The following is a 60,948-nucleotide window of genomic DNA, read 5'->3' as shown; positions in this document are numbered from 1 at the left end:
GGCAGAGGGAGGAGCCTGAATAAAGAGGAGTCCCTTCCTCGGGAACACTTCCAGGTCAGTAATTCCAGGTGACCCTCAGCATCCCGGTATCTTTGGACTTTCAAGGTTAATGGTCCTCAGCCAATTCCTCCAGTACAAGTGGTTTGGTGCCCGGTTGTAGGTGGCCATCTCCCTGCTAGGTGACAGTCCAGTTGTTACCTATTTGCCTCCCTCTGGAGACAGCAAGATCATCACATTGGAGGCAGTTATGTGGCCATTTCTACTACTGATCCTTTTGAAATCCTACCGCCTGGAGGCAAGGACTCCTATGGTGATGGTGGCATGCGTTTGTGACAGGCAGCTGAGAGGGAAGTGTGCCCAGGGCTCCAATCAGGCACCAAGGGTACCCTCAAGAGTCAACTAGCCACCTGACTTCATGCTCCATCCTGTTTATGCAACTGTTCACTCAGGCATCAAGCATTTATTATGCGCCTCATGAATACGAAAATGCAGGAAGAGCTTAACACTTGTTTCATACCTTGTATCACCCCACTCCTGCAGTGACCGCCTCCCTATGCATGACACTAAACGTCTCACTGTCCCACGCCCCAGAGTGCCCACACTGTCCCAGAGACGTCCTCCAGGTTGTGATGCCGTCACATATCACGCTCAAGAGCTATCAGAAAGACCCCAGGGTCCCGAGTCAGGGAGATGGGGTTTGAACCCTCCCTGGTTCATCCTCTTTTCCAACTGTTAAGTCACTTAACATCCATGAGCCATAGTTTCATCTGCCAAGTGTGGGGAAATGCTGGGATCCATCACATAGGGTGGGCGTGAGAATAAAATACCGTTAGACACGTGGGGCTGGAGAAACGGCTCAGCAGTTGAGAGCACTGGCTGCTCATCTAGAGGACTTCTTAGCACCCACATCTGTAACTCCAGTTCCAGAGGATCCAGTGCCACCTTCTGGCTTCTGTGGACACTACATACATGCGTTGCGCATACATATGCAGGCAAAATACTCATATACATAAACAATAAATAAAATCTCCAGAATAATTTTAATACCATTAGATGTGTAAGATGTTTACTATGGTTAATACCAGGCTGGGTATTAAAACCTGTCAGTAAAAGTGTAGCTAGATACGGTCGCTGAGCCTGTAGTTCCAGGGTTTGAGAGGCTGAGGCAGGAGGGTCACACGTTCCAGGCCAGCCTGGGCTATAAAGTGAAACCTTATCTCAAGGAAAACAAAAACCTGTTGAGCTGAACTGATGCACTCTCCCCTGGGAAACAAGAGGTCTGGGTCCTGGTTAAAGAAATGTGTGTATGGATAATCCACTGCCCTTCTCCAGTGTTCTATTTGCTTGATTAAAATTGCAAGGGTCAGAATACTATAATGCCAAGCTTTGTGTCTTGTCATCTTCACATGGAATCAGGGACCTGGCACCCAGAGACAATCTCCATCCACCCTCAAGGCAGACATCACTAGCTGATCAGAGCATTCCAAATTCCATGCTGGCCTCGGAATCTTCCCACAAGACTCCTTGGAGGCATCACCAATCAAATCCGAATTGACAGTTGAGATTAAACTGACTTTTCATTCCTGGCCAGTGCCCTGACTGGACAGGACACAGCGTAAGGAGGACAGGAGAGGACACAGTCAAGGTGAAGTGTCTGTCTGTGGTGGATCTGAGGGTGGGGATACAAGGAATATGGGGCCAGGATCCAGCGGGGGGGGGAACACCGGGCCACAAAGTCACAACTGTCACACTGTTTGTGCCACACCAACCCCACCTTACAGGGGAAGCTTAGTCCAGCTCTGCGGAGAACTGAGGTGGGGGGGGGGGAGGAAGGGAGTTGGCTGCACGCCAGGCAGACTCTTCTTTACTTTTTGAAGAGTTTTAATCACAGTATCAATTTTTCCAGGGGCTGGGATTCCTCCACCTCAAGGGAGAGGAATTTGAGACACAGCTCATTGCCATAAGGATTTATAACCCACCACAGTTACTCCTGTGTCACCGGTCATGCCCCAGTGCCCTCTGTAGAGCAAGGGTAGCAGTCATGCCCGCCCCGGATGCCATACTACTTATGAAACCTCCACTGCTCTCCCCAGTATCAGAAAACAGACAAGGAACGCTGTGTACACACTCACTCCTGTCAAATTCTTTCCTGAAGTCTGCTCTCCTGAGGCCCTGGGTAATGGAGGGAGAATGACTGTGCTATCTCTGCCTGGAGCCTCCTGTCCTTAGATCTCATCTGAACCTCTCGCTATGCTAAGGGTCCCAGGCTAGTAAATGAGGTTATTTGTATCGGGAGAAATGAAAGCATTTACCAAGGTTGGGACTACTAAGTTACACCCTGCCTCTGTTGCTGCTGGAGCTGACCACACTGGGCTGTAACTACTCATGATCACCTGAGGTCCCAGCCATTCTGTGGGCACAGTCATACTGAGAGTCATCATTAACCATGAAGTTGGGCAGCCAGGACAGGAGGCGCTCATTCCAGAAGCCAAAGGGGCTTATTTCCACCCGACGCCTCCCATCCCTTGTCAGGCCTGATTGCAGCTGACACTTGCTGCAGGCTGGACTTTGACAGAAATGCTGCTGTTACGTAAGAGGTTACATAAGTCAGCATGTGAGGCATGCCTTGTATTAACAGCTTCTAGCCAGCTGCTGTTCCCCAAGTGGCCTTTACATGTTTCTCAAGTCAGGAGTGGCGGGCTACATTCATCCTCAGAGCTGGGATGGTCAGAGTAAGCCAGTCCACTGGACAGATAGAGTCCCCGGGGGAAATTAGGTCCGGCCCCTGGTTGACAGCTGTCAGGCCACAGACTGGGTGGGTGCACTGCCAGCAGAGATCTTTCATCCCCTGCCACGGACAGTGGCTCTTTGTCAGACGGTAATTTGGGTATCTGGGAGACAACGTTTAACACCCATTCCCTTCCACTCGTGGGTCAAGTAGGATTTTGCATCGCTGAGATCAGGGCTTACAGGTCACAGAATTGGCAGTGGGGGTTCCCTAGCATGCAGGTTGGGGTCCTGCTCTCTGGCTGGCTTAGTCCCTCAGCTCAGCTCATTTTCCCTTGGTAAGGCTTGGCAGAGACTCCTACCTGGGCGCAATCGGGAGTCTGTCTCCTGTTTTAAGTGCTGTCATGCTGGGAAAGCAAGACAATCATTTGCTGTCCACTTACAGCAGCTGTTAAGTGTCTTTTGCAAAGGACACCTGTGCTTCCACAATTCTAGAACAAACCTGCAGCCAAACCCACACTGCCCTTACCTGGCTAGAGTTGGGCAGCAAACTAAGGAAACAAGAAGAAGTTTCCAGTCAACGGGGCGAAAGCTATTCAGCGGAATGGATAGTTACCTCCGGAAACAAGAACCCACCCTCTGCCAAGCCTTGGTGACAACACACATTAAGAGTTTGTTTGGGCCATGCTGGGGTTTCACCACTGAGCAGTCCTTCCCTACTCCAAGCTAGAAAGACATTTTAAGATTGGATTCCTGCAGAGCCCACTAACCTGGGAAGCAAGGAGACAACACTACACTAAGGGACACAAGCATGCTGCTGTCTTGCTGTCTTACAAGAAGCTGATCCAATGACAGCAATGGGAGCAGCCTTGTTCCAGGGAATGGGGCCCACAGGTCCCAGGCCAGGCACTGACTGCCAGGGCAGAAAAGGGCTGAATATGTGAGCCAACGTCTCAGCATGGTGGGAGATGAAGGGTTAGTCCCAGACACGTGGGGTCTGAGGGGAGCTATCTGGAGCCTAACCCGGTGGCCACAGGCCCTCAGACAGGACCTCAGAGAGTATCTCCAGCAGAGTGTACCAAGAGTTTGGAGTGGAAAGGATGGTGCCTGCTGACACCTGTCAGGGCAGGCTGGGATGCTGCTGCAGAATTAAAATAGCAATGGCCCTCAAGTCATACAGAGGATATGCACTACAGGTGTCACATCCACACATAGCCCCTGTCTGTCATACCCTGGCTCTGCTCAGAGAACATGTGCTAGTCCTGGGTGTCAGAACTGCATCTCATTAGCCCTGGGCCATCTCCAGAGGAGGGCTCCTTAGGCTACTATAGACAGGTGTCCCATCCTCATAGTAGTAGTCTGTTGGCACCACTCCTGAGGGAGGGCATGTAGCTGTTTCTGTCTGTCATTTAGACTATGGTATGAAGGTGTGGGCCAGGGACAGGAGGAAGAAGGTGGCAGAAAGACAGGGAAAGGGGAGGAGGGGAAGGAGGGTGTGTGGAGTACACTGAACTAGTTGGCATGGAGACCCTGCCCATGAGCACTTCCCAGGCAGCCTCGTTCACCATGTGGCTATGGGCTTCACCTTCTCTCTGAGCAGTTGGTGGGCAGGGCCAAGGCAGCCTGGGTTCCCTTGCTTGCTCCAACTGAGCGGCCCTGCTTGCAGCCCTGCCGGCGTTGGCACGGTGACAGTAGCCAAGTGTGCAAACTTGTGCCATTGTCCCTGGGCCAGGGGGAGCCATGGAGACTAGCTAATATGACACAGGAAAATGTTTGCTGATGGCAATTCTATGGGCTTTGTCCACCTCTTTCTCCATCATGACGACTCGATTTAAGTCCCTAACTGTTTGACTACAAATGCAAGGGGACCGTGCAACGCCACCCTTTTGTCCGGCCGCACTGAATGGGCAATTCAGGCTTTGTGCAGCTCAATTGAGGAAGCAGACATAAAGACAAGATTCCTGAGAGCCCCGGCTCCCTTCCCATGGATATCCTAGCACCGCTCAGCTAGCCCGTCCGGGCTACCTTTCCCCACATCCCTGCACCTCTCGACCCATCCCAGGGGATCCTTCAGGAAGGGTGGTGAAAGAGGCAAGAGACACGAGGACAGCCAGAGTCAGAGAGCACACGCTCAACACTCAAGGGCAGAGGGAAAGCAGCCCACCCTGGCTTACCCCATCCAATTGTCTGTCTGCACTGGAGCATGGCAGCTGGAGGCCTGGAGTCTCTTGGGAAGGTTGGGTGCCTGTCTCCGCTGCATCCAGCCCTCCTTGATCCTGAACATTTTACACACACACACACACACACACACACACACACACACACACACACACACACACACCCTACTCCCTCAAGAAACCAGGGTACCGAGGTCAAGGGGAGGGGGTGTGTGGAGGCCGGGGAAAGTGGGGCTGAAGGGTAGAAATTTACCGGGAAATGATTGCATTTGGGAGCTGTCTTTTTTTGTGATGGTCCCCATGGTGACAATTTGTGACGGCAAAGAATGTGGGACCGGGGCTCCGCCGCCTGATTGGGATGCTTTGTATCTGGAGAGGCGCTCCTGATTGGCCTGAGGGCCCCCCAGCTCCGGACTTGTCCTCCATTCAGCCCACTCAAGGGCTGCACAACTGCTTCTCACCCTGCACGGAGCTCGCTGCACGCCAGCTCGCCGGGCTTGCCTGGGTCTACGGTGGGGAACCTGCCGGCCACGTTGGCGGGGGTCCCAGCCTGCACCTTCGGTCAGTGTGGAGTCCCAAGTGGTTTGCCCAGGCTGGGTGGAGGGTGTGAGCGGGCTAGGGCCTTGGGGGAGGGGCACAGTGCTGTGGGTGGCGGCGGAGGAGGCATGAAATCGCTGCAGATGGTTCTATAGGGGAGTTCCTGCTGCCGGCAGCCTGAGATGAGCCTGGAAGGCAGGTCTAGATTAAGTGCTAGACAGGGATCCTGCCTGGCCCTGTGTGAGAGTTGGGGGTGGAGCGTGGGGACGGCAGAGGGGGCGGGGTGGTGGGAGGGGGAGGCCACCACCAAGAGGGGGAAGGGGGCTTGGCCTTCTGTAGAGAATTTCTTTGGCTCCGAAAATAAAAACTTGAATGGTGAGTTGTGCATGTTGGCCTCACAGTATGTGGGAGATGCGACCAGCTGGGAATGTGGCCTCGGCAATGCCACTTGTAGCTGGATGGCTTTGAAAAGCAAGGTGCTTGCTTTCTTTCTGAGCCTCGGTTTCCTGGAGAGGGCAACAGACTCTAAAAGCCTAAGTGAAATAGCAGGCAGCTGTCTCGTCTCAGTCGAGAAATGCTGAATGACTTACCAGGTGTCCCATTGTGAATGCTGTTGGGGACAGAGGGGTGCCTGGGTGGGGAGCTTTCTGCAGTCAGTCCTGGTGGCCCTGAGGAAGGTGTAAGTGTCCTGGAGAGACTCCAGCTGCCTTTTGTGTTCCCCAGGTCTGCCCTGTGCTCTCTTTGGAGCTGCCAGCCCCCAGCAGAGCCTACACGCTTCATGGAAAGCTCAGCACAGTTCCCGTGGTGATGGCAGCTGACAGCGATGTGAAGATGCTACTGAATTTTGTGAACCTGGCGTCCAGTGACATCAAGGCGGCCCTGGACAAGTCCGCACCCTGCCGCCGCTCTGTGGACCATCGCAAGTACCTGCAGAAGCAACTCAAGCGCTTCTCTCAGAAGTATTCCAGGCTCCCCAGGGGCCTGCCTGGCAGGGTGACAGAGCCTCACCTGCAAAGGGCGCCTGAAGAGAGGCCTGGGCAGCTGCCCCTCCATCCCTGTCCGGAATCCAACCCTGGCGGGGGTGGGAGCTACAAGGAGAAGGCCCTGGGGACCCCCTTCAGGGAGGAGTGCCTTTCTAAGGAGCAGAGCTTCCAGGGGCTGAACCCAGAGGCTGCTAGACCTGGCCAGGTGCCCATGAGGAAGAGACAGCTGCCTGCTTCATTCTGGGAGGAACCGAGGCCCACCCTCAGCTACCCAATGGGGCTGGAGGTGGGCCTAGCCCCCAGGGAGGCATCTCTGTATGAGAATAAGAAAAATTGCAAGGGTCTGGGGTCTCTGGGGCCTGAGACGGCTCCATTGCCCATGTCCCCGAGAGTGCTAGCTGACATGGATCCACTCAAGATGTCTGGGGTATCCTTGGTAGGCAGCCTTGATGCCTGGAGCTACTGCCCATTCCAGTACCACGGACAGCCCGTCTTCCCCAGCCTTCCAGGGGTCCTACCTCAAGGCCCAGTACCCAGTCTGGGCTTGTGGAGGAAGAGCCCAGCCTCACCTGTGGAAATGGCCCACTTCTGCAAGGATGTGGACAGTTCAGGGCCCAAAGTGTACAGACCTGTGGTCCTGAAGCCTATCCCCACTAAACCAGCCATGCCTCCACCCATCTTCAACGTCTTCGGCTACCTCTAGGTGGACGGCCTCAGCCCCCCTTTTTTATGGCCTGCGGGATGGGGTCTCTGATTAAGCTCTCCATGTGAGAAGGGAGCTGGGCAGGGGTCTAGCCAGGCTGCCTCAGGGAGGGGGCTCCTCAGGCACCTAATTGACTCTTGCAGGCTGTGGGACCAGGCACAGGAGCCCTTTCCCAGAAGACTCATCTTCCTGTCTCTGGGGAGACCGTGGGCAGAGGGACCTTAGTCTGGTACTAGTTCATTACATACCTGCTCAGCTGCCGTCTTCTGGGGGTTGCGGGGGATATCTCACTTGTTCGTTTTGTTCTTTGTAAATATTGAGGAAGTTAAAAAAATAAAGATTTCTTTTGCAGTTTCCACCTCTTGGGTGTCATGAAGTGGGCTAGTTCCCGGATGCAGGGTCGGTATAGAGGAGGACTCAGGGAGGAGTGGCTTGACATCTGGAGATGGGTCCTGGGAGCGAAGGCTCAATTCACAGGAAACAGGTGGGAAAGGATGGGGAAAGCCCTTGGAGAAGGGTGCTTGGTCCAGACAGCGGAAGAAAGAGGTGTACAAAGCCTGGATCTCGGTGGCTCATGACATTCTGACCCAGGGAGACAGGGCTGTAATTTTGGTGTGGCTGTGCGACAGCTTAGGCTATGTCAGAGTGGCCCTGCATAATTCTGGTCAGAGAGAAAACCAGGACAAATGAGACTTCAGTTTCTTGTGACCAAAGCAGTTTGACTAAACTGTCCCTTTTAAGCGTTAGCATGATTATATGTCCACAGCGAACCAAAACAAAACAACTCAAAACCCTAGCCCCGAAGCCACAGCCTCTAACTCACTCCCATCCCCAGTCTTCTCCTGATTGCTCTGGGCTGCAGTGAAATGTCAAGACCTCTGCCTGCGGCTGGATCGTGTGTGTGCTGAGGGCAAAGAACAGGTGCTTGTCCTGACATTCCCAGACAGCAAGCTGCTGGGCTGGGCGGCTTCCTGCGCAGCATTGGCCGATGCGCACTCTAGAGTGACTAGGCTGCACAGTTTATCAAACCATAGTCTCCACCTGGTGCTGGGCAAGCCTCTGCTCCCCAGAGAGGGGAGCCTAACAGGTGCTCCAATCCCTCTGTGCTACCTCCTTCATGACCTGCCTCTGAGTTGGTCCTCAGCTAACTCTGTTGGGAGACATTTTGTGTTCTAACAAATAAAACCGGAAGGATCAGAAACCCAGAGGAACAGTCACCAGTTTCTTCCTACCTCTTCTGTTCCTCGGTCCAAATGGTCTAGATCCTCTCTCTGTCCCACCTTATCACTTCCTGTCTCCTCTCCCCACAGACCTTCAGCCCTCTATGGTTAACCAGTGGCTAGCTCTGCCCTCTGACTCCAAGCAAGCTTTACCTGTCAGAACACAAACAACATATCACATGACATAACTCCACATCCAGGATTAGAGGCTGCACATGGCCCTTTGGTCCTAGGCTACTTTCCTCCCAAGTCCCATCAGGGAGTCCACCGGAAGTGCAGCTCGCTATTAAAGTGTGGGCAGGATTCTGGGGTTTTCTGTCCAAAGGCATCAATCAAAAGACTTCAGATTCACGGAAACTTACAAGACCCAGAGTTCCCTAAGTCATTTTCTGGCATGTATGTGGGAGGGGCAGGTCCTTAGCCTATGCTAAGGGGCCAGGAGCAGGTGTGTGTCTTCTCTTACCCCAGAGCATCAACACTAAGACCTTCTTAATTTAGGCAATGGTTCTCAGCCTCCTCCAGACTGAGCAGCCGGGGGTTCAAAGCTCCAGTCCTGTCACCTAAGTTACTTGTCTACGCTGAAATTTCCACACCCAAAAAGTGAGATTGGACACAGACCTGCTACATGGCCTGTTGTATATATGAAAGTCTGATTTCTGTTATTACAAGAAGTCATCTCCTACACTTAGGTACCTGGAGGTCCTTCCAGGCCGGCAGATTACAAACAGTCATAGATCATGCTGCCTACTGCGGTGAGTGCCTTGGACACCACCCCGCCACCACACTTGAGGAACAACACTGGAGTCCCATATTCTCAGGTCCTGCTGAGCCCCATCCTGCCTGAGTCCTGGTCCTACACCAGCCTTTTCCTGCTGGGGCTCAGTTTCCCCAGGGGAACCTGCAGACCCATTGCTTCAAAAGCTAGAAGACTTTGTTTAAAATCAGAAAGTGGGACTGGAGAGATGGCTTAGTAGTTAAAAAGTAAAAGCAGAAACCTGTAATGAGACAATATCCAACAGGAACTTGGGGCCCAAGTCTCCTTCATATGGGAAGCAGCTGGGGAGAGCACGCTGCACATCTGGGGAGACTTGAAATTGGAGAGGGAAGAGCAGCCTTAGTTGCAGCAACGGATACCCCCCCCCAGTCAAAGAGCAAGGTGAGAGCTGAGAATGTAGCTCAGGGGTAGGTTCGGTGCTTGGCTACCATGCACAAAATCTGAAGGGAGACTTATAGGGCAGATAATTAGCATGTAACATTTATTGTACTCAATGAAGCACTTGGACTGAGGGTTCCCCCGCCTTCCCAGCCTGAAAGTTCAGAGTCCAATGAGGGAATTATAGCTGGACAAAGTAATATCAGGCAGATGAACTCATTCCTAGAAGTTCTCCAGCTGAAGGCCAGGATTCCTGCCTGGGCCACCTTTCCCAGACCAGCTCTTCCCTGGCCTCAGGCTGAAGGTCTCTGGCAATGCCCAATGGCAGAGCAGGCAGGTCTGTGATCCATTCGACAGTTTGAAAGTGGAGGTTCCTCGCCTGCTCCCCTCCACATATCAGGCTCGCTTTGGGCGAAGCTCCAGTACAGAGACCCAGCAAGAGCACACTCTGCAGCCTCGTTCTGACCCCAGGTGCTCCTGGATGTGGGCCACCTAAGGTGTCATGGAAACAGTCTGAAGGCCACATCACCTCCCAGGCTGGTTACTGTGTGTTCTCATATTTCAGGTATCTGATTAGTCTGCCTGGGAGCGGCAGTGTATCCAGCAGCTTTATCCGGCATTTTCCTATGGCCTTCCGAACCCGCAGTCGGCAGAGGTGAGCCAGAGGTCGCGGAGGTTCTAGAAAGAGAAGAAAATGGGAGATGCAAGCTTGTCATTTGTACTAGGCAAGGGGTGTGACCTGTGGGTTCAGCCAGTGATGTGACTGAGTCCAAGAGGGGTAGGTACTTGCTGCTGGGAACCTCAGTCCCAAAGCTGGGACTAGAAAAGTGCATTTATACCTTCAACCTACATGGATCTACACAGCCCAATGTGAACAGGGTAAATGCCACACCTGCTTCCCAGGTAAGGCTACCCATCTTGTCCAGGATATTCCTGGGACCCACGCTTACATCCCTGTCTGGTTCTTTTCACACAGCCTGGACCCCCAAACAGTCTCAACGAATTGATCAGAATTTGAGCTCTCGGGCATTCCCTTGCACAGGACTGATTTGGGGCACCTGCTGTCACTGAGAAGCCAGATGACGTGGACAAGAAGTGGCAGCATGACTGAGGAACTCCCTGTAGGCTATAGACTCCCACTTTGTTGTTCCCAGGCACCCCTGGAGTACCTTATGTTCTAGTGTTTGCTCAGGTGGGAGGCGGGGGTGAAGAGAGGCAGAAGGGTGCATCTGGGAATTGGGTAATTTATTGGGGCACAGGGAAGTAGTTTATCAGACTAAAACATGCCATTCATTTATCCACCCATCCATCCACCCATCCACCCATCCATCATCCATCCAGCCACCCATCCACCCATCCATCCATCCATCCACCCATCCATCCATCCATCCATCCACCCACCCATCCATCCACCATCCACCCATCCATCCATCCACCTATCCACCCACCCATCCACCATCCACCCATCCATCCATCCACCCATCCATCCATCCACCCATCCATCCATCCATCCACCCATCCACCCATCCATCCATCATCCATCATCTATCCATCCACCCATCCAACAAGCACATGCTGGGCCAGAGATGCAGCAGTGCCTTCCGGAGGATGTGGAGAAGGTTCCATACCATCTGAGAGGGGTCCTGAGGACCGTTCTTGGTAAGGGATGGACGGAGACCAAGGCATTCCCAGCAGGGAAGATGGCCTGCCTAGCCTTAGAGGCCATTGCAAAGAAGACAGTGAGAAGGGTGTGAAGGAGAGAGGAGAGCAAAACACAACACGGAGGCAGCCCCAGTCTTATGCCCACAAGCTGCCCCGGGGTTTCTGACAAACATCCAGTGTTCCCGATACTTCTGACATTAGGGCCTCAGCCTTCCTCTAGGAAGGTAGGGTCTTTTCTGTGGGGGAGGGAAGGGGTAGCCCAAGACACAGAGAGCCTGGGGCTGGGCTAGCTTGCTTTCTCCACAGAGCAATATCAACCTCAGAGCACCTAGTGCAGAAGTGGGCAGAGATCTAGCCAGAGAAAGGTGACTTTAAGGTAACCGAGGCAGGCCTCAAACCCGCATACCATGTATTCACAAGTGCTTATTATAGCTCTCTGCCCTGGGAGAGATGGCCCCTTTCTAATAGACGGGGAGTACATCTCAGTGTGGACCACTCTACCCTCTAGTGACCAGGGACCATGGTGGCAGCAGCCTGTGACTTGATGGGTTATTGGAGGGTTATGACATTCTCTATAGCAGTGACTGAGTGGGTGGCAGGTAGGTGACACCTGGCCCCTGCTGCTGCTGCCCACTGACTTGTCATCAGTTGAGAGCTGTTCACCCAGACTATGTCCTGGGAAGATCCTATAGCAATTAGGGCTCAAGGAAGTGGGTGAGATCAAGGAGGAATTGGGTACATCAGAGTTGGGGTCCTGTGGGGGACAATGACGGGAACAGCATTGGTGGCTTTAGGACCCGCTGCAAGTCAGTCTCTGTGTTACCCGCCTGACAGACAAATGACCAGGGTCTAGCCTCCTGGACCCAAGCTAGCCAGACTTTACCATCTGAGTGCTGAAGGGGTTAGGGCCACGAGCCTGGCACATTTCTCTGTTCAGGGATGAGAGAACATCTTCACAGCCACCCTGTGTCCCTACACAGGCCACTGTGGGTGACCTTCAGAGCACTGGCTCTGGTATGCCCGAAACCCAGTGGGAATGCAGGCTCCATAAAGCTATAGGGTCAGGAGCTGCCCTCTGGATGAGATCTGGGTGCCGGGCAGCTCCCTCAGGCTACCAGAGCTATTTCAAACACAGTGAAGTAGTGACTAACATGTGGTCAGGCCTGTGCTGGCATCTAGGCTGCTACTACCTTGCTACCACCTCCCTATGTGACTCTGGCCCAGGTGACATGATCTCTCTGAGGCCAGAAGACTTTATCACCCAGAAGCCACCAGCAGATTGGGGGGGGGGCACTTCAGAGCAGGGCCAGGCACAGCCTGTGCTGGCATGGATCACACAGTGCCTGAGATCTGAGACTCTGTGGGACGGGATATGCTGGTATCAGCAGCCACAGTCCTACCTGCCTTCTCCTTGATGACGGCCCAGTCCTCAAAGCTGTCAATGTGCTCCTTCAGCCGGGAGCACAGCTGCACATTGCCCACGTAGTCCAGAAGGACATCGATGATGGGTCCCGCCCAGCGGCTCACTTCCGGGGCTGACAGGAACTCACAGAACTAAAAAAGGAGCACACCACTCTTATAGGTGATGTCAGAGAGGTGGCTGGGAGGGTGTCTAAGATCTGACCAGGTTTCCTTCTATAAGCCCCTCCCCTCAGCATGGCTGCTCTTAGCACTGGCATCCGCCACCTAACATGCAAGATGGATGAGTCGGGTTGGTCCCCTCACTTCTCTGAGCTTCAATGTCCTTGCCTATGAATTGTGCATATGACATCTACTCCAAGGAGTTGGTTGGTTTTTTTAAGAACGTAAACTACTTTGTATATTTTCCATGCTCTTTTAATTTCTATACTTGTTATTATTATTATTATTGAACTGAGAGTGAGCTACTGCATCATTCAGTGCTCCCTGACGGATCAAATCCCTGGCTCTCTTATACTCTATTTTAAGAGTTAGTTTGTTAGTTTATATTTAGTTATCTGTATGCATACGTATGTGGATGTATGTGTATGAGCATGAGTGTCCCTACAGGCTGGGGTAGGAGATTCCCTTGAACTGGAGTTACAGGTGGTTGAATCACCCATGGTGTGGGCTGAAACTCCAACTCCAGTCCTCTGCAAGAGCCTTACATGCTCTTAACTGCCGAGCCATCTATCTCTCCGGGCTCTGTTTTGCTTTTTTATTTTGCGATAGGCTCTCACCGAGTTGTTACAGATAACCTTTAAGTTACTCTGTAGCCGGGGCTAACCCCAGTCTTTCACTACTCTTGCTTCCGGGTTACAGACAGGCCTACCTGTCACCTGCCTGGCTGTCCTGAGTCTTAAAGCCTACCCCGATTTTACAGCAGTCTGCTCCATTGTCCCCTTCCTATCTGCTGAATGTTTGCCACGAGTGACTGACCCTGGAGTTTTGCAGAATTCCCTCCTTCCCAACCAATCCCTTACCCTACTCTAGGCAGGGTTCATTCTCCACCTGCCATAACCACTAGTCCAACCTGCTTCCGGAGTACGGTTATCACCCTGCCCTGATTTCTCTGACACCCGCCTGTCCCCTCCCTCCATGCACCTGCACCACGCTGGGTGCCTTGTCATCCACAGGGGCGTCGTGGAAGCGGCTGGGTCTCGGAGCGGGTGGGTGCGGCCCATTGCCGTACAGGCAAGAGAAGCAGGGCTCGCCATCACAGCCGAGGTCCATGAGGAACTTTAGCAATGACAGGCACTTCATGGCAAACATGATGGTAGCTGGGAAGGCAGTGGGGTGCGTGGCGATGTAGGCATCTATGTTGGCGCCGTGGTCCAACAGCAGCTGCATGGTGCGCAGGCAACCGTGGCGAATGGCCACAAGCAGGGGGCTGATGACGTCGCTGTTGGGGTCGGCGCCCGCCAGCAGCAGCAGCTCGGTGGCGTACACGTTGTTGTTGACCACGGCGAAGTAGAGCGCGGAGCTCCGGCGGTCCTCGTAGAGGCGCGAGCGTTCGGGCGCCAGAGGCGCGTTTACGTCGAATCGCGCGGCCAGCAGCGCCTCCAGCACCCCGTCGTGGTTGCGCTCCGCCGCCAGGTGCAGGGGGCTGATGCCACTGCGGCGCACGCGCGTGCGACTGGTCACCGGCAACAGCATCTGCACAATCCTGTGGGCGGCAGGCACGTGTGGGTCAGGAGACGGCACGCATGTGCATGGTCCAGCCAGCAGGGGGCGCCAAGGGGCCAACCATGCTCAGCTGGCCTTTTCCCCCTAGTCACATAACCAGAAAAAGGAAAAAACCTCAGCCAGATGGGCTGTGGTTTCAAGCATCTAGCGTGGACTCACTCCCGCTTAAATAAAAGGGTGCTTGTGGATGGAGAGATGACGGCTCAGAGGTTAAGAACCCTGGATAATCTTCCAGAGGACCCAGTTTGATTCCCAGAACCCACAGGACAGCCCACAGCCATTTGCAACTCCAGTTCCAGAGGACATGAAATCCTCTTCTGGTGACCACGGGCACCAATCATACACATGGTGCATGGACATAGATGCAGACAAGATATTATTATTATCCATAATAATAAAGACTCTCAGTAATCTGGAGAAAGTGGCAGGAAGCCCTTCACACCGGTTGAGAGCCCACACCATTCTGCAGGAGTAGTAGATAGGGCTGGGTGCTGAAATCTGGTCCTAGACCCGGCCCTGTTTTATCATTACAAGAGCCCATAAAGCATGCCTTGTTGCCCCCCCACTCTGCAGAAGAGAACAATCGAGACTTCGAATGGTTAGGCAACTTACTAAGAGGGGCACTCTGGGGCCGAATTGTATTTGCTCCCTCTCCTGGTGGAACTTCTAGACATGGTGAGCAGAGGGAAGGATCCAGAAAGGGAGAAATGTCTCAACCACTCCTGCCCCAGACCCACTGGTCCACTGTGCCCATGTGGTTCGCTGCCCTCTGCTACGTTTCACAGTTTTTCTCCTGAATGTGTAGCACCAGCTCCTCCAGCCCCTTTGGAGAGGAAGAGCTCAGCCAGTCACTGCCAAGGCTGGATCTCCCACTGCTCTGGCTCCTGACTGCTGGATCGGGCACTGATCTCCACACTCCACCTATCAAACTTCCTAGTTCTCCTGGGGGGGGGCCTTTGAGATTGTATTCCTAAGAGTCTTCAACTTACAGGGAAGGAAGCCCGGGGAAGGACACACAGCCTGGAAGTGAGGCCACTGAGATTTGAATTCAGATCGTCTGATCCTTTAGGCTATGCCCGTAACTACTCTCCTACTTCTGGTGTAGCCATCAGGGTGACAGCTGATAGGTCATGGGTTTTGCAATTTTCACAGTGTGTTAACTTGCCTGGCCCATTTACCCTCACCATAGCCCTATGGGGTATCCAGAGCAAGCTGTGTCTATCTCTTTCACAGACGTGGCTCAGAAAAACCAAGGACAAACCAGAGGCCATAGAATAAACAGCTCTAGGGGTTCGACCCCAAGACCCCTCATCTCAGCTCTTGACCCCAGGACCCCTCATCTTGGCTCTCATCCCCTGGATCCCTGCCACCTTCTAGAACAAGCGTTCACACTGCTGATTTCAATCCCTGATTCATCCAAACCCTGCTGACAGGTGACCTCAAGCCTCCCTGTAGAGCTCTAAGGAGGTGGCCATGTTGGGGAGTGGGGAGGGGAAGCAGGTGCCTCCTGGCACTGTCCTGGTCTCCGGCTTCCTGGAACCGGGATGCCAGCAACCTCCTTCTGGGCTCTCCAAGGGTAGCTTTGTTGTCATCATCGGTGATGGTGATGCTGGCTTTGGCTAAGACCTGTCTCTGAGACCTCAGGAGGAGATTCACACACTCAGGGGAGCTAATTGCCTCCTAATTTCTATTTGTGCAGGCTCCGGGGGCTTGACCTCCTCTTCAGAGGTGCTGGTCAAAGGCAGGGCTGGGGCCCCTGGACCACTGCCATGACCAACAAATGCAGGGTAACAGCCGTGACGCGCCCAAGCACGGGAAAGAACAGGGACAGGGGCGGGCTGGGCCGCTGGCCCACGGGCTGGGATCTCTGCAGGCCCCAGCTGGCCTCCCAGGATTCCCTGCCCAGGCCAGGAAAGGGGCAGAAATGTGGGAACTCTGACAGTCCCTGCCCCTAGTCCCAGAAGCATCGAGTCAGCAACTCAGTGAGTCATCAGGTCACTGGTTACTTCTCTAGGACTGAGGCACCGAGGGCTGGTGTGCTGGGCTGGCCAGCTCCGCAGGAGAAAAGGACAGTGCTGCCATTTTATGGACGGGTGGAAATGGAGATCCCAGACTGGAGCGGGGAAGCAAGTGTGTCTGGATAAAGGGCAGAGCGGGGCGCTGGATACCCAGGGCCAGGACTTTCTGTGGTGCCTACCTCTTTTTAATTAATTAATTAGGTCTCTGTGGGCCTGGTTGGCCTCAAACTTATACATAGGCATGAATGACCTCGAATTCCTGATCCTCCTGCCTCTCCCTTCCAAGGGCTGACATCACAGGAGTATGCCACCATGCCTGGCTTTGGTCTCCACTTCTAATCATGGCGAGTGCCCATGTGGACAACCCATTGCACAGATGACTCTTTTCTCCCAGGTCATTTTGTGGGATGGAGGGCAGGAAGTAGACTCCAAAATAGGCTGGGATTCCCTGGCTTCTTCCGGAAAGCCAAGCAGACCCAGCCCAGGGCTGTTTCCGGGAGGCCCCAAGTAGCATCTGGGAAGGCTTCATGGGCTGCTCAGCAGCCTCTGACCTGGGACCTCAGTCCAGGTCCTCTCAGTATTGAAACCCTCACTCTCCTTGCCCTAGAGCTGGGGTCCCAGTGAAGGTGCTAACTACTGAAGCGTGTGTGTGTGTGTGTGTGTGTGTGTGTGTGTGTGTGTGTGTGTGTGTGTGTCTCACCATGAGTGTTGACCTGAGAGCTGACAGCTCGCCTTAACCCCAGGAGCAGTGAGTAGGCATTCAATTCCAGTTAACTCTCTTTGTCCGGATAGGTGTTAGGGGACAGCATAGGCAACAAGGAAGCATCAGGGCTCAGAAACAGTTGGACATGGTGACCAGATCCATACTGGGCCATCTCAGGCATGCCACTGGCCTCTCTAAACCACACCCACAACGGATTACACTGAATGACAACGACACCTACAGCTAGCCCTCACTTCACCCTCGAAGTCTCCATGACTATGCCACCGAGCGTTCACGGTGTGCCAGGCACCCTTTAAAGGACTCTTGACAGTCACCCCTTTAAATCAGAAATGATCCTACAAGCTGAGCCTTTTCGTCTCCTTTATTCTTCATGCTCCCAAGAAAGGTGGGTTTGCACCCACATTGTAAAGCGCAGCCTACCATCTTGCTTGCCAAGCCTGCTTTGGAGGCTAAGATAACACCTCACGCCTTAGTCTGATCAGCAGTTAGAACGCAGTTGGAAGTCAGTGCCCAAGCACAGTGACAGCAGCCCTGCCCTACTGCTCCAAGTCAGAGGAGACCTTAGTCAAAAGGACATGGTGGCCTGACCCTTGTCAGCATTCACCCTGTCACACAGGAGCTAACCTCCACTGCTACCAACACACTGAACCATGCTGTCAGCCCTGATGTGTGCGTATCACACACACATCACACACATGTAAAGAGAAGGGTATTTAACGATGGTGGGTCAGACATGAACTCCAAAATACAACCCTGTATTTTCTATTGGCTACAGGAGAGGTGCTAAGCCCCTGGATGGATCTCACTCAGTCACTATGTAGAAACTCTGGCACTCTGCCCCAGGCCTGCCCAGAGCCATAAACTGCGCTAAGGTGGGACCTGGATCAGGGCTGCAGAGCTGAGGTCAGGAACCTCTGCTTTCGGGTCCCTTGGCCACATTCTTGTCCAGCTCCCCAGGTCTTTGAAAGTCTACCCATTCTTTTGGTCTTTCGTTCATAAGGTCCCTGTACCACAATGGGAACAGAAGACAGAAAATGCGCCCCTTGGTGACTAAGCCATGCCCCAGCACCCCTCATCCCATGTGCTGAAGAACAGACACATCTGGGCAAACATCCTCAGGTTCCAGGCACTGCACTCCAGGCCCTGCTTAAACAGTGTTTTGGCAGGTGGCTGAATGCCTATGGAATGTCACATCAAATCCCTGCTCAGCCCGTGGGAGGCCAGCATGGGGAGGGCCTCTAATGCCACATGCCCAGGGTATGAGCATTGAGCCCTGGCCCAGCCAGGTGGCAGAGGCTGCTGGGGATCCAAGTTTAACCCTTCACTGGGCAGCCCCCGTGGAAACTGGCTATGTGTGAGGATGGCTTACAGGGAAGCCTGGGGCTCCGAGGGACAGTGTAGGCTCCCGGGCCTTTGCTTGGCTTTCTGTGCTTGTCCCTCTTTCCCACACACAGCCCCGCCTTACTGACAGTGCCAAACATAATGTGTTCTGCCAGCCTGAGCAGTTAGAGCATTTCCCAGTTTGTCAACCCAGGTACATGGCATGGGTTCTCTAATACCTGTAAATCATCTGCCCACTATACCACCGTGCTGAATGTTTCATTTGAAAACAATTTTAGGAAAAAAGATGTACTTTAAAAATCATCTTTAAGCCAGGAGTTGGTGGCGCACACCTTTAATCCCAGCACTCGGGAGGTGGAGACAGGCGGATCTCTGTGAATTTGAAGCCAGCCTGGCCTACAGAGCAAGTTCCAGGACAGGCTCCAAAACTGCTACTGAGAAACCCTGTCTCAAAAAACAAAACACAACAAAAAATCCTATCTTTAAAAAGTAGTGAAAATTGTCTAAAATGGAAAGAAACTTGCCAGGGTCTATAGTTGGGAACCACCCAACCAATAATGGAAAAGTATCTGACCTCTGAGCCTTAAGTCCTAGGCCTGGGTGCTGGCCCACTGAGGCACAAGGCTCTTAGCTACTGGGTGTCAGTTTCCTTTACTGTAAAAGGAGCCATCGTTGCGGACTTGAGTCCCACAGCTTGGCAATAAGGCTACACTTTAGAAATGACCAAAGTGTCTGTCCTCAGGGATAGCCAGCACCCCACCCGCCAAGCATCCTTTCCCACCTGTGTGTGGGAGAGTTCTAAGTAACTGTTCCCTGAATGAGTGGAGTGTTGGCGGTTTCAGGGAGAAGCTTACACCATGGAGTGAACTTTGCTGGGACAATGCCTGCAACGGGCTTGCACGGGCCAACACAGGCTGGCTCCAGCACATTCCACTCTGGTACTTAATAGTGCTTTCTACTGGGGCCACCATGGAGCTTAGGTCTGTATGCTCTTTCATTGTGTGTGTCTGTGCGTGTGCGCCTGTGCTCCTGTGTGTGTGTGTGTGTGTGTGTGTGTGTGTGTGTGTGTGTGTGCCTGTAAGAGAGAGGGGAGGAGGGGCATGCACACCTTCCCTCCTGCAGATTGTTCTAGAGAAGTTGAGCTGAACATGAAGGGCAGGGAAGCACCCAGTGACTGGTCCCTCTGCGTCGTTGTAGGCATCCTTGGCTGCCCTGCAGGTTATCTCTGAATCCTCCCACCCCAGCAACAACAACAACAACAAAAGTCATGAGTTCAGACTCCTCTCTGCTCCCGAAGTAGGATTAGCTGGGTCATTTGGAGCAGATGAATTCCTGCTACCTACTTGCTGTGTAGACCAGTCACTCAACCTCTATTTATCTTAGGCTTCTCATCTGAAAAAGAGGTCACCATGGCCTCCACCCCAGCAAGCCCTTGAGAGGATTAAATGGGCTGGGTTAAATGGGTTGGCTATGGAACGCAGTGATAGACCACACACAAGCGTGTGCTCTTGTTAGCATGGTGGTTGTCACATGTGGTCACTGAGCCCTTCCACAAGGAGAGATCCTTTACACCGACAGCCTCTGGCCTTCCCGTCCTTGAGGACAGACTCAAGCAGGTGCCCTGCCCCGCCCTGCCTTTGTTGGGCATCCCTGGAGAACTGTGCTGTGCAAGATGGTGGCCATGCCTGGACTGACCTGTAGTTGCCCTTCTTGGCGGCGACATGGAGTGGAAGCAGACCGTCCTTGTTGGCTTTATTGGCATCGGCGCCCTGTGAGAGAAGAAACTCCACGACGTCTCCATGCTCATTCTTGCAGGCCTCATAGAGGGCCGACGCACTGTCACTGGCCTGCGTGTTGATGTCTGCTCCTGGGGAGAGAGAAGCAGAGCTACGAGTGACCAGTGATTTCACCGTAATTCAGTGCCATTGTGTGGTGAGCACCTCTGAACTAACAACCGCTGTGTGCTGTGCCATGCCTACACTATCTAAATCCGCAAGGAACCCTGGGAGGTCAAAGCTACAGTTAGTTCTTTATCACAGAGCCAGGCCTACACTGTCTCTCTAAATTCACATAGAACTCTGAGAGGTCAAAGCTTACCTTAGGGCAAGCTTTTCATCATAGACCAGGACACAGGACCTGAGAGAACCCAGATAATGCCCTCATGGATGTGAAGCCAAACCTGAACCCACACAGTCACAGGGTAGAGACCAGGCTTTCATCCCCCACTGTGCAGGGCCCTAGGCTGTACCCTCACAGTGGCCTCAGCTCCAGCTAAGTTCAAAGCTCCCAAAGGAAAACTCCACTGGCTTTGTTAGCTGAATTTGCATTTGATGGGTTTTTGGCTCTGTTGATTGGTCTGAGCCCAGGCTGGCCTTGAAGTCCATATGTAGCCATAGGCGACCTTGAACTTTTGATCCTCCTGCGTCTGACTCTAGAACGCTAGGATTACAGGCACACACCACCACACTGGTTATGCGATGCTGGAGATTGGCCATGGACTTTGTGCACGCTGGGCAAGCACTCCACCAATGGAGCCACATCCCAGCCCTGGATTTGTTCTGTTCTCTATCAGGAACAATAGAGATATGGCTTCCTTTCTGCTCATAAGCATCGCTGAGGAATGGGAGAGATGGCTCAGTGGTGAAGATCATGCATTTAGAGGGGACACTGGGTTCCTATAGTAGCCACAACTACCTATAACTCCAGCGCCAGTGGAAACCGTGCCCTCTTCTGGTCTCTGTACGTAATTACACTCACTCACACACTCACACACACACACACACACACACACACACACACACACACACTTTAAAAGATAGTAAAAGTAAATTTAAAGAAAAAAAAACAAGGCATCACTGAGCCATGCTGGCAGGAAGGGGACTAAAGCCTGGTGGCATCCTGACTCTACCTCGGTCTTCTACATCTTCTGCATCTCATGGGGTGAGAGAGAGAACCACTGTGCACATGATTTCTCTGTAAAGGGAAGTAGGCTTCGTGCTACAGAAGCAGATGAGCTGACATGTTTTGTGAAGGCTGAGATCAAAGACTTGTGTCAACCACAACTCCCCTCACAGAGCTATCTGCTCACCTCAGCCTTTCTGATAACTTCATTTTCCACAGCAGGAACTCACTCTGGTCCTGAAAGAAGGGCACAAGCCCTGATGGCCCACTGAGACCATTTAAGTTTTGTTTTATGACTCCCAAGCTCTGGGGCCCTAGGTAGCTTTTAGAAACCTCAGTTTACCTGCATGTTGACCAGGAATCATGGTCCTGCCCTCTCATGGTTACTAAAAGATGTAAAGAAGATAATATAAGCACAGCACCAGGCTCAGAGGTTGTGCAACCTATGCCAGCTGTCTGGGCAGAGCTCAGGACAGAGACTGGCCCTGCCCTTCCCTCAGAGAGAGAGAGAGAGTAGGGGTACCTTCAACGAGCCTCTGAGGCCTTGGAGTCAGGCTCTCCAGCAGGCCTAGACTTGCCAGCAAATCAATCTGCTCAAACAGGGAAAATATTTGTGTAGGAATCGGCTTTAGCCCCCCATGAAGGGAGCAGTCTCTGTCTCAGTGTCGGCAGGGGACAGGACAGCTGCCTGGAGAGGGGCAGAGGGAGAGTCCCCCTCACCCACTGTGCCGTTGCCCTCTGCATGGCCTGCTGGCCTGGGCTCCAGGACTCTACCTTGGCCTCTGTGTTCTCATTGCAGATTTATCCCTGGCTAAGAGCCTCAGTCTGTCCCGACACACACTCTGGATGTAGCCTCTTGTCCCAACAAAGGCCCAGAGTCATTCTTCTAGGCTGAGATGCTAGCCATATGCAAACACAAGTTGGAGTCCAAGCCCTCATTATGAGCTATCACTTAGCCTTTGGAGCCTCAGTCTCCTTGTGTATATAGTGGTGCTAAAACAATGCCCAGCTCACACCCTGTCCATCACAGGTCCATGCTTAGCAGGAGGTCTGACACACGGAAGGTGCTCACCAATTTCTTGTGGCACAGCTCCAAGATCTGCATAGCCACAACCTCTCCAGTGTTCAAAGGGGACCTTCCTTCCATTGCGAATGAAAAGAAATCCCAGGGATCTTGGGAGAGTGGTCAAAATACAAAGATTTTCAGGCGTGGTCTTGCGGTCTTTGCTACTGGGACATCATGGCACAAACAGTACTGTTTTAGTTTCTCCAGTTAAGGTTTTTCATGGGAAATTAGGGCAGAGACCTGGGTTTAGACACCCACGTTTATCACTAACTTACTGTGTGATCTTGGCCAAATCACTTTCCCACCTTGGTTCTTTGTTTTAATCACTTGCAAAACAAGGATATGATCTACATCCGAGGTCTTCTGGCCCCACAGTGTGACGTAGCAGAAAGAATAGTGGTTGGGGCATCAAGAGTCCAAGAATCTAGATAGCTCTACAGCTAATTCTGTAGATAAGTCACTTCCTCTTTCCAGGCCTCAGATTCCTCTTTTGTGAAAGGAGGATGTTACTCTGGACCAGAGATGGTACAAGGCTTGTGTGTAACAGCGAGCACACCAGCATCTCCTCACAGCAGCTCTACTGAGCCTAAACACAGCCTCAGGATCCTCTACACAGCCCTGCAAGGCCCTGGATCAGAGGATGCCCACAAGATGACCCGTCACACAGTTTTCCTTCCCAGCTGACCTCCGAGGTCCTCTCCAGCGGTACCCCGTGATAACTCACCATGCTTGGCCAGGAACCTCAGGGCCTCCAGCTGCCCGCTCTGGGCAGCCACAAACAAGGGGGTGATACTGTAGACATTCTTGGCCTCCACCTTGGCCCCGCCGCTCACCAGGATCTCCATGACCTCCAGGTCATTGCGGGAGACAGACTCATGCAGTGCAGTCCAGCCCCGATTGCAGCGGTGGTTGGTGTCTGCATTGTATCGCACCAATATCCTCACCGCCTCTGCATTCTTCCGCTCACAGGCTGGATCAGGCAGAAGACAGATAGTCAGTGAGGCCCTGGTTTAACTCCTCCCGACTACCTTGAAGAATGTAACTTCAATACCTACATCCGTAAATGAGGAGGGTAAAGCAGAGAGGGTAAGTGACTTACTCAGGGCCACACAGAGAGTAAAGGTCAGAACTGGGATTCAAACCCAGAGACTCTGTCCCCTAGAATATTCTAGAGTGCCCATAATTAATTATCCTTTTCAATGTTATGTCAGACACTAGGGCTGAAAGAATCTAGACAGCAAAAATGCTCTTCAACTTGGGTTAACATTATCTTCTGAGTATAACCCGGCGTTCTCATCCTCCTCAAGCCTCCCATTCAGCTTCCTCTGTCAAAAGACCCTGAGTGTGACCTTGGCTCTGACCCGTAGTTCTCACCTGGGAGCTATAGAGGGCATTGGAGTGACCAAGGATTATAAGCCGATTAGCTGCTCTACAAGCCTCTCTGGGGAGGGGGAGCAGCTGCCTATGGAGTTTCAAGGGATCTCAGCTCTCCACATCATAAGCAGAGCCTTCCTGGAAGAGACTGGGGGGATCACAGGAGGCTATACACAGGACACAGGAGCTGGGGGCTTTGGCACATGATAGGACCAAGCTACTAGTATTTAGCCCACTTTCTACAGTTCTCTTTGGGACAGCTGAAGTCCCAGGTAACTGCCAAGGGTCCCATAGAAGACACTTCCATGCCGGTTTCAGGTCCCTGCTCTCTCTGGTCCTCACTCCCTACAGAATATTACATGTGCTGGATGCCAAACCCACAGGAGTTCTGCCTTTGGTCCCTACCTATAAAATGGAGGCACTAGCGATGCTTGCCGGGTGTGGAGATGAATGTGGGGCTTAGGGAAAGTGCCTCGCCCAGCACACAAGCCCTCAATAGGTGCCAGGTCTTGTGATGGATTCTCTGTCTACTGACACTGAGCCTGGCTAGTGCAGTCAGGGCATACCTTTGAGCTAGTCCTGAGCTAGTTCTGCTTACATAAACACAGCAGAAGTGTGCACTCCCTCTCCTACCTTCTGGCCTTTGCCCATGCTGTCCCAGAAGTTTGGCCAGCTGGTTAACCCCTTCCTGATGAGGCTCAACTCAGGCACCCCCTCCACACACCCCCAACCCCAACTCTTGCCAAGCTCTGCATGCTTGTGGTCTGAGTACGTGCTCATGCCTGGTGTAGCACACAGACATATATCATATGTTTCCATCCCAAGGCTTCAGTGTCCCTCAGCATGCTGACCTGGGGAAGGACACATGGGAAATACTGGATGATCCCATGTGTAAATGCAAGATCGGATTAACACGATCCCATGCATCTTGGAGGGGTACTAGCCTCTGTATAATGGACCCCTCAGAACTGTATAATCCTGAGAGCAGTCTGTAAGCTGCCCATTTGGCTTCTGGGCTTCCTGGTCCATGAGAAGCCCAGCCTAGGGACTTACCTTTGTAAAGTGGAGTCTCCCTGGATTTGTTAGAGATGTCGGGCTCTGCCCCGGCCTGGAGCAGCGACAGGAGGCAGTCCAGGTGTTCCCTGCATGTGGCCAGATACAGCGCTGTCTCCTCTTGTAGTGTACGCTGGTCAATGGTCCCTGGGTAGGCTGGGGAAGAGAGGGAGATTTGTGAAGAAGGAAGGTAGCCACACTACCCACACAGTTCTGAGCAGGAGTGTGGAACCGCTTCTTCTGAAATCTATCAAGCCCAGATGGCCTTCAAAATGCAACTAGATGCCACCTCCTCTGGGAAGCCTCACCAGGTTGAGCCCCTAGCTCTGAGTCTCTTATTTTTTCCTTTGCCTTTTTAGTTACTGCTAGCATGTTCATGTCTGGTGTGACTTTTCTCCCAGCGAGGCTGGTGAGAGTTGGGACCATTCAATGGTCAAGGCAATACCTGCCTGTTGGTATCATTAATTCTAATCTGTCCTAACAGGAAGACAGGATTTGGGGATGAGGCGGAACTGGCCTGGGTCCCACAGTTGGTGGGGACAGCCTTGGCAGTGCACAGGCACAGTTGTGGTTCTTTCCACACCAAATCATCCCCTGGAACATTCTGGAACAAGTTGGCAGTGGCTGTCCCAGAACTCTGCTCTTCCCTGTTCCTTTTCTAGGAATTAGGTTTTCCTGTCTGAAAGTCATGCAGAGGCTTCAGCAGGAGCACTCCCCCAACACAGTGATTTAACTGTGTATGTGTGGCCTAACCCCCACACCAAGGGAGAGCCCTGTGTCCCTGCTGGCTCTTCAGGGTTGGCCCTCACCTTGCTGCAGGACCTTCAGACAGCCCAGCTGGCCGTAGTAGGCAGCCTCATGCAGGGGCAGCCAGCCCTCCTTGTTGGGCTCTGCAAGATTCTTCCCATCCTGGATCATGGCCTTCAAGGCTTCTTCATCCCCTTCCTTGATGGCCTTCAGCACAGGATCCATAGCCCTGTGGGAGCAAGTGGCAGCTGTAGGCAGAGGCAGGGCCAGGTGGCCTGTGTCCTGAGGGCAAATGGGACCAGCTGGAGGGCAGGAGCCAGTGCCTGCTCTGGAGTCCCTCCTACTTGGGTATCCAGTTGGTTCTGAGACCAGTGCTTCCACCCTCTGGCTCAGTGGAGCAAGGGAATTGGAATGGGTCCTATGCAGTCCTGTGGCTTTCTGTGACTGAAACTAATGTTACACCCAGACTATTTCTACCAAGGGGACTTGGGCACAGAGTCCTGACAATGGCTAACAACTGTGGAGGCATCTGCAGTAACGAGGAGCCTTTCCCAAAGAGGGCCCTGTAGATTGTATCAAGCACAGCTACCTACAGGGCTGAATGATTGCAAGAGCTCCCAGAGGCATGGACCTGCCAAGGTCCCTCCCTTCACCGTCACCCCATCCTTCCCATCTCCCCATCGAATCCATTATCCCTTCTCCCAGCTGCTGCAAAATGGCAATACTTGAAGCATTAATAAATTAGAAACCTTCACAACTTTAAACTTCTAATTGTCAAAAGATTTCAAGGCTAGAGTGAGGAGCATCTTTGTTTGGCTCATTGAAGGCAATTTGTTCATTTATCCGTTCCCTCGCTCGCCCGCCTGTTTGCTGAAATCTCTTCCCTTACTGAGTCAGTAGGGACCATGACTATTTAGGATCCTGGGATCAAGGGCAATGATGGGCTCAGGGTGAGTCTCTAGGACCAGCACCCAGACCCTCCCAGCTGCTTCCTCCAGCATGCGACACTTCCTCCTGCCACTCAGGCTCTGGGTTATTAATAGCAGATACGGGTGAAGCCAGAGACTCAAGGACAAGGGACTGACCAACTAGATGCTGGAGGTCCATCAACACCAACCATCACAGCCACCTGCTTGAGTTCCACTCAGGAGCAGCCAGATCGACGCCCATCAGTCTGAGAGGGCCCCATGGGGTATGTGGCCACTGCTGAGGTGGAAGGTAGGCTGGCTGGTCCTGTGGCCTTGGTAAGGGAGGTTCCCACTATGTAATGCTTGCTCTCTGACCCACCAACTGGAGTGCGGCTCTCCAGCTGGGGCTCACAGACCCCAGTGCCCCCAGTGTCACACACAGAGAGATTCCACACAAGCTCAGACAAAGTCCCCGCCCTAAAGAGGGAGAGGTTGCAAGGCATGTTAAGTTACCAAGGACCAGTAGCAAGCTGGATGGGGCTTTGTCCTTCCCAATCCTGCCTTGCAGGAAAGGGAGACTTGGGCACACACGCGGGGGTGGGCAGTTGAACTGAAATTAGAACTGAGACTTTTTTGCGTGTCAACCTCAAAGCCCCAAGGATAATGTGGTGCCTGCAGGGTTTGGAGAGACTAGGGGATGAGAACCGGCCAGCTGCTGCTGCCTCTCTGCCACACAGAAACGGGGTACCAGCGAGGGGAGCTCTTTTTTTCCCCTGCTTTTAACTGCCACTCTGGAGTTCAGAACAAGGGGGAAAGCACCATCCCCCAACCGTCCCATTAGCTCAGTGCCCCAGGCAGAGCCCCCTCCTTTGGCCCTGATTAGTTCTGGGCTTTGGCAGCCGGCACTTAAATAAAGTGTGGGTGGGGATTCAGATGTGCACAGATGAGCCCCTGGAGGAGACATGAGGAGACACACAAGACAGGGAGAGAGAGAAGTGGAAGCCAAGCCCTAGCTCCTTGTCCTGTGAGCTCGCTAGAGCCCCAGATTCCATGCCACGGGAACTCCTCCAGCCGCAGTTCCCAGTCTCTGGGGATACCTTAGGGGGTCAGTCCTAGGCACAGACAGAATGCCACCCCTATCAGGCATCAGTCCTGTGTCCAGCTCGGTGGGAGCACTGGAATCTAGGAGACATAGCTAGAAGGGGGTCTTGGGCTACAAGTCTGCCCCCTTCCCTGCTGCTCCCGTTGGAGGTGTGAGTCTGATGGGGCCAGGTGGGGGGCAGGTCACTTACGCCATCTGGGAGGTCTTGAACAGGCTGCTGCTATATTTCTGCATGACCCCTTGGAACAGGCCCAGGGGTGCGCGGGACGGTGGACTCTCAGGAGGCGAAGAGGACCTGGAGGGGACAGAACTGGAGTGAAAGAGAGAAAAGTACTCTGCATAGGAGAAACGGGTCATGCTGGAGGCAGGAAGGAGGATGGAGAGTGAGCCGGGAGAGAGTCTGAGTGACAGACAGACACAGGGCTCTGAACCAAAGCAGATGGCCCGGTCCTCTCTGTGTGCTGGACACAGCTGCTGTGTCTCTGGATTATTTTTGGCCTTTGGAGGAAGCCCTTAGAGATTTAAATGACCATATAAGACAACAATGAGGTTAACCTCACCCCCGCCCCCACCGCCCCCCTCCCCAGCCAACCACAAGGGTGCAGATATGAAGCAAGGTGACATTCTTCACTGGGGAGGATGTGAGAAGTGGTTGGTGGCAGGAGTCAGGCTGAAAGGCCACGGGGGTCTCAGAGAGGTTGGACAAGAGATTCCTGGACAAGCAAGAAAATGGGAAGCCATCTAGAAGCCCTCCGCCTCACCTTGCTGGCTTCTCATAAGAGGACTGTGTACCCCATAGTCCTCTTGGGACCCTGCAGTCTAGAAGGTACACAAGAGGGTGTGTACAGGTGATCATACAGGGACTCACACCTACATGCTACTTGCTGTGTGACCTGGAGACAAGCTCATTTTCTCTGTTTTAGTTCTCCCACCTGTTTAGGGGCAGGAGAGCAGTCCCTGTCTCAAGAGCCAGTGTAAAATGCTTAGCTGTTTCGTTCTAGAGCACAGTGTCCCTCAAAAGCTCATGTGTTACAGGCTTGTCCCCAGAACAGTAGTGTTCAGCACTGTGACTTGGGAAGCGGTTGAATCAAAAGGTCTCTCTTCTCATCCTTGAATTTGATCCACTGACTGGTGACAGATAGCTTTAATTGTCAACTTGACACAGCCTGGACTCACCTGGGAAGAGAATCTTAATGAGATTGCCTAAATTGATTTGGTCTCTGGGTACGTCTGTGGGTGTTGTCTTAATGAAGTCAAATTGACGGGTGAGGCTCCAGCCCACTGTGGGAGGCACCATTACCTAGGCAAGAGCTCCCAAACTGTATAATAGTGAAATCAAGATGGGCAAAAGCAAGCACACAAACGCATTCATTTCTCCCTGCTCTTAACCACAGCTGTGATGTGGCCAGATGTCTCGGCCTCCTACTGTGTGACTTCCCCCAGTGCTGGATTAGAACCTGGGCTTGTAGGCTGTAGTGAACCCCCTTTTCTCATAAGTTGCTTTTGTCAGAATATTTTTATCATAGCAACAGAAGTGAGATGAGGCCTGATGGCATTGTAGGGAGGCAGTGGAAATAAGGACCTGAGATCTAGTTGACAGGAATGGGTCCTTGGACCTTGTCTTAGTTAGGGTTTCTATTGCTGTGATGAAACCCCATGACCAAAAAATCAAGCTGGGGAGGAAAGGGTTTATTCGGCTTACACTTGCAGATCATAGTCCATCACTGGAGGAAGTCAGAATAGGAACTTTAACAGGGCAGGAACCTGGAGGCAGGAGCTGATGCAGAGGCCACGGAGCAGAGCTGCTTACTGGCTTGCTCCTCATGGCTTGCTCAGCCTGCTTTCTTATAAAACCATGACTACCAGCCCAGGGATGACACCACCCACCATGAGCTGGGCCCTCCCCATAAATCATTGAGGAAATGCCTTACAGCTGGATCTTCTCGAAGCATTTCCTCAATTGAGGCTCCTCCCTCTCTGATGACTCTAACTTGTGTCAGTTGACACAGAAAACTAGCCAGTACAGCTCTTTTCTCTCTCTTGCATTGCTTCCTGGCTACTATGAGGCAAGCAGCCACCTAAGTCGTGTGTTTCCATCGCCATGATATTCCGTTGCGCCTTGGGTCTATAATAATGGGCTGCTGGCCATGGACTGAAGCCTCTGAGACTGTGGACCTGAATAAATCCTTTAATCCCAGCAGCCATACTAGTTAGCTGCAGTAGCTGGGCAGTGGTGGTGCACGACTTTAATCCCAGCATTAGAGAGGTATATCAACAGGAGAGGGTCTCAGACCAGCAATTAGCCTGCAGCCACGTTGAGGACAGGATTGCCCCAGTCTTGGTAGAGGCAAGAGCTCTCTGGTGGCTTGGCTGCTTTGCCTCTCTTATCTTCAGCTTGAACCCCAATATCTATCTCTGGGTTTTTATTATTCATACTTCAAGCCATTCCACTCTGGTCTTGTCTGGGGCTGCAGGGACAACATACTTGACCCCTTTTCATCTACTAGCAGGTCAACCTTGGTACCAAGCACTCCCCACCTTGCTGCTTGGACCCTGAGGCAGGGGACTGTCTGTGGAATTTGGGACATCATTCTGGGGCTGGTTATTCATGGGGTACAAGTACTGTAATGAGGACCTTGGGAAGAATCCCGACCTTGCAGGGCAGGGCCTCTGAGTCCGTGGATCCCTCAGCAAAACCAGGCTGTGGTGCAGAGGAGAGGGCTAAGAGAGAGGTGAAGAGAAGGAGGCTCAAATCAGGCTGGAGGCCTGGCCGCCTTCATCTCCCTTGCCTCTATTTTCTTTCTCCGTTACCAGCTCATTGCATGCTTCTATACACGTCTTCAAGCCATGAAAGACACCTACCTGATGCATTCATTTAGCAATTTTCATTCTGTACTTAGTAAGGTTAGCATTAATAGCTCTGCCTTTAACAGACGAGCGAGCTGAGAGTAGGGACTGCCCAGGGTCCCACACAGCAGATGAGCAGAGCTGAGGGTCAGACAGCTCCCGAGACCTCCATCCTGCAGAGCCTGGCTGCTTCCTGTCCCTAACCCTCCGTTCATTTCCATGACCTCCGCACTGGTTTTGTGTCTTTGAATGTATGCAGATTCTTCCTGAACTTTGTGCCTCTGTTTCCTTACTTGCAAAGTAGGGTCAGGACCAAACTGAGGGTTCATCATTGCCTGTGTGGTTGAAGAAGCTCAGTTTGACACAGATTCATGAGCCAGCAGCCTGGATAAGGATGTCCATAGCCAGTCTCATCTGGCCTGTCTGCATAGGCGCCATATTCTCCTCTCTCCTCCTGGCCCTAGGAAGGCAGCTTTCGTAAGCTATCTCTGTAGTCAGCAAGTCTGAGCTCTCCATAAGACCCTGGGATTCCTAGTCCATGTGGTCTCTAGTCTCTAGAGATTGTCCAAATGTTTTTGCAAGATGATGTACACTAGCAAATGCTGCCACGTTCACCTAAAATGAGGACCAGTCCATGCGAAGTGATAACAGCAGGAAGGGTAGCTGAGGTGAGGGACCAAGGCTGGTGCAGTGCAGTGACATAATCAGGGTCACAGGTCTCCACCACATGGGACAAATTTCTCAGAGCCCTTCCAAACACCCTCCTGCCACCTTCCATGGCAGCAAGGGCGTGCCATTCCCATTCCATCAGATGAAGAAACAGACACAATGGGCTTGGTAATGTGCCAGCCCTGGCTCTGTCCCAAACCTGGTGTCAGGGACTGGGCTTGCAGGTCACTAAGTCACATATCATTATGGATTCTTAAATGGTCAAAGGTCACATGTGCGTGACAAGGCCACACACCCACAGAGCTGCAGGGAGGGGTTGAGAGCAAAGCAGAAGAACTCGTTCTAGGAGCACTGAAATTAGGCTGCATGACCCTGATCTGGGGGTCAGCTGTGTGGCTGTGCTCACAGTGCCCAAGCTCTGAGTCTCAGGCTGGATGGGAAGCCAAGGGACTTGTGTGCTTTCAAAGCAAAGTAGAAAGCCCCACTTCCCCTCTGCTGGCTACGTGAGGGGAATTCCCAGCAGAGTCAACCACTGGGCTGAGTCATCTGGGTTGAGAGGAACACGCTTCCGTGGGATGTGGTTACAGGTTATGAACTAGAAGAGGTCCAGGTAGGGCTTGTGTGCACCACAACCCCTACCCCCACCCTGCTAAAACGCAGCAAGCACCATCACTGTGCCTGCCTTGCTGGTTCCCATGCACCTTCAACCTTTGCCTTCTTCAGGCTGCAAGCTTAAAGAGGGCATGGCCAGGTGCCAGGATGGAGCCAGCACAGGCTATGTACAGTAGATGCTGTAGCTTGTTTGGAACCGTCTACAGCTATGCACCCCATCCCAAGCAAGTCCAGCTGTGCACCCCATCCCAAGCAAGTCCAGCTGTGCACCCCATCCCAAGCAAGCCTAGCTATGCACCCCATCTCAACCAAGTCCTGCTATGTACCTCGTCTCCAGCATTCCAGGTTTATGTTTCCCTCCTTGGTCTCTTCTGAGGAGACCAACTCTCAATAAAATGCAGGCATTTGAAGGCTTTGAAGACTAGCTCTAGTTGCCCACTGCTGGTCCATCCATAGAAACCTCAGGTTCTCTACTTCAGGGATATATGGACCCGTTTCTCCATTGACTGAGGAGCTAGGTATGCCTCTCGGGAGCTCTTGGAGGACAGACTTGACAAATGACCTTAATGACTATTCAACTTTGTCCCTGGTTGTGGGGAGATGACTCTTAAAAAGAGACCTTATGTTTTATTTGATGTCCCCCTATAGTCATCTTTTCTAGGACTCCATGCCCCATTTTGAAGATAATAACAAATTACATTCCCAAAGTAAGGTCTTGGTTTTGAAGTGTTTGTTTGCCTAAAAATGTTCATTAGATACCTAAGTAACAAAGGCACTGATACACAGAAGCACACAATGTCCCCTCATCCCCAAGAAGTCATGTGGCTGGGAACATTCTCAGGAGACTTTCCCAGCTTGACACAGAGCTGGTCTGTGAAGTTGAGGCAGTCATGAAGTTGGGACCCCCAGGACTCACCTAGGGAACAGGAGGAAGTGATACGAGCCACAGGGTACAGAGACAGTCCTAACCTGCTACATAGAGTTTGCCTACGGGGTTGGGGGAGGGGAGTGGCGAGGAGCACTGGAGCGTGCAGAGTATGTGTCTAGCAAGGGTCTGGGTTCCATCCCCTGCACTAAAGGGAAAAAAAAGAAGAAAAAAAATACACCACAAGATGAGCAAGCTTTAGCTATTGTTGTTTTGAGAAGGGACAGTAACAAGTGGCCACATCAAGATTCACTGAGATGGAGATATCTAACCTGAAGTGGTTATACATCCAGTAAATGACACAGAAAACATTGGAATCTCCAGACCCATCTCTTCCTGAGGCCTCTTGTGTTCTATCCACCCATCCCTTTGTGTTTAAGTGGCCATTTGGCATATGGTCACGACTAGGGCCTCAGAGAGCCGATGAGGTGTTTGAGAACCACTAGAATGTCACAGGTTGCTGACAGAAGCAGGCAAATAAGGCTTCCAGGTAAGATCCAGGGCCATCCATGCAGGAACCACCAGGACAGACAGAAAATACATTCAGCCTACATGACTTGCAAGTGGTTAGGGCAGGACTCACTGAGAAAGAGAGAGCTAACCTGGGACCCAAAGGATGAAAAGGAATCCCTGGAGCCTGTGTGATGTCCTGGGTCGATTTGATGATATTGTCATATCCAAAGAGAGGTGAGCAGGGCTCGTAGGTCCTGTATTCCCTCTAACTCCTAGTTCTGCTCACGAGTCTGTGGGGACTCTAGACCTCTGTAGGTGTGAGGGCGGTGTGACAAGGCTGAAGCTGGGGAGGACAGGAGAGCAGAAGGGGCATTGCTCTGCAGAGGCAGCAGAGCCTACTGCCTGGTCCCACTGAGCACAGAGACACAGCGTAGCTCCAAGCTTTGTGTGTGCGTGCGTGCATGTGTGTGTGTGGGGGGGGGTTGCTGGCTGGAGTCTGCACAATGGGGCTGGTTGAGATGCTGCCATGGGACAGATCCAGATAAAGGCTGCCTAGCCTTGGACAAGCAGTTTCACTTCAGGCGGGACCCACGAGGCTGACAGATGTGAATTCCAGTGTGTTTCCACCTCCTTATCTCACAGAAGAGGCAGCTCTACAGCTCAAGGTCCTGGTTTCTAAGGACCCCTGCAGGAGGGGCTCCTGAGCTGGGGAGGAGGCTGCAGGCACCCAGAGATGTGTGGCTCCTGTAGCAGTCCCACGTCTTGTCTCTATCCGGTCCTCTCCTGAGAAAGAGGAACCTGTGCTTGACTTCAGCTGAACCGGCCAAAACAGGAAGTGGATGAGCCAGGTCCCTGCACAGGGTTTCCGAGGCCCCAGTGGGATGTGGTCAGCGCCGGCTTAGGAGCCTGAAGGCCTTGTCCCTCTCCCCATTGCCCAAGGAGCCTGCCTGACATCTTTGTGGAAAGGGCTTCTCGGAAGAGGGTGCCCTGGCCTTGGCTCAGCCAGTTGGATGCAGATGAGCTAACATTAGCAGGAGCAACATGACTTGATGTAAACACTGATAGTTGTCCCCCAGAGACAGGGCTGGCACACCTCATCTTCCACTTTCGAATCGTGTCAGCTGAGGCTCACATTAGCAAGATCTGTACACTGAAGTTGTTAGAAAAGCAAGCAGAACTTCTGAGGGAGTGGGGGACTCTCCCAAGGTCAAGGTCTCACAGGGGTCGCTGGTTGCTGGAGATGCTGAGATTTGAGGCCCACGGCTCACAGTCACACAGATACCACCTGTTACAGCAACTGCTGTCCCCACGCACCCTACCTCCAATACACACGATCTCGGCTGGGGGCTGGAGGGACAACAAAATCATCTCCACAATTGATACATTTCTTTTCTAAAAGCACTTGAGGAGTAAATGCCACATGCCTTTCTGGCTGCCCCTGCAAAGAAGGTGTCCCCTAGAGCATCAGTACTGGCCAATCTGGTAGCCATTGGCCACATGTCGCTAATGAACACTTGGAATAATGATGCCATGATTGTGAAATACACATGATTTTAAAAGCTTAACAGGAGACAATTAAGAATTATTTGTTTCATGTGTATGTGTATGTGGGCACATGTGTGGCGATGTACCCATGTCAGAGGTCAGAGGACAACTCGTTGGTTCTTTCCTTTCACCACAGAGGTGCCAGGGATTGAACCCTGGTCATCAGGCTTGGAAGCAAGCACCTGTACCCACTGAGCCATCTCCCCAGCCCTAGATTCTCAGCAATGGGGAGACCAAGGCAGATAGACTGAAAGTTTGAGGCTAGCCTGGGCTACACAAGTGAGTTCCAGATCAGCTTGAGCCTATGCAACTTGACAGTGTCACAAAAACAAATTTCTATAAAATGATGTAAGTTTTCACTTTTTTCTCCTACTGGTTAGGTGGCACTGTGGAGTGTGCCTGTGGCTTTTCATGTGGCCTTGGGTCATGCTGTTAGAAGGCCCAGCAGCTGGGAAGATGAGGTACCAGAGAGAGGCAGGGAGAATGGGGCAGGATGAAGGTGCCAGGCAGATGGATGCCCTCTGTTTTGCAGGTGTTTTCCATAGATGCTGGCTAGGCAGAGCTGGAAGCACCAGCCCAACTCTGAACAACAGTCCCCCAAATTCAGGCATAAATCAGTAGGGCAAGGCCAGGTCTGGGCCTTGGAACTAGCCAATTCCAGCTTCTTAGCCTAGTGATCCCCAGATAGCCAGTCTTAGGCTTCAGTTTCCCTAACATGAAGACCACTTGCAGAGTCCTTAAGAGGATTTTAAAATGGAAGTGTATAGAATCAACCCCAAGAGAGCATCGGTTCCACCCTTAGGGAATCATCCAACTTTGGATCAAAAGCATTTGAAAAATCTGTCTGTTCTGAACTATGCAGACCATTTGCTTGTCATTATTCCCCAGATGATACAGCATGACGGTTAGTTGCATAGCATTTGTATTTGTTATTAAAAGTGACCTAGTGATGACTTAAAATTCATACTTGGGGTGTGCATAAGTTATATGTGAATACAATATTTTATGTGAGAGGCTAGGGCCACAAGCATCTTGGACCCCACCCCACTGCGATGCCAAAGAGTGACTTAGATAACAAATGCAGTGCTGTAAGTGGTCAGAGATCAGGACATTTTGCTTCAGTATGAACATCCTTGGGCATCAAAAGCCGGAGGAATGCCCAGGGGTCCATTTTCCCTTCGTCAGCCTTGCCTCACTTACCTGGTCCATGAGTGGAAATGGCCTGGCTGGTGGTTAGTCTGAGAGGACACAGTGGTGTCAGTAGGGGTCGGTCCCCGTGTCTTGTCTGCCAGGCTCTGCTCAATGGCCATCTGGACCAGCTCCTCCTCGCTCAGGCTGCTGTACAAGCTGTATTCCTCGTGTCCAATGGCACGCTGCCTGCCCCTAGTGCTGATCTCAGTCGCCATCTTGGCCACTTCTTCTCCTCCACCTTCCCGAAGAGAGATTCAGCAGTAGCAAGTCCACAGCAGGTGACAATTCCCTGTGCAGAAACCGAAACCACTCCAGTCGGTGAGTGCCCCTCAAGACAGCCATGTTTGTCCACAGGAAAGGCTATGCAATCGCACATCTTTTAACATGTGCGTGTTGGCGTGCATGCCAGTATGTACACCTGAGTGAGGATGCATGTGGAGGCCGGAAGAAGCTGTCAGATCTCCTGTAGCTAGAGTTGCAGGCGGCCATGCAGCACTTCATGTGGCTGTTAAGAACGAAAGTGGGTCCTCTTCATGAATAGTAAGTGTACTAACTGCTGGCCCGTCCCTCTACCTCATACTTTAAAAAAATCATCCATTTGGCCATGGGATCTGTGTAAACATCAATCCATCTACACAGCCATCCATGCCCTCATCTGGTCACCAATTCACCCTAGCCTTCAAATCATCATCCATTTATTTACCCTCTCATACATCTGTCTACCCGCCTCCAGCTATGTCCACCCATCCTCCCATCTGTTCTCCCATTCGTCCTCCCATCTGTCCACATGTCCTAACATCCAACTATCCCACCCACCCGTCCATCCATCCTCCTACCCACTGATCGGGGCATGGACTCAGCCACAACCCCCTCAACTCTTTCACCCACCATTATCCGCCAGCCTATCTGACCTTCCCATCTATCCAACCTTCCACCCATCTGTCCATCACCCATCCTTCTATCTATTCCCTCCCTCAGCCACGGATCCCCCATCCTCCTACCCATTCCCTTTTAAGCCTAGCTATGCAGACATCTGCCCACTCACCATTTCCATTCCAGGGAACCTATCTATACGTATGACTGCATACGTTAACTAAGAGATTATTTCTTGTGCAACCACTCTGGGTCAGGCACTCTTCTGGGGACAGAGCTCTCAAAACCTTGAATCCTGCCTCGTGAGGCCACACAGTGTCGTGTGCATCCCTCCCTTCCAGTCACAGCTGTGTCCCACACTGGCCGCCCTTCGCTGTGGGAGGGCTGGGAATGCTGTGGATGAGTCAGACATGGGCTCCCGCTTGGGATGGCATGATCTCGTTAAAACCAGCCATCACAACAGTCTTGTTACAGGGGCTCTCTTCTAAAAGACACAGATGCCTCGCAGAGAACACAGCGGGCTGAGCAAAGCTCTTTCAGCAAATGAAATCAAATCAGCCCAACCTGCGATATTTACGGGCTTGCAGCAGCATGGCCACGGGTCAATGGTTCTCAGCCCTGGCTGAGCACTCAAGTCACATGAGGTCTTAAAAAAAAAAGACATGCCCCCCCTCAAGTGCCAACATTCTCCTCTGGCAAATATGCATCCCTCCCCCAGAGACAGATGTCCTTCTCCTTTCCCTTGGATATTGGGCCCAAGCCCTTGAGACTTGCTCTGTCTGCCAAGTGGAAGCTGGTGGGCATAACATACTGGGCTCATGAGAGATCTCTTCTATCGTGCCCAAAAGAAAGAGGAATTTCCCACTAGACCTGCCTCCTTGCAACCTGAGTCCTATAAGAATGCACCAGGCTTTTGAGGGTAGGCAAGCTCTGCCCAGCAGGGGTCCCTATCCAGTTGATGAAACCCTCTCATCGAGTGGGAGGCCCACATCCACACCCACTCCCATGCTGTGCTATCTTCAAGTGAGTAGGACCCTCTGGCCGCAGCCCCATCCCAGCCTGCAGCTCAGAGTCTTTCCCACCTGCAGATGGGGGCCTTGGATACCAGTGCTTTGCTCTATGGCGTTCTGGTGGCTCCAGCTAAGTGGCACCCAGGAGACCAGCCCAACCCTTCTCAGAGAGGACGTCCAAATGGCCCACAGCCAAAACACCAAGAGGCATTCACTTCATCAATGTTGAGGGGTTCAAATTCAAATCTAAAGCAACACCACCTCCCCTGCCCGACACAGCTCAAATGAAAATGGTGGAAAACACCAACGACAGAGAGTGTATGAGGGTCACCACAGAGGATATGGGTCACCAGGGATAGTGTAGGGTCATTGCCTCCCTAGCACCAGAAGTGGAAAAGTCAATGGTGTTTGCTAACGTTGACCATACAAATGTCCTAGTGACCCTCTTCCAGCTACATTCCAAAGAACTAGGGGCATGCATATAGATAAGTAAGGTCTAGGATATTCAAGGCAACATCGTTCATCTAAACTTAACTGAAGCAGAGCCAAAATGTCTACCAAGATAAATGAACTAACTAGCCCAGGGTGGTGGAGTCATGGAGAGTGTGTACCCATGAAATGAGCAAGATGCCAAGAACATATATACATGCTTCACATGTGTGTGACTGACGTGCACATATATGATCATGCTTATATCAAGTTCTAGAGCAGGCCAAACCACCTACAGTGATGGAAGCCAGAAGCTTAGTTCTCATTGGGAGGCTGAAGCGGCTGGAGCATGCAGGAAACACAGTGGAGGCAGGCAGGTTCCTCAGTGTCTGCTGCAGAGTATTTTCATGTCTGGAACCATTCACATGTGACTTATGCACACATATTTCTACATGCACATACTACATTGCTGTGACCTAACGACTCAACAAATACAGAAAATACCAATCATAAAGTGCCCTGCCTGAGCCCTACCTCAGTCCCCGGCACTCAGAGTCCTGGGAGTGTGGTCCAGGAATCAACCTGTCGATTTTATTTGAAGATGATCCCAGGAAGGTGGGAGGCACTGGCCAGAAAACACAGACGGGGGATAGGCCAGTATATGGGAGGGACACACGCATGTACATGTGCACACACATGCACGCACATACACAACATACACATCTAGCGTGTATTCACGTGGCGAGGCCCCTTGAAGCAGCTCTTTGATTTAATCCCTATAGCAGCTCCCACTTGCTCTATGGAGCCCCAGAAAACAAGAGATTTTACCCAATTCTGTGCTGTTCTAAACACAGCCAGTAGAGTCTCCAGACTTAAAGCATAAACGTAGCAAGGACAGTGGGACACTGCCTCTCTCCCATGCTGGGATCATTCCTGGTGCCATTCCCTTGTGAAGTCATGTTCATGCTGGTCTCCCTGGCCTGGCCTCCCCACTCACCCTCCATCGCCTCTGCTACCCTGTGCTCACTGCCCCCAGCCCCCACTCTGCCTATGAAGGAAGCTCATGCCCTGGCTTCCTGCCCTTCAAAATCTGATCCTTATCTCTTCACCCTCTTCCTCTCTGACCTTCGAACTCAGATACCTGGGTGATACTCCCCAGCACCGCTGAGGCTCCCTCCTACCCCAGCATCCTCTCTTGGGCTGTTAGAACTCCTCCTCAATGTTTAAGGCTCTACAGCAAGAGTCCTTCTTCTGGAACTCCATCCCGATTCCATAAGGAGGCATGGGCTATGGTCAAGGAGAGCTTGGCAAGGGCTGATTGGGGGCTCAGTGGCCACTTAATCTCCCATCCCCTCAACTAATAGACCCCAAACTTTCCCAAGCCTCTTCCCTGAGCGGGATGCTATCCACAAGGTATTGCCTTGCAGTAGCCCTCTCATCTCCAAAACTTCTTCCAACATGACTTCTTGCTCCTACACACACACACACACACACACAGCTTGATACCCCTATATCATCCACCCCATTTCACAGATGGAGCAATTAAGGTTCAGAGTAGGAGAATGATATGCCTCAGGGGAACTGGGATTGAAATCTCAATCCTCTAACTTCAGACCAAATGCTCCTCCTGGAATTTCCAGAAGTAGTGATCAGAGCAATAGCCCATATGTGGATTCTAAGAAGGTGAGCCACCTCCTGCCCCGACCTGAATCCTGGAGGAAGGCCAGGGTGCCAAGAACTACCGGGAGACCAGCTAGGATAGGGACGGCTGTTCCCCAGGGAGAGTGAGTCCATGGGCCCTCCCTGGCCAAGCCCAGGGCACGCTGCCTTGATCCAGAGCTGGTCAGCCCACATGCAGGCTCATCCCAGGGAAGCTGAGCCTCCCTTGAGCCCCCTCCTGCCCTCTGAGGTGCCTTCCATGTCCCCTCCCAGATGGCCACTGTAAAGTGGTGGAGACAGCTGTTCGGAGGACTTGAATCGACAGAGGTGCTTTTTCAACCGGGCCTCAGTTTCCAGTCTGTGAAATGGGCCAAGTGTGGATCCCAGCTGGACTGTGACAAGGAATAGGACAGCACTGAAGGATAAACCTTCTCTCTTGCTTGTCCCTGAGCCTCCTGTGTGTGACTGTGTGTGGTGCTAGGGGTCACGGTGGGAGGAGATCATGCCCTGGGCATCCTATGAAGAACCGGCAGAGTGGGCCGGCTGGCAGGCAGCCATCCTGTTGCACCCAGCCCTCTGGCCAGACACCTGGGGAGTCAGGTGTGAGGGGAGCTCACTTCTCGTCTGCCCTCTACACCGCTGGCCATCTGTGTTGCTTGCAATGGACTTACCCGCCTATAGCATCCGTAAAACTGTCTCCCATTCCTGCCCAAACTCCAGGACCTCACTGAAGCTCAGGCACACAGTGGGCATTTAATAAGTTCAGAATAAACCGTACAACCAGAATAAGGTTTCACTCCCTGGAAGGCCATCAGGTTGCTGGGCTGGGGTCCCCTTGCTACCTACTCTAGCCTTGCCCTGCCCTCTGCTGTCCATGACAGGGATTGCAGCCTACTTATCCACTGGCAGGTCTCATCCTGCCTGTGAAGTCAATGCTAACAGCCTTGGCCTGTAGCTGTGTTTGCAGGATGTGATATTATTATTACAAATGTGAAGGATATCATCTGACACACATCCAGGGCCTGGAAAAATATATGATTTTTCAACTCCCTGGAGGAAGTCGCCACCTGCTCATATCCATTCAGGACCTGCCCTGGCTGGCAGTTTTCAGAAAGGCCATCTGATGGTTTTATCTTCCTCCTTGCTCTCCTCCATTTAAAATGAGGGAGGGCCGGGTGGTGGTGTCACACGCCTTTAATCCCAGCACTCAGGAGGCAGAGGCAGGAGGATCTCTGTGAGCTAGTGGTCAGCCTGGTCTACAGAATGAGTTCCAGGACAGGCTTCAAAGCTACAAACCCTGTCTTGAAAAAAAAAAACCAAAATAAATAAGTGATATAATAACAGTAAAATAATAATAATAAAATGAGAGCGGGCCCAGGTGAAAGGCTCACCAACGTTGCCTTCTCTTCTCGTGCAAAGGGAGGGTGGCTGTCGGCTCCTATACTAAGCAGGGCGTCACGGTGCGATCTGTCACAGCTGGGGTGGGTGGACTCTATGTCCACCCTCGTTCAACCTGACGCAGGGCTGGTGTCCATTCTCCCAAATCCCCCAGCCCTTCCACCCTGTGGCTGTTCTAGACCTTGGGGGGCCACCTGCCTGGCATCCCTTCTCCTCGCGGTCCCAGCTTCACTCCGCACAAGGCGACCATCCGCACAGGACAGCGGGGACTCTGAGGGGGTTCTTGAGTCACACAATAGTGCAGGGCACACTGTGTGTGGTTTCCATTTGGGGGTCACGTGTCCACATGAGTGTGGATGGTGGGCCGCTGCGCTGTGCTCCTGAGCAAGGCCACCGCTCTGAGCCAGGTGTCCCTTCAGAGCTGTGCTGCCACCCAGAGATAAGGCCCCCTTGCCACCAGAGTGCACAGTCCTGTGTGTGCTCACTGAAGCACATCGGGAGTCAGTGGCTGGGGCGCTGTTTTCTGACTGACAGTGGGGAAACTGAAGAACACCCAGAGAGGCAGTGACAAGGACAGGGCTAGGAGGCTGCATCTGACTTCAAACCAAGCTTCTGTCTCACCAGCTAAGGGAAGCGTCTGTCTGCACACGTGTGTGTACGTGTGTGCCCGTGTGTGCGTGTGCGTGTAAGCCTGAAGATGACATTAGGTGTTTCTGATTTATTGCCCCAGGGAGCCCATCTGCCTCCTCCGTGCTGAGATCTCAGGCAGCTTCCGCCCCAGCTCCATGTCCTTATGGCTGTGTGACAAGTACTTTTCTTACTAAGTCATCTTCCCGGCACTCCTCCTGATGCTTTTTAAAGTTTTAGGAGAGGCTGGGGGCAAGGATAAAGACTTTGTTTTCAAAAGTTTGTAAGTGAATACTATATGTGCATATATAATAAACTTATATTCACAAATGTGTTTGTAGTTAAATCATATAAACCCTCATGAAATATATACTACATTATATACATATATGTAATATATATATATATATATATATATAAGCCAGCTCTCTGAATCTGTGGATTCTGCATCCGTGAATTAAATGAAGTTTAAAATATCCAGAAGATACCTTCAAGTAATGGTGAACACCTGCAGATAGTATTCCTTGAACATGTACAGATATTATTCCTTCCATTAGTCCCTAAACAATACAGTGTAGCAACAACTTATGTAGGGGGCTGTGGACAATCCAATGATGGCTTCAGAGAGGACAAGATGATGTGTGCAGGCTCTACATACATACCACACATCTTCCCTAGGGGTCTTAAGCATCTTGGATTTTGCTATCTACAAGTTCCAGAAACTCACCCCAGCAGACGCCTAAGAACAACTCTATATAACACTGACGTGTATATAGTTATCTGTTAATTTATTGTGAGAGCTGATCTTGAAAGCAGGCTGCTTGGGCTAGCCTGGGACTGAGGAGGAAGTGGAGAGTTTCTGGGTTGTTTCTTGTCCTGTCCCACTCCCTCTATGCAGTTTTATTCTTTGCGATGTTCCTCCTGCCATCATAACTCCTCACCCTCCAACAGTGGTTGATGGGCAACCCTGGAGGCCTGCGCACCTTGCCTGGTCCTCATGCTCTGAAATCTGAACAGTAAAATCCACGTTTGCGGTTGTGGTCCCTGAAGCGCTCAACCACTGTCCTGAGCAGAGTCCTCTGACCTCAGCACCTGTGCTGGCTAGTCTCTGTCAACTTGACACAAAGTAGACACACCCGGGAAGGGGGACTTGCAATTGAGGAATTGCCTCCATGAGATTGGCCAGTGGACATTTAATGGACGAAAGGGCAGGGCCACCCCTGGGCAAGTGAGTCTGGACCGCGTAAGGAAGCAAGCTGAGCAAGCCAGCGCAGAGTGGGCCCACAGTGTGTCTCCATGACCCTCGCTTCAGTCGTTTCTGCCGTCCAGTTCCTGCCCTGAACTCCTGCCCCAGATGTTGGACTGTGGTGTGGAAGCCTAACAAACAAACCCTCCCTGCAGGACACCCAACAAGCTTTCAGTCGATGTCTTTATCACAGCAACAGAAAAGTTAACCAGGACAGCTCTGGTGAGTATTCCCTGCCCATTGTACAGATAGGGGGACCGAGCCCCAGAGTGTATGGCCAAAGGCATATCTGCCTGTCCCTTTCTTCATCAGCCCCTCCCCTGGCTGTAAATGCTGAGGGCAATGGCGAGGGTTCCTACAAGCGACTCTTCACCTCACCCTTATTGATCCTTGTTGCTGCCTTAGCTAAGGTTAGACCGCGGTCAAAACCCTAGGGTGGGCCTTTGACAAGTGTATGGCTACTTTTCTGTTGCTATGATACTGGAAACTTGTGCCCTGAACTCTGAGCCCACCCCCAGAGATGCACTTCCTCCAGCACAGAGGAGGACTTCCTCCATGGTCCATCCCACCCCAAACGGTGTCACCAACCAGGGACCAAGTCTCCAATTCATAAACTTATGTGGGACATTTCTCATTCAAGCCACCACAACAAGGGACAAGGCTGAAGGGTCTCTGGTGTCGGGGCCTTTTTACAGACCTCTGTCCTCACAACATAATAACCATTTGATCATCTTCGCCAGAAGAGAAGGGGTTGGTTACTTACAAGAGACCCTCTAGATCCACCCTATTGACCTGCCTTCATAGGAGAGGGGTGACCCTCACCTGAGACATCAGGTCAATGCCCCTTGCACCTTCCTCCTAGCTGTATGCAACTCTGCCAAAACTACACGTGGTCTCAGGAGGCAGTAGAGCAGTGGTTCTCAACCTATGGGTTATGACCACTTTGGGGTGGAATGATTTGCCTAAGGATTTGCCTAAGACCATCGGAAAACACAGACATTTATATTACAATTCATAACAGTAGCAAAATTGCAGCTATGAGGTAACAATGAAATAGTATAGGAGCCAGGGCATGAGGAACTGTATTAAAGGGCCCCAGCATTAGGAAGGCTAGAACCACTGACATAGCATATAGCTCTAGTATAATAGGCTGTGGAGGATTAACAGCAAGGGACTCCATCTACACAGTATGGGGAAGTCCATGCTAGAGTGAGAGACTTCCTGGTGGGGTGGCTGCTTTGGGGTCACACACACACTCCTGAAAGAGACCTCTCACCCATGTACTGTAGATGACTCATTGGTTGGTCAAGCCGGACTTGGGTGAGTCGTGCTTTGGTCTGTTGTTGGAGGTGTCTCTGGAGTGAGGAGACATTTGTTGGTGCCTCTCCAGGAAAAGCACATGCAACAGGCTTCACGGCTTCTAAGCACAGCTGACTCAGCTGCTAGTCTCAGACCCTTGATCACGGGCAAGCTTGTGACTTTGGGGATTCTGAGGCTTGGTCAGTGGTTGTGTGGGGAAGAGGGTGTTATGATCGACTCTGGGCTAGAGAGTACAGTCAACACCATCACACAGGACTCAAACTGGGGCCCAGAGAGGCCAATGGGAGCTGGTCTTTTCCAAAGCTGACCTTGCTCTCACTCCACTCCCAGAACAGACCAGAGGCTTATTGTACAGAAAGGGGAAACTGAGGCACTAACTGGAATGGAACACCCTGCCTTCCCTTTGCTTGTGACTCTCTCTCAAGCCATCTGGAATCCTAAAGGGATACCTTGATAACGTATTTATTTGAGGTCTAGGGTCCATTGGTTAAAACCACCCCTAAGAGACAGTAAGAAAGAGGGCGAGAGAGGGGTGTGGGAAGTGGGGATGGCAGAAAGAAAACATGCTTTTCTGGGTTGTGTGACAAATACAGTGTTCTAAGACACCGATCCTTCACAGAGTCAAAGGTCACCAGAGGCGTTGCCTGTGAGCAGCAGCTGACAGGACTCCAGGGAGCCTGGGTTCCCTCTTTATTCTCCCAGGCCCTAAGCTGTTGCCTCTCCAGGGCCAGGAGGTCACCTTTGTCTCAGACAGGGTGGAGGGCCCCTCCCCTGCCTCCAGGCCCTGCAGGGACTGGCCAGTATCCCAGGCTCTAACCTCCCACTGCAACCAGACACATCAGTAACGGCTCAGTCCACAGGGCTAGACACAGGTCCAGGGCCCTGACCCAGTTTCTGTCTCTAGAAATACCAAGCTCTGCCATCCGCCAGCAGCCTGAAGTGATGCTGATGGGTGGCAAGGTTGGCCACTCCTCCCTCTTCAGGCAGCCAGGGACCCTGCGACTCAGAAGAGGAAAGCCAGGGAACAGGCTGGAGACATTTCTGTGTCTCCTTCAGGAAAACTCAGATCTAGTCTGCAGGCAAAACCTGGTGCCTAAGGATGCCATGAAGATGCCAGGGGCATCCTGCTGGGTTCACAGAGATGCCAGCCACCACAGTGCCAGCCTGAGAGCTGCTGGAGCTGTGGCTGTGGACATGAGCTCATGGGGTCCTGAAACTTAGGTTTGAATCCTAATCCCAGCGCCTCATCACTGCCCAGCCTCAGACAAGACCCTTAACCCCTGTGGCCTCAGTTTCCAAATCTTGCAAAGGAGAGCTACTGGTCACTTCACACTCTTGGTGGCCTTGAGAGGGGTCAGGAGACTAATTCACTCATATTAAGCTTTTGATGGATACTGTCTAACATGGACTGAATTGTTCTTCGCTGTTAAATCATTCCAGGCCCCCAATTCAGAAGAAGAAGACAACATTCTCAATTTCTTCCTTGCGGATCCCCAGACTGACGGCCAACACATACTAGGTGTGGCCTACTTGTGTCAGAAGGGACCTGAAATACGGGATGGCTCCTTCTGGTGGGCATGCATCCGTGTTTTGAACGAGAGTGGCATAATGACCACTATGGCTGAGGTCAGGCTGTGGCTGGTGACCTGCCTAAGCTCCTGTGAATTCCCTAACCTTGCCTCACAAGGATTCCATGCAGAAGGCGAATTTTCCTGCCCCAAGCAGGGCTTTGCCACATCTCTGCTGTCCGACGATGTCACCAGCCTGTTCGAGTCAGCCCATCTCCCTGGCTTCACAAGATGCTGCCTGAGATAAAGCCCCACCTGCCTCCCCCTGCTCCGTCTCCCCCAGTCCAGGAGTGAGTGTTCCTCCCTCCAGCCCCCACGGGGAGCCTCGCTTCTCCCTCTCACGCCCCGTCCTTCCCAGGCCTCATTTCCCTTTGTCCTAACTGTTCCTCCACCCAGAGACCCCTGGCTTTCCATGGCGGCATTCCATCTGTCCTTTCCAAGACCGTCACCTCCTCAGACACGGCGTGTGTGCATGCACATATGCATGATATTTTTGCATCCCTGTGTCCTATAATTTATTTTTAGTCTCATCTGTGTAACATTTCTCATTCCATACCCTCTCCTAACCCTGCAGAAAGGGCAGTCAGAGCCCATGGCACCTGGATTGTCATCAACTTCACATGACTGTTCGTGCACAAGCCTCCTGCAAGAGGACACCGAGTCTATCGTTTTCTCAGCCTGGAAGCATTTTCAGAAGCCACCTGTCTAACACAGACATTACCGGAGATCCTATGGACCCAATAATAAATACCATTGCTGCTCACTCCCTTCACGTGTCCATGTTTAGAAGCACACACAGTGACACTCTAAGCTCGAGTCCTCCAGGAGAACAGCTATCATGCATGCAGAGTGCTGGTTTCCTGCCACCAGACCCAAAGTCCCCAGTATGTGCAGAGCTGGAGAGGAGGAGCACAGGGAGAGACATGGGCACAGTTTTTCTACAGTCTCAGTGAGTCCTGAAGCTGCGGGTCCCAGCCCGCCCAGCAATTCTTTTTAAAGTGGCTGTGACCAAGTCGAAAGCATGCATTACCTGTGAGGTTCTGTGGCGGGGGCACGGGTCTGGGCAACCAAGAGTTTTTCTTGACAGTCTGAACTCAGATCATGCTCCCTGGGTTTGCCTCCTCTGCCGGCCCTGAGCTTGCAGCCGCTGTGCCAGGCAGTTCTGAAACACTCTCCTTTGAAGCAGGGAGTTTATTTTGGGCCCACCGCATGACCACGATGTCAAGCCAAGCTATAAGATGTTATGACTCTCAGATTTCCCTGCTGAAGATTGCGCTGAGGAAGCTGTGATCCCGCCTTCCACTCCTCTGGGGGGCACAGGAGACAGGCTCCCGCCTCGGAGAGCATCTCGGGCTTCGGCCCTCACGTGATGTCATCATTTGTGATCCTTGACATGGAGGCCATATATGGGTATGTTTCTAGAACTACCCAGGCGGGAGCTAGAGAGGAGGGAGATGCAGAGAGACAAGACAGAAAGGGAACACAAAGAGACACAGAACTGGGAAAGAGAATAAAAAGCCAGGGAGAGGGCAGGGGTGTGTAAGAAGAGCCCCAAAGAGGAGGCAGGAAGGAGGACTAAATGAGGGACGGTAAAGGTTCCACACAAGACCCTTGAGAAAAATCAGTGTTGGCACGCAGCAGGAGACCAACACTAACATTTGGGGATACCAGCTACCCAAAATTGGATGCTGTGGGGAGGATCCAAGGGATACAGGGTGAGGCACAAGCCAATGGACCAATGAGCATGCAGCATCAGGACATCCTGGACAGAATCAGCCACAGATGAGACCTACTACCCCCAGGTCTGGGAAAAAGTGTTTCCATTTTTGGAACAGGTAGTCTAAGAAAGGAGCTGTTCCTTCTTGTCCTTTGGAAGTCCGGTGGCCTTAGCCATATACTTAGCAATAGGAGGCAGATGGAGTGATGTCTGGAGACCTCCAAAGCTAGACAGAGGACAACTTGTAGTTGCCATGTTTGTGAGGATGACCCCATGTGCCACAACCAGGGGCCTGGGCAGAAGGACCACTGAGGGGTAAGAGAGTGGACAGGGAAGTTTATGGCCATGGACAGTGAATGAGGACCTGTTTAAAAGTGGGCCCTGCTCTACCTCCAATAGATGCCCCAGCCAATGCCAGGGATAAATCTAGGCTGGCCTTTCAAATACTCTGACTCTCAATCACAATGGGCCAGGTGTGGTGGCACATACTTTTAATCCCAGCACCGCAGAGGCAGAGGCAGAGGCAGATGTGTCTTTATGAGTTCAAGGCCAGCCTGGTCTACAGAGTGAGTTTCAGAACTGCCAAGGCTACCAAGCAAGACCCTATGTAAACAAACAAGAATCCAAAACCAAACAAAACCATGGGATGGAAGAGGTCGTATTTTCATGCCTCTTAGGCCTGGGGCTTCTAGAATGCAAGACCAACTTCAAGTGTCTCCTGAAAAGTCAGCTTCCAGCTTGGGAGGTTTCTCTTTGCTTTTGACAGTTTCACATGCATCTGCGATGTGTTGGATTTAGGTAGCTCAGCAGGGCAAGGTGCAGGCTGCAAAAGCCTGTCTCAAAAACACAGACTTACAAAAACCAGGATTCGGCTTCATTCTCTTTGCCTATTCGTGGTAGGAAGTCACTCTCAATCACATCACAGTTCTCCACAGAGCGGAAGCCCCCTAGTCTCAGGGTGTTGTAAGCTCTCCAACTGGAAGGGTTCTTGGATGTTGTGTTCAGAGCCCTTGTTTCCCAGTGGAGACCCAGGGAGGTGCTGGACTCCTCTGAGCTCACTCATTAAAGGGCACACACACACACACACACACACACACACACACACACACACACACACACACGGAAACTGTGGCCCGTGGGATCAGATGTCCATGTCCTACAGGACAGACACTCTTGTGACATAGGGAGGGGCCTGGATTTTGGGTACCTACTCAATGTGGAAGACAGACAGTAAGGTCCAACAGAAAGAAGTATACTAGAACAGGGCTTGAGTACTGCAACTGAACCCAGTTCAGTTGACTTGTGCCCCCAAGTGTTGGTAATGGTTCCAGTCACTCCAGGCCCCATCCAGCCTGTAGGCTTTCCTGTCTCTGAGTATTAGCCATTTCTGTGGGCATTACTGGTGCTATGTTGTCATTTTTAAACTGTGTGTTCCTGATGACTAGTCACACTGAGCATCTGATGGCCTGGACTAGTGATTTCTGGAGCATTCCATGGTCACCAACATCAAGTAATATCCAGCAGCAGCTCTAGCAACCATCTTTCAGAGGACACAAAGGGGCGTAATGGGAACAGATGCAGAAACCACAGACAAGTCGGCCTGTAGAAGGCCTCTAGAAGGCCCCAGGGCCCCCATGGAGCATGCAGGATTTCTCCTGCAGGACCCAAAGGAATAGTGAAATTTAAAGCCCAGCCCCTCCCTTTTCTGCCAGTGACCCCTGTTCCAGGAAGGATGGAAGGAGCCATCATGCAGGGAAGCAGACCCAGGCAGGGGCCATGAGAACTGGTCTGTGACAGTGCCCAGCTCAAGGATGACGTCGGCCCCAGAGTGGAACATCGTAGCTAAATTAAGCGCCCCATAGCCGATGTCCTGGCCTCAGCCCTTGCTACCTCGATAGAAATTTATTTTGGTTTCATATAACCGAGATGAAGAGAAACAAACAAGTCAAGTGCCTGAGCCTGGCTCTATGTTTAGAAGAGAGGCCAGGAAGGCACACAGACACGGGCTCAGTCCTGGGAGGGAGGAGGGGGCACAGGGAGAGGGGCTGAAGGAGGGAGCACTAGGGTCCCAAGAGAGGGAGCCCACTTTTCCCACCGAAGGGCTGCTAAAGGAGCACTATGGTGCCCTCCCCACAGCTGCTCAGGAGTGTACTAGATTAGCCTTACCCAGACATGACCACCCTCCCTGCTGGGGCAAAAGCCCACTGCAGTCTCAGTTTCCAACACAGGCCCTGGCAGCAGATAACCCCGGCCCATTCTCAGCCTCGTCGTCTGCGAGTAGGGGTGAGATAATCCCCTCGACTGCTGGGGGATTCAGCAAGATCTCAGAGCTCAAGTTGCCCCCCAGGACTGGGCAGACAACGTTCTGGGCACGTTTCTTCTTCCCACAGCCAGCTGCAGCAGAGAACTCATCTCCCACTGCTCAGGGATCAGAGGGCTAAGGCAGTCAGGGAGCCTGGGACTGAGTTATTCCAGGGGCTGCTGGTCCTTCCAGCTGGCCAAGTTACTTGGCCCCCTGTGAGGTTTATCTCATGATGCCTGAGCCACCCTGGGGAACTCAAGGACAAAATTAAACCCAAAGCGTCCTACAGGCCCCAGCTAGCTGCTGGGGACAGGTTTCCCAAACACACAAATATGTTCCAGACAGAGCTGGGAGCCCTCCATTGCTCACCAGCTGGAGGGAAGGACCCAAGCAAGAGCAAAATGTGAAGCTCCTTCCCCTGGGACTAGGTGGGCTGCGTGGGACCCTACTGGGCCTGCTGGACACAGCAGCTCCTGCCACCACTGCTTAGCAACATGGGGAGCATCCTCCGACACTCCTGTATAACTCAGCAGCAGGGAGGGCAGGAAGGCAGAGATCTAGCCAGCCACCATGCAACTGTCACTCATTTGGCACCTCTGCAAGGAGAGCCAACCATAGGGCAGCTGCTGTGGGTTTTAGATTCCATCCCCAACCTTGCACCCCAGGGAGCCTAAGGGGCCAGAGATGCAGCCCCCACCATGGGATATCAGACAGACACGACCTTCTGTGAAAGGCTCTGGGCTTGCTGGGCGGCGGATGCTGGGTCATGGGTGTGAAGTTGGACTTGCGGCCTAGGAAAAGGCCAGAGATTTTGATGTCCCATGAGGGAGACGGTGTCGTCGCGAAGTCACAGGACCTCTGAGGACCTTTTAGAACCCACGTGATGAACCCCAGGCTTGTAGCTCCATTCCACAAGGAACCATGCCCTTGTTGTGAGAAAGGAAAACTGGAAAAGTGGAGCAGTACCCAGCCCTGCTAGGAGCCTCAGCTCCAATCCTCTCCTGGGTATCTCTAACACTCCTAGGTAATCCCATTGTGCCTTAGACTCGGAGGCCAGAATGGAGCAAAGGGGCAGGACCCTGACCGCACAGCAAGGCCAACAGGTGGCTTAGACTTCTGCATCTGGGAACTTGGAAGCTGCCCTCTCTGGCAACCCAGAAGCCTTTGGGGGTGTCCATGTGGTGGATGACATGGGCTCCCTAAAGTCCAGACAATCTGAGTGTCAGTGTTACGGTACAATGTTTCCCACACAGTCAGTCCATCTTGGGGCCATTCCCAGCATAGAATCACTTGTTAGGTGATGGCTGTTGGTGTCCCGGTAGAGTCCAGTGCCTCAGAACCGCAACCCTGAAGCTATCTGCCAGATACAGTTCTTGCTAGCTGTGTGATCTTGAACAACTCTCTGAGCCTTGGTTTCCTAATTTACAAAAGGGGGGGGAATGATAGCGCATACAGCTTATAGAAAGATTGCAAGATTTAAAATGTATTCTATACATTTTACGTATTCTACATATGTATATATGGTATATATATATGCACGTAGTATGCACATATATTATGTACACATGATTATTGCACTTGTATAATATATGAATATACATGTTTACCCTTTAGGATAAAGACAAGTGCTGAGTGCTTGCACTCGCTAAGCCCTGTGACAGTTGCATAACTGGGCGGCTCATGGAAAGTCTTGTAAACCAGCTCTGAAGGTCACCAATGGTATGAGAGTATCGTGGAAGGACCACACAGCCAACCAGCTGTGATCATCATGGGGGCCTCCTCAGAGCAGGAGGGTGACCCAAATAGGTCTTAGCCTCGCTGGGCTCAGGCCCCATTAGACACACGCCCATGAATGCTGAGCAAGCCTGGTCGACATACCTCAAGCATGGGGTTTTCATTCTTCAGGAGAAAACAAAACACTAGCCAGCCAGAGCCTTTATCTTCTCTCTCTCTCTCTCTCTCTCTCTCTCTCTCTCTCTCTCTCTCTCTCTCTCTCTCTCTCTCTCTCTCTCTCTCTCTCTCTCTCTCTCTCTCTCTCTCTCTCTCTCTCTCTCTCTCTCTCTCTCTCTCTCTCTCTCCTCTCTCTCTCTCTCTCTCTCTCTCTCTCTCTCTCTCCCTCAGTTTTTCGAGACAGGGTTTCTTTGTATTGTTTTGGAGCGTGTCCTGGAACTCACTCTGTAGACCAGGCTGGTCTCGAACTCACAGAGATCCACCTGCCTCTGCCTCCCGAGTGCTGGGATTAAAGGTGTGGGCCACCAATGCCCGGCTAAATCCTTTGTTTTCTAAAAATACCAGCTCTTCATCTCTTTCCTGGTGCAGGTGTGTGGGGGTGGAGGGCATGCTTGGGTGGTCACCCTCTTGCCTGTGTAGGATATGCAAACTTACAGTAACATAGTATGTAGGGCACCTGACACATCGGGAAGTCCTCCAGCCTAATCAGGTGCCTGGCTTAGCCCTTTTGGAAATTCTGTGTGACTCTCCTCAGACCTTCCCCCACTGGGAGTGAGAGAAGGTCTACACTAAGCTTTTCAGGATGTAAACTACGGGGTCATGTGGAGTACACTTATTGACGAATTCTCCAGAGGCTGACGCAGGAAGATCATGAATTCAAATTCAGCCTGGGCTATACCTTTCTGGACTAGACAAATGGCTGGATGGTAGAGGGCTTGCCCACTACCCTCAATCCTCAGTGCCACAGAACAAAACCAGAAGTGGGCCTGAACTCAGGGCTGAGAACAGCTGAGCAGCCATCTGCTGCTGTGCCCGTGTCCACAGCCATCGCCATTCTAACGATAACAGTTAGCAATGGAATCAAGACTCTCTGACCATCTGCAATATTACTTTTCACTGGCATGGCAGATCATTGCTCCTCGTTCCACGACTATCAGTGAGCGAGGCTCAGTTGGCATTGTATGTGCCCTATACCCCTACATCCTGGCACTCTTTCCCACTTGTGCATACATGGTCTAGAGCATGACCCCATTAAAGGTCGATCATCTCTGGTTGGAAAGGGGCGCTGCTTCCCCCGTCCCCAGGGCAGAGGTGATCCGTGCACTTGAACGCCTAGGCTCAGGTAGCACAGAGGCTCCGCCTCCCTGACTATTTCCAGCTCAACCAGCTAATGGCAGAGGCGGGATGCTACAAGTGTCTTTCTGTTTCTCTCCTCCTTCCCACCCTTCCCCTTGCACTCTCTGATGCCACAGAGGCCAACCCTCCCTCCAAACTGCACTGTCATAGTTCCTGGCCTGGCCCTGCAGAGTGTGTGACCAGGCACACAAGTCCTGGCATGATGGCAGCTGGGGCATACTTGAGAGGGTGGCTGTCCTGATATACATGCCAGGCAGGCTCCAAGGACCAGAGCTGACTCTGAGTTGGTGCAGCGTCTGTTCTGGGACCTTCCTGGCTGGCCAGTTGGCTACTTGTTCTATGTCCTGCCCTCAGGTCCCTGACCCTATATTTGGTGTCACTCCTGCCCCAACAGGATTAACTATCTGTTGTGTCACATGCCCCAGTGTCCAGTGGCCTGGTTTCTGACCTAGGTATCTGCCGGGCACAGGGACTACTGTGTCTGGAAGCCAAGGCTGCTCCCAGAAGCAGATCCCAGCTGATTGCAAGGGCCTCGGGGACCTTGGGGGTCAATGTAATGGCTTCCCTGAGTCTCCACCCTTGCCTGCCCCTTATTGCCCATGGGCCCAATGAGGACATCCAGGGCAGTGACCACTTGAGGCTAGCACCCATGAATGTAGCTATTATTATTTTTATCCTCAAAGCATGAGTCAAATGTCACCAGCCCTACTGGGAGCCAGCACCAGTGTCAGCTGCTGGGATGTGGTTCCTACCCAGTCCTGCAGAGAGCAGAGGCAAACGGAAGGAGGGATTCAGACAAAGAGGCAGAAGGAGGGGAGGAGATGGTTCAGCCTTAAGGGTGAAAGAGGGCAAGAGGAAAAGGGATGATGGGAGAGAAGATGGAGAGGAGGGTTATGGAAGGACCCGGGAAAGGATGGAAGGGAAGGGAACCGCATGCTTTCTCACAGGCTGTCTTAATCTCGGCAGATAATTCTTGGCGCAAGTGGGTCATTCCAGTTTGTGGGCTACAGGCTGGTCCCATTGCTGCACCATGGCGTTTCTGGCTTCCTCTTGGGGCTGGGTGAACCAGAAGGCAGGGAGAAGGGAGGCAAATGTAAAGCTGCGAAGTCTGGGCCATGTGAGCCCTGCAGCCACGCCCAGATGGCAGCCGCGCCCAGACGGCAGCCACGCCCAGACGGCAGCCACGCCCAGACGGCAGCCACGCCCAGACTTTGGGCTGCACTCCAGGGAGTGTGTTGAGAACACTGGGTCGGTCTCTGCAATCACACCGGGCTTGGGAGGCAAAGAGAAAACTCTTCTTTACTTTCTGCTGCCTAGTACTTTCTGCTTGCTGGGACCTGTTAGATAAGGTTTGGGGACTAGTGAGGTAGGGACCCTTTGTGTGGAGGCAACAGTTAGAGCGCAGGCTTGCTGGGATGCTAGAAATCTCAGGAGAAAATTTCATGGCAGAAGAACCAGAAAACTAGCTCAGCTTCAGGTGACTCAAGCAAGACCTTGGAGGAAATGGAGGGCCTCTGGCATCTGGCATCATCTACGGGCCTTGACTCTGGGCCTCTACGGGCAGACACACTGGTGGATCTCGGGGGTATATGCAGTATCTGAGACTTGTCAGCACTCACTGTCTGCACCCGGCCTGGCAGGTCAGTCCTCTGTAAGTATCAGGGGACAGAACCCAAGGAGGATTAGGCAAACCAGTTTACTCTTCTAGGCCGTGCTGATTCCCAGGAGCTACCAGGCCCCGACTCCGCCTCTCCTAATGCTGCCCAGGGCATTTCCAGGCTTCCTGCTCACTGGATTCAACCAACAGAGGGTACTGGTAAGGGTGATGAGGCCAGGCCGGTCTGTTTCTCTCTAGTTCCTCTTCCGCTTGGAGTTGTGTCCGTGCATGGGTCTATTGTGGCTGTGACGGTAGACCAGTCTATCCTGGCTGCATCTCCAGTTGGGCAGAAAGATTCCCAGTAGGCTCTCCCTCTACCACTCTCATCCTGGGGTGACACCACCCTGCCTCAGGATGCTTCTGACCCTGCTCATCACCTGTCTTTCCAGGAACTCCTCAACTGTTGCTTATGTTACTAAATCTTGAAGGAGGACCATCGCAAAAGGTATGGAATGCCTAGGTAAGTTTTACTTCCAGGTAAACACTATTTGTTGCATAAATATATCCCTGAAGTTGCATAGGCTATGCTTAAGCCAAACAATTACCTACTATGTACCTGAAACCCCCACCTATTTTCAGAGCCCCTGACTGATGTACAAGGATCTCAATCTCTTAAGTCACAGGAAACTGCTGTGACCTTGATTACAGAATAGGTGGGTCCAGAAGCCCAGGTCTCTACAACATAGGGAGGGTTTGGGTGGCTGAATAAAAATGAGGATATGGGCTCTCCTGGGTGTGGCTGAGGAGAAGGTTTTTATTGTAGATGTGAGGGAGAGTACAGCCAGAGGCATCTGGAAAGGTCCAGAATAAATGGGGCCAAGAGAGAAGTCAGATGGGAAGAGTGAGAGAGGAAGAGAAGCACGAGAGAAGAGAAAGAGAGAGCAAGCAGACCCAGAGAGGAGCCCAGGGCCAAGAATAACACCAGGAGAGCGCATGGCTGCAATGGCTGGGCTATATAGGAGTCAGAAGCTGGGGGAGGGAAGCCCAACCCATGGGCTGGAGAGGTTTAAGGTGGGGGTGGAGTGAGGTGTGCCAGGAGGGGCCAGAGGTACCGAGTGAGCCTTGTCCTGGGCTTCTTTGGGACCCGACAGTGGCTTATTTCTAAGGGTAAGGCAGTGGAAGGCTTTCCTGGCGACGGGAACTATGGCCTAATGGTGGGGGTGGCCAATAAGGAGACAGGGGAGTAAGGAACTGCTCAGAATATCTCCCCAGTAGCCTAGTTTAGCTCCCAAAATGGCCTGGGATCGTAGGGACAGGCCCAGAGGCAGGTTCTAATTATTGGCAGTGGCATGGCACACTAGGAACCTGGAGGGCTGAACTGGGAAGACCCAGAGCCCTTCTGTGGACAGTAAACTGACTTTGGAGTCACCTCCTGGTCACGTGACTCTGGGCCTGTTTTTACCTGTGCAGTGCTCATCCTGCTGAGGACACTCAGAAAGTGAGAGGTAGAACCACCAAGTTCAGGCCTTCTGAACTCATCAAGAGCAGTTGCTGGGACAAAGGAACTAACTCCAGGACATCGTGGTGCAAGTGCATTCCCACACACGGCCATCTTTGACTGGCCAATGGCCCTCCTTCCGGACGCTCAGAGCCCAGGCTGCTCCTGTGAACGCCTCTGCCATCTGCCTGATGTGGGCACCCTGCACTGTGATATAGACGTCTGTTAAGCTTCGAGGGACAGTGAGAAATGTCTTCTCCATTCTTGCCTCTTCCAGCCCCTTTTTCTTTGGGGCCACCAACCAAATCATGATACAGAGACTTAATAGTTTCGAATGCTCAGCCTAGCTTTGGCTAGTTTCTGGATAGCTCCTTTAACTTAAATTACCCTGTTTGTCTACCTTTCACCTGGGGCTTTTTACTTTTCTTTCCTTCTGTACAGCCTACTTTTGCTGTCTGTCTGGCAGCTGCCTGGCTTCTTTCTCTCATCGTTCTCTTCTTTCTTTTTCCCTTCTCTTGTTCTTCTCTCCAGCCTAGATTTCTCCTCTTATTTATTCTATTTATTCTCTCTACCCAGCAGGCCCACCTATCCTGCCTCTGCCTAACCAATCAGGTGCCTTAGGAAGGCAAGGTGAAGCAAATGCAACATATCTTTGCATAATTAAACACACATCCTTACATTGTTAAACAAATGCAACATAAATGAATGTAACACACCTTTTTACATTCCGTGGCATATTCCACAGCATAAACAAATGTAACGCATCTTTGCCTAGTTAAAATAATATTCCATGGCACCTCAAGTCACACAGGCCACTTCCGATAGGATGGAAATGGCTCTCTAGTTCTGTTTGCAGGAAGAAGGACAACTTGGTGAGTTGGAAAGTTAGAGGGGGCAGGCATCAAGGGTTAGGCTCATTTTTTCTAATAGCTTACTTTCAAAAAACTAATCAGGGTCAAGGGGAGGAGACAAGGACAGGGCATCTTATGTCTGCTATGCTAACTAGTATTACAGAAGACACTCAAGCTCCTCTGCAAATTGGCACATAAAGGTACGTGGCAAGGATCAACTCCCAACATGTGGTCCGAGTTCATCACCTGGGCCTTGGTCTCATGGCTCCTTTGGGTCCCTGGGATCTGGGTGCAGGTCTGCAGTTTGACCCAGACCATATGGAGAGTGGGGGTAAGTTGTGGGCAGTGCCTGTAAACTGCCTACTGTGTGCAGAGACCAGCTCTGTCCTCAGCCAGTCAGAGGTCTATCAGCTGTTTCAGCAGACTCCAGGAAGTCAAATGGACTGTTCTCCAAAGAGTCAGCCATCCCCTAACCTTGGCTGGGGCCCAGCACCATGCTTCCAGGTCAGGGACACAAGAAACTTCACACCTACAATAGGAAGCACAGGTTGGCCAGGAACTGTGAGCTAACTGGTGATGCATGGTGTACCATCCGGGACAAAGTACACCAATCAAGGGTATCAGTATCAGGGGCCCAAAGCCTCTCCCTAGGATGAATTCTGTTCAAGGAATGGAGAGCCTAAGCATACAGCTTCCAGGGCCTTACATGCTCAGCTGGACATGTGGGTGGTCCTCCTGTCCCCCACCTCTCCTGGGAAGCCTCAGGATTTTAGCCAGCTCTGAATATCTCCTGGCACTGGGGTATTTGGAATTGAGACAGATTAGATGTCAGCCTTGAAACCTACCTTGGCCTTACTTCTTATGCAACTACTGGGTCCCTGGAGATCCGAAGTTCTAGCCCTTGAATTCTTAGTGTGTCTCACGGGACTCTTCATAAACCAGCTCCAGTGTGCTGCAGGCCCAAAGTCTGGGAGGGCTTGACGCTGCCCACTTCTCAGGGCCCGGTAAGTCCAAGGTCACAGCTGGAGGTCCTACCTAAAGGCTCTAGGAAGACAGTGTCCAAAATTCCCTAGCATGGTGACAGAGCTCTGGTCCTTTGTCCTGCCCACCATAGGCAGGGACTCCTCTCAGTGGCTGTCCTGGTCTTTGCCACCACCTCTGCTGTCTCAGCACTGAGAACTCCATTTCCATCCCCATGGACTCCTCTCAGTCTCTCAGGCTGGATCTTGGAAGCCAGCCAAGAAAAGGGGCTCTGTTGTTGAAGGACCCAGTGTGCTCAGGGAAACCCAGAGGGACTTCAGATCGATGGTCTGTGACCTTTGTCACGCTCGAGGAACCCTGGCCCTGTGGGAAGCACACGGAGGGAGCCACAGTCTCAGGACTTTGGGAACAATGACAGGAACGGGTCTCCTTTCTTGTCTCTCCTGCTCCTTGGTTTCTAGAGAACCCTGCTCCCCCTCCTTCCTCACCACTGCACCGCAGGAGGGGGAGAGACCACCTCGCTGTCTCTCCCCACAATTAGGATTTTAGGATGCTGGGAGTCCTAAAAGTGATAATAAAAAGGAGGCCTGGGTCTGGGCCACCCAGGGAGCTGGTAAAAAGCCACCCAGATTGGGATGTTCATTCCAGCTCCAAACAGCATATTTTCCAGGGCCAGGGAACTTCTTTGCAGCTCAGAGGAAAGGATGGTGTCCCTGGGCTGGGTATCCTCCGGGGTTCTGGGGAAGCGTGCAGACGCCCTCTTGTGGACTCTTTGGTGTCTGTTTTAATGGAAAGGGTAAAACTAGGGGAGTTCATCCAAACAGCACTGGCTTTTCCCCAGCATGACTGAAAAGCAGTCTAGACAGGGCCCCACCTGTCCTTTAAGCATTCCGTGGTGTCACCAACCACAGTAGGTGTGTGCCTGTAGCAGCAGCTTCATTTCTTCATGAACCTCCTAGTCTCAGATGTGTTTTAATCCCACTGGGCAGGATAAAGTGACCAATGTTAGGGTGTGTATATATGGGCCACTCTAATCTCCATAACAGCAATGTAAGGAAGGTAGACCAGTACTCCTAACCTATGATCCAGCTATACATGATCCATCAGTGCTCAAAGGTGTTAAATGGAAATCCTTAAAAGTACACAATTCACACAGTTTACATGCACATCCTTCTGGGTGATGAAACTTCTATTCAGCCCCAGATTCAAATCCTCCCTTTGTTCAATTCATCTATGTGGGATGCCTTACCCACCCGGCAGTCTTAGATGGCTTCTCTCATCAGCCTGACTGCTGTGGTACTACTGCCCACAGGGCTGTGTTTAGTGACCCAAAGCAAAGAGTAGCGACGCAGGCAGTTTTATTACGTTTTGTTAAACCACAGGGTGGACCCATGGCCATCAGTCAATTGTATATGTTCTCTTAGTTTTGAAAACGAAGAACATGCCGGGCACAGGTTAGGAGCACATTTTGGTCAGTCCCCCTTAGTTTCTGCTGCCTGCTTATTGGGTCCTGCCCGACCCCCATGGTCTCTTAGCTGGTTTGTTATCTTAATGGCTTCTCTGCCTTCATTAGCACCGCCCACCCCATCTCTCTGTTCCTACAGCAGTCTGGTCCCTTTCTGTTGCTGTTGATGCCCTCAGCTCCTGCCACCAGCTTCTCCAGCCCAAGTCACCCACCCACCACTGACCTTCCCTTTCATGTTCTGCCCAAGGCTCTCACGAGCCATGCAGGCTCTCCCATGCCTCTGAGGTTTTGTCTTGCTGTTCCTGTTGCCAGAATGCCCTTCTTGTCCAGTCTTGCTCGTTCCTGACCTCTAGAGAGAACCTAAGGTCCTGCAATGACCCACACCACTCCACACACCCCACCCCACAGGCAAGCACTAACCCATCTCAGGGCAGCCCTATCCCTTAAGGGGTCTCGGTCTCCCCTGACCCCCCCTGCATGTAGATACGCTTTCCTCTTTCCTCTCTCAACACAGGGCCAGAACAGACTCTTCCCCACCATGTCGAGTTTAGGGGCTCCAGAACCATGGGAACAGTTCCCATCCTCCACATCTACTTGGGGGTCACCTGGGCTGGCAGGGCTGATGAACGGTGTTGAGGTAGTGAAGCAAGAGAGATGGGTGTGGCCTCAGAATCACAGGGAACCCAAACACTCAGTGCGGTGCCTCCACCATCAGTCTCAATCCCTGCTTCTGGTCCTCCATCTTTTCTCTCCTGGTCAGATCCAAGCTCTTGCCGACCCTTTACCTGCCTTCTCCTCAGAGGCTGTGAATGGAGGCCTGCCTGGGGTAGCATGAACTAGGATGGCACCAGGTCCAGGTCCTTGCAGTTATATAGCTCCACAGTATGTCCCGATCCCTCCGGTTGCCCCCTCCCTGTACTGGACTACCCTGCACCCTGAGTCTGGAGTCAGGGTGCCTCTGGGAAATGACCAAACCAAAGCCACTGAAACCCTGGTGTGAGGAGTAGAAGAGAGAGCACAGACCCGAGGATTTGGGACCTCACTTCAGGTGAGCATAAGAACCACCCTCCCATGACTGCGGGATACTCAGCGCCCTGGCCTCCCTTCTCCCTCTCTCCCGGCATCTGAACCACGGGATGGGTGAGGAAGGCTAAAAGACCATCGGTAATCCAGCTTCCACTGCTGGGTACCCTCCGTGGTGACGTAGGAAGCCAGGAATGGATGTGCATCTGTGCCTGTAAGCCCGGCACTGTAGAGTGGAGATGGGAGGGTTGGCACATCCAGCATTGTGATGTCACTCCCAGAGCTGTGGGAGTCCCCTGGGCCACGTTCTCCTGGTGCTCATGAATCCATCGGATGCTTGGTACTGGAGGAGTAGAGCAGCTCACCTTCACTTTTCCTTTCTGCTGACCCCGTTGCTGGCCCAATAGATGGCCAAGACAGGTCACACTGTGTAGTGGAGTCACAGCACAGAGCCTCTGGCCAAAGCACCGTTAGCAAGACTGTACGGAAACTGTAATGCACTGTCTTCCAGGCTT

The 60,948-nt window shown here is 52.2% G+C and overlaps 2 protein-coding genes and 1 long non-coding RNA gene across 4 annotated transcripts; 2 read left to right on the top strand and 1 right to left on the bottom strand.

Moving 5' to 3' along the window:
* The first annotated feature begins 1,540 nt into the window (after positions 1–1,540).
* Positions 1,541–7,481, top strand: Fam181a (family with sequence similarity 181 member A). 2 transcript variants are annotated; one of them, XM_040742585.1, is made up of 2 exons: positions 1,541–1,645; positions 6,165–7,481. In XM_040742585.1, exon 2 carries the CDS (start codon positions 6,249–6,251, stop codon positions 7,125–7,127), a length of 879 nt encoding a protein of 292 aa, XP_040598519.1. In that variant the 5' UTR covers positions 1,541–1,645; positions 6,165–6,248; the 3' UTR covers positions 7,128–7,481. The 2 variants fall into 2 exon arrangements, with proteins under 2 accessions (XP_040598519.1, XP_005068428.1); XM_005068371.4 differs by lacking the exon at positions 1,541–1,645 and adding an exon at positions 5,227–5,465.
* A 2,108-nt stretch (positions 7,482–9,589) lies between these two features.
* Positions 9,590–47,217, bottom strand: Asb2 (ankyrin repeat and SOCS box containing 2). The gene is made up of 10 exons (XM_005068370.4): positions 46,943–47,217; positions 35,792–36,071; positions 27,731–27,835; positions 25,593–25,759; positions 24,784–24,939; positions 23,081–23,326; positions 20,085–20,256; positions 13,725–14,286; positions 12,563–12,716; positions 9,590–10,178 (listed from the first exon to the last, which is right to left on the bottom strand). Exons 2-10 carry the CDS (start codon positions 35,995–35,997, stop codon positions 10,042–10,044), a joined length of 1,905 nt encoding a protein of 634 aa, XP_005068427.1. The 5' UTR covers positions 35,998–36,071; positions 46,943–47,217; the 3' UTR covers positions 9,590–10,041.
* A 7,031-nt stretch (positions 47,218–54,248) lies between these two features.
* On the top strand, positions 54,249–56,569 carry LOC110340573. Its single transcript, XR_002382363.2, has 3 exons — positions 54,249–54,834; positions 55,065–55,135; positions 56,086–56,569. It is a non-coding gene; the product is annotated as an uncharacterized LOC110340573 (long non-coding RNA).
* The last annotated feature ends 4,379 nt before the right edge of the window (positions 56,570–60,948 follow it).

This window comes from Mesocricetus auratus, unplaced genomic scaffold (genome assembly GCF_017639785.1).
Source record: "Mesocricetus auratus isolate SY011 unplaced genomic scaffold, BCM_Maur_2.0 Super-Scaffold_15014, whole genome shotgun sequence".
Taxonomy (NCBI): domain Eukaryota; kingdom Metazoa; phylum Chordata; class Mammalia; order Rodentia; family Cricetidae; genus Mesocricetus; species Mesocricetus auratus.
Note: the sequence above shows the minus strand (reverse complement) of the source record. Positions and strands in the feature narration are given on the sequence as shown.

Coding starts and splice junctions, on each gene's coding strand:
- Fam181a (XM_040742585.1), top strand. CDS start 6,249: ATGGCAGCTGACAGCGATGTGAAGATGCTACTGAATTTTGTGAACCTG.
- Asb2 (XM_005068370.4), bottom strand. CDS start 35,997: ATGGCGACTGAGATCAGCACTAGGGGCAGGCAGCGTGCCATTGGACAC. Junction 24,940..25,592: donor TCTGAAGGTCCTGCAGCAAG/GTGAGGGCCAAC, acceptor TCTCTTCCCCAG/CCTACCCAGGGACCATTGAC. Junction 12,717..13,724: donor AGGCACCCAGCGTGGTGCAG/GTGCATGGAGGG, acceptor CTCCTTTTTTAG/TTCTGTGAGTTCCTGTCAGC.